The following is a 69,811-nucleotide window of genomic DNA, read 5'->3' on the forward strand; positions in this document are numbered from 1 at the left end:
TTCAGAGGTCAAAAAAGTTCTACTTCAGCTCTGAACACGTAAATAATAAATTTTTTTGATACAAAAACGTTGGTGCGAGCAATGCATTCCTTCAATAGACATTCGGGATATTCAGGTCGTCTCGATTTCTATTTCTTCTTATATTCTGTCAATGATTGTTTGACTTTTTCATTGAATTTTAATTACTGCTAGATTTTATCACAGGTGTTGCCGCTCGATAACCAGTATTGGTTTCTCGTGACTCCTTTCACCCCGAATTACCGTTGTTGCTTATTTTTACATTCTGTATTCATTTAGTGTATTTCATGTATGGTGAAAAAAGAAACTACTGATTACAAGTTCATGCCTCCGAACACAAATAACTGGCTAGCTAATCCCATATCCGATATGGACTGGTAACCGGACGAGAAGCGTAGTTCGCCATATGATTAAGCCGTCTTATCGACTTTCCTCTCCCCCGGGATAAATATGTAATTCCTATCGTATCATATTATAAAGTTAATGCATTGGATTCGTCCCAATCGCATAAACTTCACTTGTGTGTTCATTTTCTTGAAAAACGCAGCTGGTGCAAGGATGATCTTCGAACCTTGAACTTTCCGGTTGGAAAATTTCTGCTCTTGTAACCAGCGTCTCCGAGCGAGGCACATCACATTTTAACCAGTAGAAACTAGTGGAACTCTCTGTATGCTGCAATACGACTCCATCTTGTTCACCAGATACATAGATTACTGGCGTTGGGCTTTACTGGAGAATACACCAAACTCACTTACGAATTAATTCGCGTCCAGACAGTCACACCTGAACGAAACAAATTGCTGAAGATTCTGAGATTGCTGTGGAGTCGGGCTTTCTAATTTCTGCGTTTGTGAGTTGATCATATTATATAATGTATACGGTATCCCAGGCTTTACAATCAACACTGAAAAACTGAAATAGATTATGTAGTCTACTGATTGATAAAAAGGGCTGATATACAGGTATAACTGGCAGCCTCCAGTCTGCCAGTGATCGCTGAAGGTAAACATGGGAAGGTAAAAGAAGCCTTCGATACAGTTATACTGTAGCACAATAATACAAGAATAATATTATAGACACTAGGACTCACATAAGTTGAATCTTTTTAAAATTAAGTCAAGAATTAAAGTGGCTTGGATAATTGAAATATTAGATTCAAAAAAACTTGTTCTCTTAATAAAGCATTAAAGTGTCTTTGTACAGCCTGAAGTAGTTTACTGTATTGCATTATTATTTATAACAAAGCTCGTTGCATAATGCACCATGTTTTATTTTGTTATTCAAATTATCGAAACTCAAGTGTCGGATGGGAATAGAGAAAAAATATATTTGTAGGTAATTATGCCATTGGTGCATTTATTTTTGGTATGTTTCATCATAGAAAAATAGGAAACTAGCTAGGTATTTCTACCTTCCTTTTATTAGTAGAAAATTACATCTTGTTTATTTTTTTTAGACATTCTCGTTTCTGCTTTATTTTTGGAGTTTGAACAACATAAGTAAAACTGAAATGGAACGCCATCCCACTATTTATCTCAAAAACCTCCAAATTTCTGGAAATACTCGTGCAAGTTGTCTTTTCCACAGGTTGGTTGTCTATGGCTGCATATAACATGTGCTTTTACTTTCGAGGTTAGGTACTTGGGATAAATATTATTGTCTCTAAAGCAATTTTCAATCCTACTTCAGCACTGAACTATGTGAGAAATAAATTTTAATAACAATAACTTCGGCACATGCAAGCTTTCTGTAATTGTCTGTTGCCAATGTCAATTTGATGTTTTTGAGTTCTGTCAGAACTTTTGACTTTATTATAATTATTCCCATCAGAAATCTGAAATTCTCGATAAATCTAAACTGTGGGCATAACTTACATATTATAACAAGCACTCACAAATACCTTCAGGAAAAGACTTGAAGACTTTGAGTCGATGTATGTTCAAAATTTGAATGCTCATTATGGATGTATCAATGCTCTTGAATTCTCTAATGAAGATGGAAATTTTCTTGCATCAGGTGAAGTGAGATAGTGTTTTCAATAACGATGTAGTAATTTAGTAGGTACTCCTGTAGTATGCATCCAGGTTAGGGTTAGGATATAATTTTATTCCAATTTTTCTCATTTGAAGTTATATTACGAGTTCAGGGACTGTTTGTGTTACCCAAGTGAATATCCCCCTGCCCATAGGTCAGTCTGTTTACACAACTTGATGCAAAATAGGCGAACAAAATTTGTTACATTCGTATTGGTACACACACTTCTGGAGCGCCATTTCGTATGCTGCTTGAATATAACAAAATAAATAAAAATATTGGTTTCTTATTAGAGTTATTGGAATAGTCGGTCATACAGCATCCATTATCACAAAAGTACAGATGCACGAATAAAGAGTTGATTTCAAGTAACACCAACTGAGAGTTAAATTGACTGTTATTAGTATTATATTGTGAGTTAACTCCTTATTAAGATATTTTTTGCTTTTTGTAATGTTGTCTTGATACATGTATGCAGGTGGAGATGATAAAAGAGTTGTACTTTGGAACCTGACACTTGCAATGTTAAAACCGAACTATCAACCTGTGGTAATGCATGCGACTCATCTTTCCAACATTTTCTGTTTAACATTCAATATGACAGATGACAAATTGATATCTTCGGGTGAGAAAGAGTATATATGTTCAAAAGTTGAAAGTGTATTTTGGCTACATCAGGGCTTCTCAAACTGGGCCGTCTGCCCTCTTGGGGGCCGCAAGCAGCAGACTTCACTTGGTACCATTTGTGATGGTTGCATTAATTAACTGTAATGTGTTCAATTCTTTGATTGATTTTCATGCATATTATTTTACTTTTGTTAGTTTTTTATTAATAAAATGGTTAATGAAATAACCGTGCCAACGGAGTGATGAAAAGGGAATCACATATCATTATGGTATGAGAACCACTAAGTTAGTTCGATTATAAAGCATGTTTATAAATTGTTATATTTAATTGAAGTCATTTATTTTCTGTTAATAGAATGCCGATTGTAGGATTTTTTAATGTACGGTACTTTTTTTATTTTGAATTCCACGTTTTGATTGATAAGTCCTATGGACTTTTAGGTAATGATGGTCAGGTAATTCTTCACGACTTGCACACAAATAATCTGGTGGATGTTTTCATGTGTGACAACTCTGTGTATGGATTATCTTCTAGTCCAAGTAATGAACATTTGGTTGCTGCAGCTTGTGAAGATGGCACAGTTCACATTATTGACACCAGGTATCTAATTCCGAAGAATTATTTTAGCACATTAACAAACTACTTTCTGTTATTTTATGACTGGTATTTGTGCATATATTCTTAAGTATCTGTTAGTAATTGATTATTTAGTATCAGATTGATAAGAATGGCAGATTCATATGTGGTATATATTATGAAGTTACCGGCCTCGTTTCGAGCAAATGCTGATGAATGATACATTGAATGATTTTTGGACTATAGTACTATGAAACAGATCCTAAAGTTTTGTAAATGTAGATAACACATTTTCATTTTATAACTGTCTTTTTCAAGGCTTACTAAAGCAGATGGACTTTGTTTGGCACGGAGATCATCAGCTTTTCATAGTGTTATGTTTAGTCCAGTAGATCATCATTTGATTGCAACATCACATTCCAGAGATGGAATGGCATTATGGGATATAAGAAGCCCAAAAAAGTATGATTTAGCTTGTGTTTTCTACTAATATTGAATGCAAAATATATTCATTATCTCGGTGTTGCAGATTCAAAATTTAAAAATATAAATGTTTACTTTTATGAATTATTACTGCATTAATCCTCTAAAACAGTAGAATTCTCAATTAATATACACAAGAATAAATCTTTCAAAGTCGACTGCGTTAAATTCAGTCGACAAAAATCAAAATTTTCGAAAATTCTAGTATTTCATCATCTTATGTTTTTAATTGTTTCATGATTATAGGGAAGTGCTGCATTATGGACAAAGAGGTTCAAAACAAAGAGCCATGAGTGCAAGATTCAACAAGACTGGGAACCAATTACTTTGTCTCCGACGTCGACAATGTCTTGCCTTGTATAATATCAGTGATAGTGTAAGTAAAATGACATCTTTTATGAAGCTCTTGTTTTGAACTTCATTCATTTTTCAGACAATTGATGGAGTTGACTAAAAATATGTTTATACTGTATCTGACTATCTGTATGTGTATATCGTAAAATTCATTTCTTGAAAAAATCTTTAGCTGATTGAAATCTAAGACAACAATGCTTATCTGAAAGCTGTTGCTGGAATCAATTGTAATTTGTAAAGTGATGGGAATAATGATACAATTGTATTTTGCTTATTGTATGATATATTTTTAAAATACCATACATATCAAGAACGTGGTATTTTTCAATTTGCTCTTTTTTTATATGGTTCAGAAAAGTATTGCTGAATTTGATTGTGATGGATATTCAAATTACTGTACAATGAAAAGTTGCTGTTTTGCTGGTGACAAAGATCAGGTATGTGTCTGCGTTACTTCTATAAAAAAAAACATAGTAATGTTCTAAGGTATATGGACCAAATTTTGCATATCGAGTTCGCTGAAAAGATTATCGAACAAGCAATACGGAGGTGGTCAAGCAATACCATATGTTTAATTGGGGCTCCCGAAGTATGCGAACCAAGATGTCGGACATCAGAATGTAATATGTGTACTAGGTTAGGGTTAGGCCATAATTTTAGGTATAAATACTACGAGAGGCTCTTGGCTCGTCTTCGAACTGATAATAGGACTAAAATAAGGAAAATTGGAAAAAAATTATCGCCTAACCCTAACCTGTTACCCATGTTACGCTCCGATGTCCGTCATCTTGGTTCGCATACTTCGGGAGCACCGTTAAATTGATGGAGGAAAAAATAAATAAGAGGAATAGCCTTCTAGAGACTTTCTCCATCATTTGAGTAGTGAAAATTTTTACATCATTGCGAAGGAAAATGATATTTTCATAACAACAACAGAAATTTAGCGAAATGAAACATATGTACACTTTTTGTCAAAAAGTTATGGTCTCATATGCTGTTTATTGCACTTTTTTCCTGCAGTACAATTATACTACTTTGAGGTAATGCTATTACATAGATATATCTGGTGGTTGGTATTTGTTTAAGTGAAATTTTATATTAATTTTCAATCGACAGTATATTGTATCTGGATCTGATGACTTCGGTGTTTACATGTGGAAATTACCTGGAGAATATGAAGGAAAACGTCAACATGTTGGCAATGCTTTCAAGGTCCTAAGAGGACACCGGTCTATTGTTAATCAAGTAGGAACTTATGTTAAATCTTTTTTGTAAATTTAATAATGAACGATCATTTGCAGCAACAGTATTAAAACTGTAATATAGCATTATTTAATGTACGGTATATGCTATTTCTTTTAGTGCATTTCGCTTTCTATCAGTGTAATTTATGTTGCGTTTATTTGATTGACGAACTTAGGACAAATTGTAGACGTAGCCTCAAAATTATGACGAATCTTGAAAACGAGGACAAATTCATTTAATAACACGCAAGTAGTGAGCAAATAATAACCTTATTATGGATGGTATTATGGAATCTGAGAAACAGGTTAAGGACCTGAGTTGATTCCTATTAGTATGTGCCATCATGTTGAAATGCAAAAGTTCATGATTCAAGTCAGCAAGTTAAATAGTATCACATATGTACTTGGCCAATGATGCATGCAACCCTCAGCTGCTATTTTAGAAAACTCATTTTGAATTTATACTCTTGTTATTAGCATTAGTCCAGAAACAAATGTTCGGCACCTTAGTTATGGTGAGCTTCTCTGTCTGCCGGCTCTCACTAATTCGGAGCGTCCATTTAGGAAACTGGCATTGTAACGCATTTGATTTCGAATTGAAGTCCTGAATATTCATGGATTCGACATGAATCTTAGTCTGGATCAGAATCTTGGCCTATCCCTGGTGGGAAGCCCTGGTTCTACTGAATGAATATTGTTATTATATTATTGACTCAAAAGCTGTTTGTAGGTAAGGTTCAACAGACATTCAAATCTTCTTGTGTCCTGTGGTGTTGAGAAAATGGTCAAGTTATGGAGTACAGAGCGGTTACCTATGGGTGGTGGGGATGTTTTTCCAAGCTGTGAAAAACCTCGAAAACGATACTCTCACAATGAATACATCCAGCTTATATTTGAAAGGTTGGTAGCTCAATAGAATATTGTCTGTCCATTTGTTATATTAAACATTTCTTTGCTAGTAAGTAGTAAAGTACATATAACTGTAAGTAGAGCTCGACCGATATCGCTTTTTTGCACCGATACCGATAACGATATATCGGCCAACTAGTGACCGATAACCGATATTGACATACCGATATCTACAACTCGAACCCGCAGTAAATACAAATAGAAAGAAACATTCAGTTTCAGTCAATCAAAAGTTTATGTTGAAAAATAAAGCAGTCCTACACAGTGCTTGCGTCATTAATAAAAGTTTCGCAGCAAATAATAAGAACACACATCAATGCACAAGAGAAAAAAAGGCAGTCAGTAAAAAGCTTATAGAAGTCCATTTTGATCCATACAGTAGTAGGTGGGAGTAGGCTTGCACGTAATTTACGGAATTGTTTGGAGTTACGGAAGGGAAGTTACAATTTACGTAAAGTCGTAATTATTGGTCGAGCGCTTTCGCGTTTGAAACGTGCTCCTTCCAAGCAGTCAATTCCGTCGATTGTAAAAAATCAAAGTTTAACAAGTAGAAGAAGTTAGAGTTCCGGTATTCGCAGCCGTTTTGAGCCGGCATGACGCATTGCCACCCCGTTTGAGCGTTTGGTTTCACGGTCAAAACGATATTATTATTAGCGTTATCACCGTAACGCAATTAGCACCGACAGACTTTTTTGTCTTCACGATTTGGTATCTTTTTTATTCGGCGCTGATAATGATAAATAAGAATGTGCGATAGTTGATTGTAATTCCGAAAGGCGTTTTTTTTTTTCTTTCTCTCCGTGAAACAGACATGAAACGAATTTTACCGCCGCTATAAGCGCTCCAAGGAGAGGAGGCTAGGCTACTTTCTTTTCCCGACTCAATCACTTTTATTAATACAAATCACAGCGCATTAAAAAACAAAATAGAATTTATTAGCATTAATTTACAACAATTTACGGGTAAGAATTTATCGCCGGCTAAATAATTATTATTTGATTTAAATTTATCGCAAATAGTGTTATAACATTTAGGCCGCGAAATGATTTGATATAAAATGGAGCTTGGTAATCGGAATATCGTCAATAATTCAGCATCAATAATTATTATAAAATGCTAACTAGGTAGCAAAGTCGGATAATGTAAAAAAACGGAGCAATAACAAGTCTTCGTCGCGAGGCAAGCGCAGGTATAATCAAACGAGAAAATACGCTTGTCGTTGATTAATAACTTAGAACCCCGAATTTTTTATTCAATACGAAAGTCGATTTTAAAAAAGGCAACTATCGTTTCATTAATATCCGTATACCATTATCGGTAATGATAAAATTGATCGCATAAAATTGGGACGGTTAATTTGCGAACGTGATAAAGGAAAATCAAAGCCAACACAATTAAACAAGATAAAAATCAGAATAAATTCAATTTGAATTCACTCCTTGGTATTTGTCTTTAACATCTGTCGCCGGCGTGTAGTACTGTCGGTAATATGAAAACCAAACTTTGATGTCCCATTCGGAAAAGAAGTGGATTCGAATGGTTTTTATGATAGGTTTAAACGTGTGAAAAAATATCGCAATTACGGGGTCATTACGTAATCAATTTTTCCGTAATTACGGAATTGATTTTTGTCGATTACGTGCAAGCCTAGTGGGGACGCAGGATATTCGAAGGCGAGGATTTTGCGCCGCACGAAGAGAGAAATATAGAAGAGAACTCTCTGTTCATTGAAAGGCAAAATGAGAGAAGCGTAAAAAAGGAAAACGCTCGGCCGCAGATATTTCCCGGGGAAAAATACTCATTTTTTAGAACGTGGAAAAGCGACTAACGCTGATATATATCGGCCAGATATATCGGCCGATTGGGCCGATATGATATATCGGCAAACACGCAATATCGGCCCGATATATCGGTTGGCCGATATATCGGTCGAGCTCTAACTGTAAGGTTATGAATACTTTTAAGTAAAAGAATTGTTAAAGTAGTGTTCAAATTGTTTTTTTTGTCAATCTGTCAGAAGTATACCATATGGGAATTTTTCATACAAGCTGCTATGAAAGACTCTCACATAACTAGGATACACTTTTTTGTTATAGGGATTTGACTTAGCCATATGTCAGTGGATTAGTCCCATTGTATATGTCTCACAGAGGGGGTTATTCCAACATAAATTATATGATAATCTCATTTTCATAGTTCCGGAATGGTACATGATTATCATGCTGAAGATATGGAGGAAGATCCCAAAATGCTGGCATTTTTTGATAGTCTTGTTCAACATGAAGCTGACGATAGGACTTCCGATTCATCAAACTGTGATTCATCAGTGGCAATTCAGTTGTGAGTAATAGGTTTTTTTTTTGATTCAGTGAATCTGTTAGTTCCGCTTATTTTTTGAAGTATCTCTGCAGGTACACTAATTGGCCCGTTAGTTCTCAGTTAATCTTCACATTTCCATTTGCAACAACCTGCCCCAGTCTGGTTCCAACTGCGACCCACTCAGATAACTACGGTACTCCAGTTCCAATTCCTGGTTGACGAAAATTTTGATCTATCTCTCTATTTTTGACCACAAGGCTAGCCTTATATAATTTCATATTGAAAATGCTCTATCAAGCTTCATTTGTTTCTGCTGTAAATTTTGACATTGATTACCGCCATGAGGAGTTTGAAGTTCAGACTCACAATAGCTCAAAATTTTTTCTTCAGCTTTGACTCTTGAGATTCCGGCTTGAAATCCAGATTCCTGTTCCGAAGGCCTGCTATGCTTCCATATCCTAATAAGGAAAATTAATCTCTCTCTCACTCACCAACCTAATTTTAAACCTTTTTCTAGGAATGATTACTTCAGCACTCATGAAGAAAATACGACCAATTCAGAGAGGTAACCTACCTAATCAGAGGCAACTCATTTTTTCATAAAAATAGCTACATACATCTAGTTGATGAATCATATTTAAATTCTTAATCTGGCTACAACTTGTCTTTAGCTTGACGTTATAAATAAAATATTTCAGATAAAAATCACAAATGGTTTGGGGCAATATTGCAAGCCAGGCTGCTCACAGTTTTATAAACAAAAATGCCTGATATAAAGTTAGCCCAGCATTTATTTTTCTTACTGCAATGTAAAACTTTTAAACTACAGTTTGACGAGCGATGATGGAGGACCTGCAAGTCTTGATACTTTGGGAATAGGTGATGCAACAACTAATAAATCAGGTTAGTATTTTTTAGTTTTACTCATTTTCAAATTAGCTATTTAGCCAAAAAATTCACAATTTTGCTCTGAATAATGTCCAAGCCAAGCAAACACTGAAACATAGAGCGCTACTATGTTTTGGAAGTTTTCAAATATTTTTGACGTGAAAATAGCTCTTATAATTCTTTATGCACTTGGCACATGACAGTGCATTGTACTGGTGACCCCAAAAGCAGAATCATTTGAAACATAATCTGGAGAAAACATAACTTTGGTGTAGATCTTTCTAGATTATTGAAACTTTTGGGTGCATTCACAATTCACATGCAAACAGAAGTTAAATGTATTTTTTTTTCATTTTTGTAGGAGTAACTCATGGGTTATGCTTCTTTTTTTATTCATTCTTTTAGTTTAACCCTACGATCATTACCCTCTTATATTTATGTCCAATGCCTCTTCTTCACTGCTTCGATGGTTATATTGATATCAAATTAACAATTATAGCTGCGCAAAAAGCATCGCAAAAGAAGCTTCGGAGATTACGAGAAAAGGTGAAGGAGGATAGTGATTGGCGGGTACAAGACTTTGAAGAGAAGTCCAGTTCTGAACTTCCTCGAACATCTTGTAGTAACTCTGACGAAAAACTTGAAGATGACCAACCTACCACTTCGACATCAGTGTCGAGCGCGAAAGTAATTTCTCCAGTAAAGACAAAACGTAGGAGAAAAGAGCGAGAGTCTGTCAAAGCGTGTTCAAGCGATACCAGTGATTCTGAAAATGAAGCAGCACGGACTAGACAAAGAAATGCACACAGACGTGTAAGACGGCCATTTAGAATATCACAGTCGAGTGATAATGGTAGTCCTAGTACGAGTGGATTATGTTCGAGCACATTTTCATTTAATAACATTGATCCACATTCCAATGGCCAATCATGAATCAAAGAGTTATTTTTTCCAATCATGTATGTGTAGTGGTTTGCGACCTTTATCAAAAATTGTTTCTGTACCAAGTTCTAGTTATCACACCCTGGTTATTATTTTTGATTTGAGAAAAAATATTTGATTACGGTTGCAAAACACTGCCATTTTGTGTATGATAAATACGATACACCTTGTTGCCTTAACCCTGTTGACGACCACTGAGTTTGCAAATCCTTATTATAGATAAATATTATGTTTGTTTAATTTGTTTTGTTATCATTATGTTCCTGCAAACTGCCTCGCACTTACCACTGCTAAACTATAATAAATGTTCTCGTTTTTTTGCAGCTATAGTTCTTCGTTGGTTTTAGTTGTCATAGTGTAATGGTAGGCTCATCGCGCTAAGCATTGGGAATACGCCCATCGTACTTCTGATCACCCTGCTTGGGTTTGCATGTTTGAATCCAGTGGGTGATAACGCCCATCGTAAATCTGATTACCCTGCTTGGGTTCGCATGTTTGAATCCAGTGGGTGCTGCCCGTGCTGTTACGGCTTCCACCACCACTAATCTGAACTGGCCACTAATTCCCAACAAGGACTGGAAACTAGAAGAGAGGTCGTGGTACGCCATATGATTAATCAGTCTTATGGACCTTTCCCCGAGCATCGACTTCCTTGTTTACTTCGTGACATCAGCAAGATGCAAAAAGTGACGTAACAATGCTCCATTTTAGCATCCGCTCAGACGGGCGTGGTCGTAAACATCAAAGTCCTTATGGTAAACATTACCTCGTTTTCGCGTTTTTGAACTCTATTCGTTGGTTTCAGTTGTGTTTCGGGAATTTAAATATAAAAACTAAGATAATTCAATCAATGATCACTCTGTCTTCTTAGGAGTTTTAATTTAATTGCAGTAATAAAAAATTAGTGTAGAAATAGCTATGATAGACTGAGCTAAAATTCTTTACCGGTACTTTTAAAAAACAGATTGCCGTAGACGATGGATCACAATGATGGTTTGAAACACATACCCCATTTTACAGGTGCCAACTCGCGAAACCACTCCTAAAATAAGCCCGAAAATTTTGCAATGGTAAAGTATAGGAAGAATTTTTCGGGGTCAAAGGTCGGGGAAAAGTCTCTAGTTTCCTCTTCCCTGGATAAATATGTAAATCTTAACCATTAACAAATAGCCTAATCTGTGTGCTATTTAGCCATGGTATACCGGTTCGGTCAAGATACCAGGGCCAGCTCATTTGAGATTGAATTTTCCAACGAGAGCGAAGTTCGTCCATGTAATGTCGAAATTTGGAATCCGACTAGCGCGTACTGATATTTTTGTAAGTCTTATTGTGGCCATCTGGGCGCTCCGGAAGTATGTGCACCAAGATGGTGCACAACCTGAACATATACGGCTGTGCGCCGTCTTGGTGTACATACTTCGGGAGCACCACCATCTGGGTATTTACTCCGAAACCATGACTTTGAAAGAGGGGAGAATATAGAAACTACAATTGGTTATATGTATTTGGTGTATTGTGTTGTCCCTATTTATATATATTGTCTTGTCTTATAAACTCCCTTGTATAAACAGTTCTGTGTACTCCTCCCTTACCACTTTCGCCACACCAACCCATTGCCCCACCTTACACAACTGTCTGTATAAGGGACCATATCATATGCATATGTGTGGATACGAATTTTGATGAAGTTAATGTAATGGGATCCAAGTTACAACAGTCATTGACAGGTCCACTGAAATTTCTATTTGTGTAAAACTACACATATTCCACCTTTTTTTTTACGAGTTGTCAAAGCATGGAAGTTTGGATACCTGCTGTGAACTATTAGCGTTTTTCACATAAATATTAGGCTGTATAATAGAATGACTTCATGATGTAGGAACTGTTTCAAAGGGTCTTGTTTAAAGACCAGGGACAACCCCCACTGAACCTTTTGAGCTTGACTGAACCCAAATTAAAAAGAACTGATATAAAGCATCAAGAATCCTGAAACTCCGTCAACAAAACAAAGACCTTTAATACTAATCTCTACTGCAACCAATTTCTGACAAGCTATTCTTAAATATAAACAGTGGATGTACACAGAATTGAACAGCATATATTCTTGTTAACAAGTTTATTATTAACATTGTCAGCTTGAAGTTGACATTAATTCATTCAATATCTGCAATTTGTCTTCAACTTTTTGAGCCAAGTTTGCAAACTCTAGTTTTGATTCTTCATTCAACAAATCTTCCTCTTGTACCTGCAAGTGACAAAGGCTTTTTTTTATATTTAAAGCCCATATTTTGGGGGTCAACATTATCCACTACCTTTCGAAATTGTGACATAGCTCGTAGAAAATAAGATAGACTTATCATGAAGTCAATTTCCGCATATTGGCCAATTTTCTATGTTTTTAAAGCATATTTTAAAATAGAGGATGTTCATAAAGTCTTAAATTTTATTAAATTACAAAGGGAGTTTATCGACACCATATTCAGTTTCTTTAAATTAAAGGAGTTACATAATCAAAACAAATAAAAATCTGGTTAGGATATATCAACAACTGACTTCATAACAAAATTGAAATTGTAACATGATTTTATGAACACTCAGTACACAATTTGAAGTCTAATACTAATCACAAAGTATATCATACTGATAATGAAAGATTCATTTAGTTCCTAAAAATAAAATTCACTGACCCTAAGTTTTGCTTTGACTCCATTGATTGAAAGTCTCGTGGAAGTAATCATTGACTTAAATTCTCCTTCATTCATGTTCTCCTGCTTATGACACACTGAACAAGCTATAACATAACGAATAGAAATTCAATTATTCTTATGTGCAACCACCTGACTGTGCTTGAATTGAACAAAGATATAAAATTACAGTAATTGGCAATTCTAATACATTTTAAAAGTCAATGAAATTGGAGAGAGGGAATTTATTTCTTTCCTATCTATCAAGAACACATAACAAAAATACGTAACTAGGAAATATGAAATGGTTACTGATTTGATGAATTCAAATCATAGACAAAATCATGTGCTGTACTGTACTGATGAAAATGGAACAATTGCCATCCACAGAATGACATTCCAAATCTGATATAGATCTGTTTCAAGAAGTTTAACAAGAGGAGAGTACTCTCCAACGTATATAACATGAACATTTTTCATAGACCATTATACATAGGCTTATTGCTGTTATATTCAATATATATATATATATATTCATTATTTGCAATAATGACTCATTATTACTTTATCAAACCTACATTTAGCGGGTATGAATAGTCCATTTCATTTTTGTATTTTCTGTTAATAGCAAAATTGCGGAAAATAATTCACAACATAATTCCAAGTATGCTACAACATTACGATAAAAAATTAAAATATTTCAGTCTTCCATGATTCTAATACAAGATAAATTACCATCAATAACTTCAATGCAGAGTGTAACTGCCTGTTCTGCCGATTTTGAATCTTTTTCCCAAGATGGTCGTTGCAGAGCAGAGCGCAGTGATTTTTGCAAGAATGTTAGAGCTTTAGCATTTTCATCTTTGTTTTCACCACCTGTTCCATTACCTAGGACTTTAGCATAAAGTGACCAAACCTCCCAGTTGCTTGTTGTCTTACTTGTGAGGCGACCGAACAGAGTCAATGCTTTCTGTTTCAGTTTTGAAGCTGTAAACAAGTTATTTATGGTAATTGTAATATTACTGCATTTTTTAAAAAGTGAGATATTTATTAATCATAAAATTTGAAAAATGTAATGAATGCTAATATGACTTGCTGTCTAACTGAAAAACTAGGGCCTTCCAGAAGTATGTGTACCAATATGGAGGTAAACTAATTTTGTTCGCCTACTTTACATCAAGTTGTGTAAAGAGACGGAAGCCTATGGACAAGGGGTATATTCACTTGGCTAACAAAAACAGTCCCCGAACTCATAATAGAACTAAAATAAGGGTAATCGATATAAAATTATGACCTAACCCTAACCTGGTACACATACTCTGGAAGTACCGAAAATAGTATGACATATCTTCGCTGGCATAAGAGTTGGAATTTAAAACTCCCGATAATCAAACTACTACTATACCTAATTTATAAGATATTGTCTGCAGATGACAAATTTTCGATTTAATCACATGAAATTGGATGCTTCCTCTAAAATTGACAAACCACAATATTTTGTGAAAGTCTAAATTGATAATCAATTGACAATGATATTCATGTTAAAGTACCTACCTGGAACATTGTTTGAACCTAGAATATCTTCATTCATGGCACGAACTAATATTTTTAAGACCGGTATGTCAACATATTTGTCCTTGAGATCGAGTAATCTGAATGTTAAAAAAATATTTATCATTTCGTAAAGAGGCAACTAAAAAACTGTAGCTGGAAAAAACAATCAAATTTTTCACATATCACATGAAAATGCATATGGCTCCATTTATGGAAGACCACTACAGAATTTTTATATTAGTTAGCTTATCTTTTAAAATGAAAGAGTGATAAAGGAGTATAAGCTGTTTCCAGCATACTGAAAGCTATATGTAAATGTCATTCTATTTCCTATTTTACCTGTTATATGAACGAATGAGATCAGAAAAATGTCCAGTATCAGCACTGACAAAAAGAAAATTTTCCCATAATTCCCAGCGATCGTAGTTACATTTTAAAGCTTCAACTAGAGCCTTATATGCTTGATCCCTGAAAAAATATAAATGGCATAAAACTGGATCGAGAAAATTTGCTCAAAGCAAGACCATGCGCACCCACTCAAAAGAAAAGTAAACTATCTCTGAACAAACTGAAACAATATAGAAGCGGTACCCAAAGGGGGCGCTACCACGCACCGATTTGCCAAGCGCTCCAAAAAATTACCAGAATTGTGTTAAAAATACCTAATATACATGATTGAATATTTCACATGTTGTTTTCATTAGAGTGTTTACCCTGATAATTTGGCACCTCATGAACAAAAATTTTAGGAATCGCTGCCATATAGAATTATGATAGCGCTTTATGCATTAATTGACAGAATAATTGAAATGATCAATGCAATCAGGAAAACAATTTAGGGTAGTGGATTTCAAATTCTTGGACAATACTTTCAAATAAAAGTTCTTATAATGTCAATTTACTGATGACTTCTCTGACTTTGAGATGTCCATAAAGGACTAACATGGAAACCAATCACTTAATGTGATAAAAAATACTTACTTTTTATTTGCTCTCACAAAAGAAACTGCTAAGTTTGTCCATGCTTCAAAGTTCTGAATAGATAAACAATAAATTATTCAAAGGTAACAAAGTATATGTAATTGTAAAGAGACAAACATCTGAAATTTCCTAATCATATTGTATTAAGATATAAAATACAAAAGTTGAAGTTAAAATCTACAATAAACTGATTATATACAATAGTGATATTTTAATTTAAAATAATTAGTATCTTACATCCCAATTAAGACTGACGCATCTCTGGAAAGCCATCGCTGCTTTATCAAAATCTTCACATGCAAGTGCCGCACATCCCATACTGAACCATGTACCAGTCTAAATTATATAAATAAAGTTTAATTGACAATTTTACAATATGAGTTGCAATGGGCTGATGTCATAAACTAATTTGTGCTTTTTAAGTCAGGAAATGTAAAAAATATATCTAGAATTGGTGTTACATGCAAAAACAAAGTTAAAAATCATTTAAGCACCCTCCATGTCTTTTACCTGAAGGTTATTATTTATTTAATATTTATATATATTTGAACAGTAGCATGCCATATCACAAATACGATAACTATGTTGGCATGCAGATTTAGTATGTTGAGTGCAGTCTGCATGCCAACCGGCAACCATCTCATCTTTTTAAAAAATATAGTAATGTCATTGCTGATATCCAAAAGTTACATTGACGTAAATTGTTTTGATCCAAACACAGTAATAACAAAGCTCATTCAAGACACAAAATAATCAATCTAAAAGGGATCCAAGATCAGATTTCAAAGTCAATCCTGGGACAGAATAATATTCTAAAAATTTTAATGATTCACCTGTAAATAGTTGACCGCCAGTGACTTTTCAAAGCATTCTATGGCTTCCTTGTATAGTTTCTTTGATATTTTGTAAGCACCAAGTGATCGCATTGATCTTGCACTGCGCTGGTTCGATATATCCCATCCTTTCAAGTAAAGGTCTGGATCCTGCACAAAAAATACAGCGGCCATATAAAAAAGACAAACAAGTAGAAATATCGAGCCACATTTCATTTTTCAATTGTTCATGAACAGCAGGAATGTACTTAGATTACCAATCTTCCCTAGAAAAATAAAATACTCAGACCTAGATGTAACTAAAACTGTCACTTATGCCTAAATAAAAACATCCTCTTTTTACCCATTGTCTTGCTTGTGACAAAAATTGAAGTTTGTACTCAATGGGATCTGTTAAAGAAAATCTGTTATATAATTGAAATGCCTCTGACTACCACATCAAGCGAAATGGAAATAAACAAATTTTCCTTACCAGTAATATATCTCCCAGCAAGCAATACAAGTTCGCGGTCTCCTTGATAGCAAGTTGTTTTCTTATTAATTCCTCAGCTTCGTGCCCTCTCTCTGTTGATATCAGACAAACAATTGCTTCTTCCCACATATGCAATCTCATATAAATTTCTAGTGAACTGGCACGGACACCCAGACTTTCATACAACATTGCAAGTTGTTTCTAAAAAATACAAAACAAAATTTTCCGAAATCCGGACATGTGAGCACGCCTTTGAATGCTACTACATCTGAAGTTTTTGTTCATATTTCATTACAAGAATCCAAAATATTAGAATTCAGTGCACTTTGGTTCGAACAAAGCCTTGTATGGCAGCCACTGATATGTAATGAGCTACCATTTTTTAAAGAAACCCGGAAGCTTCCTAGTTCCTCACTGCTTACCCAACCCTTTTATGGGTGATGTGGTAAATTTCAACCTAGATGTGTAACCTGCGAGTGCAATGCCAACACAGTTAATCCTAATGTAGCAACTGCTAGGTCAACGAAAACTCAACCAGGCGTCCGTGGCCAACCGATGTGGGCCACAATGCTGAGCCCAAACTGATTTTACCCTTCCCTTCACAAGCCTACTCCCCATTCTTCCTAGTTTCAATGCTTGATAAGGTTATTTCACAGGGTGTTTTCACTTAGTGCATTATGAATCGTTTCATCATAATGGGATTTGGAATAATCAAAATAACTCTATAAATACCACTGGAATGATAAACACTGGGGCAATGAGTGTTAAAAGTTCCGGAGGAGGGCCACAAGCCATTAAAGGGTGGGAAACGCAGCCTTTTGCCCATGTCGGGTATGGTATTAGTTAGCAAGTTATTTGTTTCAGATGCAGTAATTTGATGGTGGAGAAATTCATAACCGACCAGCAGTTTCGTGAATCACCCTACGACGAAGCAAGTCAGATGATCTTACTTACCAGAGCTTGATAGATAATACGATATTGAAACTTTACATAAGATTGTAAAATGATACAGAGTAAATATTCATACCTCCATTATCCACTTTGGTTTTGGCCAAACGCTGTAGAATAGTGACAACCTCTTCAATGACGCAAGATGATGATTGTCATCAGAAAATTTTGATTTTAAAGAAATATTTTTCACAAGCGATTCTAGTTGCATCATACTCCTTTCTACTGTTCTTGATTTAAGTTTTTCATGAATGCATCGAACTCTCAATGATTCTGTGTGAATTGACCATGATTTCGGATCGGATAGAAGGTACTGTTATAGAAATTGAAATAAAGAAAGTTGATTCAGAAATGCAACACTTTGCTATAACTTAATAAATGTAAATTTAGAGTTGGGAACAATAAAACATAAATGATAAAAAACTATTGTTCACAATACACTGATTAACAGTCATTTAAAATAGTTCTCTTGCACATTGTTTATAATCAAAACTCGAAAATTGAATACAAATTTATTCATATCTGTCATAAATTATATCCACTATAATTCTCATTGAAGTTAAAAATGATCGATTAAAAAAACTTCATGATATTATGGCAATGGGGTAGTAGACCTAATTCATATTATAGGGGAGGTTATCCCAGAAGATGATATTTCTCTTATTTTTCTCCAATTACATAATTCATATAAATTCTCTACTTATTTTTTTGAATACAATCAAATTAACTTACCTCAATAACACATTTTATTTGTTCATCTTTGAGTTTGTGAGAGGCAGACGTTTTCTGCATTTTTGTGCTGAAATGTAAAATATTCGAATAAAGACTATTCATATTTAGTTTAGTATTCCTGAGGTCTAATGTGTCAAAATTCAATAACACCACGTCTCTTGCAAATATACATTGGCAGCATCATGCTTCTGGGAGTCCCGTATATTTTAGTTCAACATAGCCTGCTTTATTAATCTTATCTTGGATAAGGTGGTAGAGTTCAAACATGTGACCATAACATCCGATGTAACTGTACATGAGCTCCAATGCTTTATTAACAGATCAGCAGGCTTTCATGGATTGCCATGGCTATCGTATAGTACCATGAAGTGTTAATGTACTATCTATGAATAGGATAGTATTCCCATATTTATCACAGGAGAAAATAGAGTCAGTAAGGCGTCTTACTCGTTTAGTCTACCACAGCCTCTCGTCTCGTTACTAATTTATGTTATGTGTTTCAGATGCATGGACTTGATGGTGAAGGAAGCCGCAACCCGCCAGCATGATGCACCAACTGCGAAGCCTTAAAGAATTTTTTGATATTATAATATTCAGAACATAAAAAGAAATTTCCCGACTACCAGAGATTCATTTCACAATCTATCAGAAGTGAAAAAAACTAGAACGACAAGCACCATTACTCACCACATCATCAATATCACTGCTTGCTCCTCTGGAATAAGATTTTGATTTTCATTATTTTCTTCCTCAGAATACTTGACCGCCTCAAGGAGAGTGTCATCATTTAGAGGTAAAGCCTAAATATATATATATATATATTAAATTAAATATTTCCATTAAATGAGTTAGGCACAAAACAGAGATTCTAAAAGGTAAAAACTACGACATGAAAGATGGCGGACACCGGAACGTAGTATGTGTACCAGGTTAGGGTTAGGCCATAATTTTAATCAAATTTTCCGCATTTTAATTCTATTACGAGTTTGGGGACTAGCTAAGTGACTCCCGTAGTATTTGTACCTGAAATTATAGCCTGACCAGAACAATAGATGTGCCATCTTGGTTAACCGGTACAGAAACTCCGTGGCTTTGAGCATTTCGTTCTCGTTCATATTGACATTTATAAGAATAACAAATAATCACATGAAATTTATAATATAACTTTCTCTCATAGATTACTTCAAGAAAAATTTTTCTAAAACAAAATATTAAACCTTTGGAATATCTTCATCAGTCAAAGTAGGTGCTTTTGTAATCAGTTTATCATTTCTTGTTCTGTTGATTTGCACTCGAAGCTGTGCAATCAATTTCTCTTGGAACCTGGTTCGCACACCGAGAGCACCTGAAATAAATCCATATCTTTTACGAATTAAGTTGACAAGAAACAATTAGAAAGAATACTCTTATGTTTGAAAAATAATGAATGAAATAAAAATACAACTTTTTTTTATCCCTGGGAGAAAAAGCTGATAAACGGCTTAATAATATGGCGGATCACAGCCTCACGTCCAGTTACAAGCCCATATCGGGTATGTCATTAGTTACCGGCAATCAATTAGCAGCCACAGGATTAGAACTTGCAAACCCTAGCAATCAGAAGTATGACAGCAAGCTTATTCCTAACATATGATGTGCCAATTGCCTGGCCAATACAAAACCATACCATCAAGTGAGCATTCAATTCCACACAAGGCTGTAGCTGTTTGAAAACTTTGTTCAGCCTCTTTGTATTGATAATAAAATAATTGAAGTAATCCAGTCTCCAGGTGAAACTGAATTTTGTATGATCTGAAGAAATTATAAAACAATGTTTGATTTAGATATGTATCACAAACGCCATATATAAATGTGATCATATCAAAAAAGCAATCCAGCAAAAGTGAAGATATGCATATCTTACTCTCAAAAAATAAGATTTAAGGTATTGCTATAACCTATAAGAATTGATAACCTAAAAGTTATATCGTAATACAATAATATTTAAGTGGAATGTCTAGTTGTACAGCATAGCAGACACCAATCATTCCGGCTATGAAATAGTTATAAACTAAAGTTTTTAAACTAAAGGTACACCACCTATTCTGTTCGCTTTCTAAAAAGTCCTGTTGGCTGAAATTCTGGATCAAAGCTTTAGAGAGTTCATGAAGAGTAGGAGAACGTTCCGGTATCAACTGCTGATGTATTGATATATATCGTAAACACCACCATTTTGCAGTCTGTAAAATATTTCAATTACAGTAATGTATTTAAGTAATAATGTAATGAGGTGTCCAGCAGCCATCTAGCACATAATCATCTCCCACAGGATTCGAACACACGCAGTGTAATCAGAGGTGCTCGCTCATGCCATTCAGTGAACACTAAGGCTAGATCCTGTGCCCACCACCTTCAAATTCAAGGTGTGCTGTATGAAAGAATTTCGTAACTTCTCAACAAAACTGATATCAAAAAAACTGTGAGAGTATATACTCCGGCAAAGAGCAGCTCAATATCGATAATGAAAAAAAGTTTTTTAAGACTATACCTGTAGGTGATGAAACAAATCAAATTGTTGAAATAATATCATAGCAATATAAAGTATAATCGGGTCTGCAATGAGAGCATATACATTTTCTCCATCAACATCAAGTTCCTGCAATATTCTTTCTTTTATCTGAACAAAATATTTTAATTTTTTTGTTAAATTCAAATTAGATAATGCTGTAAGCACTCACCTCAACAAAGGTACAGAGAAACTCGTATCTAAAAGCATGTCTCAAGTCATAAGTTGCAATATATATATCTGTACAACTTACAAACTATAAAAAGCATACTAAGCAATTCAAGAGTCCTGCCGCACACTCTTGAATTGCATGGTATGGTATTTTTATTCCTGCTTCAACATCCTTGCATTATACACATGTACATCCACTAGCACAATAGCATTGAGGAAAGATTGGGCGTATTCTCTACTGATAGTAAGCATGTACATGTAAAAAGAAAATACTGATGCAAAATAAGGAACGGAAAACACACAGATGATATCAAACATGATATCAACTTCTTACAGGTTACGGTGTAAAATCAATTGATGTGAGATTGAATTCGAATGGTGCAAGCTACCATAATGTGAAACTTCAGAATCAACACTAATTGTGGCAAACACTGAAATATATGGGAAATGAAAAGTGCTAGCGCATGATGCTGGGACTGGGAAAATAGTATATACTTACATCCACAGAATCAAAATTAGTGAATAACAACGACGTCAAATCTGATGATTCAGGTCCAGTCCAGTTATTGATAACAAACAATTGAAGGCATGAAACTCCATAGCACAGAATTTCGATTTCTCTAATAATAAAAATCAGCTATGATAGAACATTCACCCCAAAAAAATGAATTTAATAAACATATGTAATCTATTGAAACAGAATCCTATGCCACAAAAACAAAAAAACCACAACCCAAAAGCTTCAACAATATTACATGAATTATCTGTTTATAAAACCAAATAATAATGGGTCAAAACTAGTGGTGAAAAGTTTACTCCCTCCTGTAACCAAAACCTTTAAAGTGATCTTTAAAGTGTGAAAAGTTTCATAATAGTGGCAAACATAATCGGTATTTGAATATATTTACATAATATGCATATAATTCAGACTCTCAGATTTGAATGGAAAATTGGGGAACCCTTGGCCTGTATTGGGGGAAATCTGGGGTGCCACGGTTGAAGACCAGTGCTCTAGAACAACTAGTCAAAAACGTGTTTCCCATTCAATTTTTTATTCGATTCAACAATGTGGAACAAGAAACACTAACTTCCTTAGAGATTCATCATCATCTGTTAGGTATTGTCTCGCCAAAAACTTCAATTGATATATGTCTTCCATAGAAGTTAAATTGAGAAAGGAAACTGTGTTTTTGATGTGAATTATACATTCTTTATATTTTCCAGTAGTCACTAATTTCAACAGTTCCTGTGTAGATTCAGAATAGTCACCTTAAAAATAAATACAAATTGTGAATTTATGGGTCACTTCCCAATTCAAACCGACCTGAGTTCCAAATTAATGAGTTTAATACAGATGAAGGCTATTATCCATAAGAAGTCAATGCAATAATACATTACAAATGTCAAATGTGTAATATAATCATTATTCACATTTTGAAACAAGCAGGGATAGTATTCCATTATTCTATTGTTGCTCATAATTCATTAATTTGTTTTGGCTTCTGCAATTATAGAACTTGAGTCAGGTATACTAAAAACACATTTTATTTTTTTCATACGAAGCATTTATATCTCTGATACTGTATTAAAGTATTAATATTACAAATAGCTGAATACCGTAGGCTATATCACACTCAAAATTCAAATTATTGAAACATATATATTTTGCAAGGTAATTGAGGTAATGTTCAGAGGTTAGAAGGTGCATGAAAACTCATTTCGGTATTTCCTTTGCACTAACTTAATATAGTAGTAGATTACTGTTAGATCTTATTTCAATTTCAGGATTTTAAAATCAATGAAGAACAAATTTGTGGCATTAGCACAATTTTCTGTATTGAAAAAAACCAGACACATCACAAACTCAATAAATGTCTAGTGAAACAAGGTTAAGAGATTAATTCTACGTGCCTGGCATCAGGTTATTGAATTGATCCAAAAATTGACAGACAGATCACGAAATCAAACTATTTAAAGAAAAAAATGGAAACGGACAATATTAATTTTATATTTACCTGAAGGCTCAATGCCATTGAATGGTGAAATTAGTTCTAGCTCAAAATCCATAATATCAATCACCACCTGTTCATAAAACGAACAGCACGAAACGTAACGAAATGTTATAGGTATAGCATAGGCTAACTATCAGTGCAGCAGTAGTACAGCAGTATGCTGGTATTATAAATATCCCACAAGAGAGCACGTGTGTCGTTGTTTGTGGATAGTTGATTATGGTAAATTCAAGAACTTTTGTTTGATATTTAATTTAAAAATGATTATTTCGACTTTATAAAAAATAAATTTATAAAATACGAAGCTTGATTTTCTCAAACATATTTCGTGACAGACATATTTAGCGTAATGTAGATTAAAAATTTGGTCATGCAAAACATCCGCAAGATGGCAATATAATGCATTTGTTTACGCCGGGATTTGGCTTCACGTAACGAATGGAAACGCAGCTCGCAGTGTGCGAATTTTTGCAGACTCCATTTGTATACTTGATTTCGACTTTATTTTGCTGTAAACGACTTATTTTTTCCAACTAAAAGCTAAAAATGAGGAAATGAATATCAACGTGGCAAAAAGTTGGTTTTCGGATTGAAATAATTTGAAGTGTGAACGTCTTTGGAGAATTAATACCACCAGAACAAACAACTTCACCACCAACAATTTGATATGTCGAAAAACTCCAAGACGGCCCGCGCGAAAAGTGGTGGATCAATTCGTCCACTTGGTGCATTGCGTTTAGCACAAGGTGCAACATCCCAACATAATGCTCCGACAAGGTGCAGTTACAATAATAATTATGGTACAGAATTTTGTGAATTTAATGGAGTCAGTTTCAAGACTGAAAATGCAGTCATGTAGCGACGCCCTCAAAAGCAGTTATACAATCCAGTCAACTCATTAGCAATGTTGACCAATACACATGTATATATCAGTGGCTATATTTTCATACAATTTAGCAAAGTCAGTAATGGTTACTCTCATATTAATCTGACAACTGAATCTGTATAAATAATTCAGAAATGATCCTGCTTTACACATTAACCAGCTCCACACGTTAAGACCTGCATCACCCAGTAACAACAATCAATTAATCAAGGAAAAAGAAAGAGAATTTAAGGTTGGTAAAATATATCCATTTTCCATTCCAAACATAAAAAATTCAGTTTCTACTAGTAGCAAAGTACAGCAGTTCCCAAAGCAGATTTGCTAAATTCACCCCGAAAATTATAGGAATTGTGTTAAACATAATTATTATATAGTTATTTTACATATTTTATTTACTATAAATGTTCTATTGTCTCTTATTTTGAATACTGTGTGTCTGAATCAATGAATTCATGTTGTCTTTCTATGTTATTTACTTCCTGTTACTTAGTGTCTCTATTGTTACAAAACTATTTTGCGAGCTGCAGTTTATTTATCAGCTGAACAGCGTTTAGCAATGAGAGTCATTTTTTTAGTATTTCAAAGAGAAAATCAGGTAGAGATGAGGTAGGAGAGTTGACCTTTCGCCTTTAATCCTTAGGCCTACATGGTTGAAAACTTCAAAAAGCATGAGGTACTTACTCATTAACGATAACAAAATTAAGTTTTATTATTTTTTGTGTAAGTGCGGCGTGAGTTTCTTCCTTTATAAATTGGCGCTGCACAAATAAAAAGTCTGGGAACCACAGATTAGTGGTCGTTTGTCAGGAGCCTTGTTCATACCGGGGTGTGAAACAAAAGTAAATAGTAAAGTTCTTAGTTTCTTACTTTTACAGATGTTGTACGACAGCTATGTTAATATGCAGCAAGATTTGAGAGACCAGAAAAGAAGATTTAGAAAAGTTGAGGTAGAGTAATATTAGAATGCAGCTGCAGGAATATAGATGAATAAAATCAAAGTGGTTTGTTCAATTCCATTACGGCCAAGAATATCTATCTGATAGGAGTGCATACAACCGGCTATGTTCTAATTTCCATACAGGCAAAAGAACAAAAACTGAAAGATCGCATTTCTGCATTGGAGAAATTAATCGCCGAATTGAGATTTGAATTGAAAACAAAATCGGAGATCTGTGAAGCTCTCAAAAAGACACTTGAGACAAAGGTAAAAACATACAAAAGATTGCTATGGTAATGAAATAAGTTCTTGATCAAATTTTATTATCAATTGGAAATCTATGAAAAACATTGTTTCAAAGACTCTTGCGTACATGGTAACACTGTTTTTTCGTAGCTGCATTCGCCAAATAAATATGAAAAACAAGATGACTAGTGATGTAAATCTGATTTGCTCACACAGATCAAATACTATGAAGAAAAATTAGCAGAAAAGGATGCAGAACAAATTGAAACGAAACAAAAACTTGTAACGGCAGAAGCTGATATATTAGCAAAACAAGATCGAATAGACTCTCTTATTGAACAGTATGAAAAACAAATCAAGGATTTGAAAGAGGAGGTGATTTAATTATTCGTATATTCACTGTAAGACACAAAATGAAAGTACTAAATAGAACACATTTGAATATAACTTCACACTACACAGAATTATTTACCAACAGTGGTCACAGCAATATGATGTGTTATTTGGTTTTGAGAGTGTTTCAAATAAAAATAAATTGTTTACATTTTTCACGGTGCATATTTTAACTACCTTGGATATGTTTTCAGCATGAGAGGAAATTGAAAGAGCTGGAGGAGAAAAGTGAAGCTGAAATCAAAGAAAGAGATGGAAAGTTGCTCATTCTCAAACAAAGGATGGCAGAGACGATCGGAAAAAATTCAAGGTATAATCCCTTTTGAATGTCATAGCAACGGTGTGGATTTGGCATATCGCTTCAAAATGACTAGTCTCTCATAAGATCCACAGATAATTAGTGATTTTGTTTTGTGGTTGTACAATATAGGGTTATAACAGCTATACGGCAAATATAAAGAAGTATATCATATAACACAATATCATAACAGGAGAATTAAATCTGATTGGTCCCAGTGATTTTTGCTCAACCTGCAACAACAAGTTAAAAAATGATTCACAGTTAATGCCTAAAACCATTATGTTTCGCTTTCAAAGTGAAAGACAACAACAACTTGAAGAATTGAAAAAGGATTTAATAAAAACATCACAAGAAGCTAGGGAACTTCATAAACAGTTGAAACACTTACAGTTACACCCACCAAAGGTATAATTTTGCTTTGTAAATTTCAGTTTGCTAATCATATTTTTACCATAATGCAACTTATTACCAATCAAGTAGGTAATCAACAATATATTTCAAAAAAAATGTATTTGATTTTGATCTCACAATTTATTTTATAACCAATTCATCCATTATGAAATACCTTCCCATTGATGTTTTAGTGCTCCAATTGTGCAATACTTACTGAAAAATTAGAAGATAAATCATTGCAACTAAGGCTCAAGGAGAAAACTATAACAGATCTACAAAATATTGGAAAATCGATGCAACTACAACTTGGGCAACAGGTGAATTTCTTCATCATATTTTAAATCTTGTTAAGTGCATGTCGTACAGAAATAAGTTAGTTATATATGTATGTATATGCAGGCGCGTTCGATACGATTTCATTGTGTCTCGTCTATATAGATTCCGGGCTATCAAAAGACGTGACAGCAGTTGAGGTTTATCTGGTCTTGTAACAATTTTTAGCACAGGGCTTTAGTGTTGCGAGAGGAAAGGTCACACGAAAAGCACAGGGCAATGTGTATAAGAGCAGGAGTGAAGCCAGGAATAAGGAAAGCAACTTCAAGTCCAGGGTCAAAAGTAGCATCAGTAAATGCAACATATAACAGATGGAGAGTAAACAGTGCAGAGCTGACAACAAGAAAGGTTAGAATAGGATTTCATATTATCCTGTAAGAGGGGAAATGATATCTTAGTCTGGGTTCAGATACATAGACATGTATGGTGAAGTCACAAGTGGCAGTCATAAAATATGAACCACTCTGCAAATATGAATTCTATAGACTGTATGCAGAACAATCAATATTCCCGTAGTACAGGAACCAGGGATTAGGGTCAGGCCATAATTTTGTTCCGATTTTCCTCAAGCGTTCCGGTTGAATATTACGAATTTGGGGACTGTCTGTGTTAGCCAAGTAAATATACCCCCTGCCCATAGGTTTCATCAGTCCTTTTATACAACTTGATGTAAAGTGGGCAAACAAAATTAGTTGGCTCCATATCGGTACATACACTTCTGGAGCGCCCAACAAACCATGAAAATTGAGTAAACTGTAATAACCAATTTGGAAATTCAGCGGTGTGAAAGTACTTATTGGATAAGAAACCCAATAAGGTGAGCAATAACTTATGTGAAAGGCTCAAACATTTACTTTGTCTATTTTTTAATTTTTTACAGGACATGATATTAACAAAGTGGGAAGAGAGAGAAAAAAGAGAATCCCAGTTTTAAAGCATTGCTAAACTTGCATTATTCATACATTATTATATTGACCGTGATCTGTCATTACCTATTTATGTTCAATTATTTTTCATATGTTATTTGTATATACCTTTTGACATATAACTTATTTACACTGTGTGAAAGTGGAACATAAGTGCCAAATGAATACCTCCATAATAACATTTAGGTTCAATTTTAATAAATATTAAAACAATACAAAAAGTTTGAACAACATATTAGAATGGCTAATTTGCACAAAAATACCACACACACAGAACACTGGCCAACTGGAAATGCACAATCTAATTTCATGACAACCGTTCCTACATCACCGCTTAGACTTGCAATGTTGTGCAATAAGTTATGGGCGACTCTGTGGTTATCCAAATATTTTCTATAACTTACATCGCTGATGCGCTGTATTATCAAAGAAACAAATTTATTGTAAATAAATAATAGGCTGGTTAACAAAATGATATTCAAGATCCTACTTTTAATTACGCTTTATTAAACAGTGTAACTTGATTTCATAGAAGCTTTACCTTTGTTGGCGAAAACCTGCCAAAAAGCCTTGCTTTCGATATCCAGAACTATAGATTCCTAAACTGTCTTTATACGCACAAACCAAAATACATATATGAGAAATGCCGTTATGCAGTTTTATCAAACAACATGTGCAATCTCATATAACTCCTTGTTGAATAATTGCATGTGTCTTGCACCAAGAATATTATCTGTTTGTAAAGTTACACAGCTTATCACATTATAGGCTGTTTTTATCAATTAGGTTGTTGTTGCATTTTCTTCATTGTTTCATCTTCTACTTGTGAAGCTTCTGTTAATTTTTTGCCAATTGTTTCATGAATCTCAAAATATTTGGCGATGCAACGATCCAAGCAAACAGATTCCCCTTTTTGTAGTTCTGCTTCGTAGTAGCTGGTACTGATACATTTCTTCTGACATGCCGATGACATTCTGGTTAAAAAAAGTCATTATATTTTTAGTGAATTTAGTCCAAATGTCATCTATAAAAACACAAATAAATTCAAATATTGCATCGATTGCATAAAAGGCGTGACTAGGATTAGCTGCATACCGTGTTGAAGTATAGGTGTTAAATAATAAATATCTTACCTATTGTACATATCAGTCATCATTTCAACTTCAAGCTCAGCAGCCAATTGTTGTTCAGGAGCTACATTCATTGTTTGTAAATATTGAAGAGCACAAATACACTATTTAAAAAATGAATTAGACTAGAATGCAGAAAAAAAAGTTTGTTCTGTTGTTTGGAACACCTGTGACAATGTAAAATTTGAGCAGAAAACAGTAATAATTTGATTCAGCATTTTAACGGTATATAGGCATAGGAAGTTTTTTTTCAACGTCTCTTGGCCTAATAATATATGCATATCGCATATATTAACATATACTGATATAGTAAAGTGAAAATCAGATTGCATTTACATTGAAAGACAAAGTTCTGGTAATAAATGATAGTATGTGACATACGGTATTCGAATAAAGCTCTTAGCCTCAATACCTATGCTCCTTTTTCAGAGATGGAAATGAAGCCCCAAACCCAGACATGAACGCCTCTAAAATATACTAGGCAACACCAACTGTACCTCGATATACTGCATAAGTTAACAGATAAAATAAAAACTCTATTACAGCTTTCATGCACTAAGCCCATCTGTGATTGAATTCTGGCGTCTGGTATAGTTCAGTACCACATGTACTTCTAGTTGACCTGGCTCAACAATTTTTGCATATGTCAATCCTAACCCCCACCTGACTACGTCACCGAAATATTACGTCATTTCGACGTCACAGTGGCGTAATAAGGCCCACCGAAGTATGCGGATGCTCGTCCAAAACGCACAGACCATCACCCGAAATCGAGCAAGCAATTTCTCTCATTTTCCCGTCACAACGGTCACTATAGGAGAGAGATCGCCGGCTTTAGCAAGTTCGTTATCGGCGGCGCAGATGTCATTTCGGGCGATCGTAATTATACTTTGGCAATCCCTATGACGTGAGGGTGACGTCGTAGTGACGTAATTTTTGGATGACATAGTCAGGTGGGGGTTAGGAATAGCATATGCAAAATTCGTTATGCTACGCCCACCGGAAGTACTTGTGGTACAAAACTATACCGTACTAAACCCGAATTCTGAGGGTTAATAACTCACCAAGGCCAGACGGCACCTGGGCAATACTGCCATATGAATACCTATGGCGTCATGAGTATCTCTTGTATTTGGACGATCACAGTAGACCTATGAAAATTGGTCCTTGAGTAGGATAGTTGCAGCAAATCTAAATATGGAGAAAATCACCGAAAACAGAAGTGTAACTGCGAAATGGACTATAGAAGCAACACACGTGCGAATCTGCGAGACTGAAATGGAATAATAAATTTCGCAAAATTACTATACAATTCCATAGATGCCAGATGGCAACGGGTATATCAATTTTGGGATAAACAATGATTTAAACCAAAAAACAATGATTAAATTCAAAAACAATTTGAACAAATTTTTTAGAGAAACTTGAATATTTATACTATTTTGAATATAAATTGAACTATTTTCAAGTCAGTGCTTCCTACAATTGCCACGATTCAATCTACAATCTGGCTGAATCTACTGAATTTGTACCAAAACTTGTTGCGCAATCGTTGTCGTGTGCGCCAGCGTAAACCAATAAATTATTATAAATAGCACATGGCATCTCTGGGCTGGTGCACCCACGTCTCAGGAAAGCCTGATTTTTGTTTTACAGATTTAAACTTTTTGATGACTAGACTCGAAAATATTCGAAACAATTCCGCGACATATACAAATTGCATTGCTAACCTGTACATTTGAAGTTTCTCGTCTAACGACGTGTTATTTTTGTTAAAATTTGTCGCCTAATTCGGGTCCTCTAAAGCGATAAAAGACAATATTGTAGGCGAAAACAGATAACTAAATTGCAGAGTAACCTAGATGGAGGACATAATTTAGAATTAAGTTAGGAAATTGGTGGATAGCGTACGATCTCAACTACCAACAAACCAAGCACACAAAATTTATACTCGATTCAAAATTGGGCATCTGAACATCCTGGTTCCAAACCGATTTTTGTTCAAAACATTCGCCTCCAGTCACTGGTCAGAAGACAGATTCAAGTAACTGCATTAACTTAACAAGATACGATATTAATTTCAAAACTCATTCTCTGTTAATCTAAATTTGATCATATTCAGAATTTAATTTCTACCATTTGTCACATGTCAGAGTTGAAACTAAATTATTGTCCCTGGCTTTCCCGGAAAAAAATCTCACTGGACTGTGAAAACCATTCGCATCAGAGACATCCACGACTTCACCGCCAACCACTGTTACTCATCAAGCCTAAAGTTCATCTGAAATCGTCATCAAACATGTATGTTATTATCCTTTTCAAACTGCATAGATGTAAGACACGCTAGTTTACAGACAGTGTACACACACAAGGCCTCTGCAATCCATATAGCTGCAGTCCAGTGTGGTTATAAGGCAGTAGAAAACACATGGATATAAAATACTGCATTTTATCAGGATTGCCTTCCCTCAAATTTAAATATGAAAATATGAGCAGCTCAGTGTATTTATCGATATAAAATGTGTGCATGATTGCCTTTTCCAAATTCAACATACAAAAATACGAACTATGATAGTTTTATTCTTTTACATTCCGATTCATCAGTATCACCATTTTTTGATTGTTCATATAAAAGAGAAAAAGGAATTTCAAAAGATAAACAAAGCATGTATTTTCCTGGTGCAACTTTTCTGACTTCCCGAATACTATGTTCAGGAAGATTTTCACTGAGGCTTTGTTCTGCTCTCTCTTTAATATCACCTAAAATAAATACATATTTAAGAATAGTAGTAGTGCAAAAGATTGTGTCAGAAAGTCTTAAATTTGACAAAAAGCCTTAATTATATAGGAATCATACCTTTTAAATCTTGAGCAGATGAAAAAGCATAACAATAAACAGTCACTGGAGGTAATGAACTTGATGTCTTGTTGTCTTCAGCTCGACTAAATGATAAAATATTATTGAATTAAATTAAACATTCCGATTGCTAAACCGTTCCTTATCAATGTTGCATACTTAATATTCTTGACCAATCCTGTGAATGCATCTAAAAATTCTATTGCCAGTGCCGGTAGATTCATTATAACACATATTGTCTCTGTTTTTGATGACAATCTATAAAAGTTAAAATGCAATTGATAAGATAGATGGGTTAATTCATTTTCAGTCACCATCCCTGGGGTATTGAATACTAGTGGTAAGATACCTAATACTTACTGCAAATGTTTTCCCAAGCATTCTTTGATAAACTTTCTGCCATCCATATTGAATGCATTCAATTTCGCTTTATTTAGTTTTGAATTGTGTAAAAGCCATTTGTATGATTCTTCATTTAAGTCATTTGCATATACTTCACAACCTGTTGCCATAATCAAATTCATTTTCATAAACTCATAAAAAAAAAAACTTGATTTCAGTAAAATGGAGGGGAAAACTGCTACAAAACCATTTAAATAGAGAATCTAACAAACTTGAAATGTTATTTGAGGAACATGTTCACTCTCAGCATATAGGGTCGTAGCTTGAAACTTTTTCTTTATTCTGAAATGTATTACAGTGGTGGATGAATTTTAATAATTTTGCATATCCCATTTTTGAAGTACGAAAATTTAATAATGGAAAACAAGATCATTATAATTTATATTCATGCCATTTCCAAAACGACAGCATGATACAACTTACAAAAGTCAACAAAATAGCAAATACATAAAAATATTTTGTAAAAGTGATAACGAAAAATTGTCGAATTTAAACCCTTTGGGTAGTACTATCAGCGAGTTCTTTGATTGGTAGTTTACCTTAATACCTTTTTTGGCAAGTGGTATGGAGAAAGGTCCAACTCCTGCAAATACATCAAAGACAACAGATTCCTTTGGAATCAACTCCACTATTCTCTGATGCTCAGTTTGCAACTTTGAATTCCAGAAAACCTGAATGAAAAAGGGCTCCAGAGTTTAGATACTCGTATGTGAATAGAAAACTACAGTACTAATAAATTCTGCATCATTACTAACAACAAACCTTTGAAAAATCGAATTCGAAAATATTGCCATATTCAATTATTTTGGTAACAAAATTTGCTTCACCGGCAATAACCTCCATTAGGAAATTTCTGTATGTATTGTCAATAGTTGAAGATTTATTCACGACAGTTGTGATTGCTTTGTGTTTGTCAAGAAGTACCTGAAAATAAGGTTTTGATAACAATCACATTTGCGAGTTAGAATGAGAATTATTCCTAATTATTAAACCCTTCTGAAATAATTTATCAAAGTACAGTCACAACTCACAATAATTCACTCAATTGATCTAGGGCAGATGCAACATCTGTAGTTGCACATATATTCATGTTAAACTTGAATATTGTCGGAGGCATAATGTTACAAAGTGATTTAAAAACCATTTTGAAAAATTCCAGAAAGAACCATAATCAACATTTATGAGCTTTGAATGGAGAGAAAAATATGAGTTTAAATATGGTAAAAGCAGTCAATTAATAATCTTCATCAAACCATTTCAGAAAATTAAGCTGGTTAACATTTGCATGAGATTGTCAAAATAGTAACCGTTGCTCGATATATCAAACTAATAACAAACTTCAATCCAAGATATAACTAACCTGACCAATTAATTTCTTGTATGGCATTTGATGTTCTAATAAATTGACATGAATGATATGACCGACTCGTTCAAAACCCGATGTTGAATCTAGTCCTTCAGGTAATACTGCACCAATAATTTCTTGGTGCTTGTATACATCATACCTGTAATATATTGAAAATATATTTACCAACAGGTAAACAAGGCATATGTTTCAATGATATGCATACAGTCAATTTTAAGTTCATTGCACAATAAAAGTCATTCCATATGGCTTTGTTTTGTGAGGTTCTTTCTATTTTGGTACAATTTAAGTCTTTGCATCTGAGACAAGTTAACTATTTTCATACACAGCATGCACTGGCAACTGGGGTTCACTATGCAGCCGTGGTTGACTATATCATTAAGCCATCTTATTAGCTTCTCTCTAAATCAGGATAAAAAAGAAAATCCTACCTTACTTAATACAGTATCTATATTTATTTGAATTCAGAAAATGTCAGGAATCATTAATATTGAAATTGTGTGATATTCGAAATACAAAGAAGGTTCTTGATTTAATAAATGAGATCCGTTTACACAGAGATTTAAGACTTTTGAATATGATTTTAAATAAGATCAAATAACTTAATATTATTTATAGCAATTGATAACAAAATTAAATACCACACGCCAAAATAAATCAATGGTCTAGATGGTCTAGCACAGTATAACGCTTGAGTAAACTTATTGTTTATTAGATAAGAAGTTATAACAAAATATCATTGCTCAAAGATATAATAACCTTATTTCCAACTTGTTAGTGTAAAATCTTGATTCAATTTGTAAATCGTTTAAAAGTTGTTGTTTGAATTCTGGAAGAGATTTGAAATTGAAGTCTTGTTTCATTACAACAAATTTAGCATTTTTTTGAGCTTCACAATTTTCTGCAGACAATAAATTTGCTCCTCTCCTCTTAAGAATGTCTTCTTTAAATTTCTTCTGGAACTTATTGAGTGAAGAAAAAGGTACTAGTATCGTGTTGACATCTACTTCCTTTTTAAATGCGGACCTGTTATGGCGGAAAATTCATTAAAAATGTAAGGAGAGCTTCCAGAATAAATAAATGAATTGCAAAAGGATAAAAATATACTTGGGGTTATTTAGTCCACAATCTCCATCATTCAAAGTAATAGCAAATGAACATGCCAGTTTAAGTAGTTCTGTTTTTTTACGAAACATTTGAAAACGCATTACAAGACATTCAATATCTCATACCTGTCTAATTCAACCATTCCTCTCACACCAGATGGTGGTGTGAATATATTCTGGTCACTTTGATTGAATGTTTCACCATTATTCATGATTAAAGAAAAGATTCGGAGACGCTTTTTCAAATAATATTTGAGAGAATCCAATCTTAATACTCTAAATGACATCTGGAACTAGAGATAGAAAACAAAGTATCGAAAAGTAATCAAGTGATGTGCTGCAATGAATTAATTCAACCCTAATTAAAAATAATGATGGATTTCTAGATAATGAGAAATTATCTGTATTGAAAATCAAGATTTTTGAATTTTTTTTTTTAAATTTAAATCATGATTTTGTTGAAAATAAAGTCAATTCAAAATTGTTGAAAATAATTGCATGACAAAAACCAGAAAATATATTACGCTGGTACATACATTTGTTTGCAATCTCACAAGCATAAGAAACATACTAATTGGCAGTGTCTAAGATATATAAATTTTGTGGGCCTTAAACAATATTCAAAACTGTGTACAACTTTTCGTGTCATAGAAATGAATAGCTTTATTTCCAGCTATTGCACATATAGGTAAAGTGCTGTGCCATGATGCACACATGCTTGTTTCATGAACTTTGTGAAGAATGGGTTGACGATGACCTAGATGGTAAATTTTTACAGTGTTTTGAGGTTGACCAAGTGTAAGAAAAACATCTTCGTGGTGTTTAGACCAGAGTAATTTTCTGCAACCTCCAGAATTAGCTTGCTGTGAATCAAGTGGATATGAGGATTTTGTAATATCCCAAAGAAACCATTCCATTTCTGCACTAGCTCCAACTTTACTGTGATTCAACCAGCACCAGTCTGCAGAAGTTAAGCTGTGTTTTTTGCAGTCAATAGCGAGTATTGCCTGTTTCAAATGTACATTGTAAAATCTTATTCGACCTCCTAGTTCCGCCGCCATCAATTTGCCTGATTGGTCAGGGTGCCAACATACGCTCACACCGGGATACTGAAGTGGGAAAGACACAATAACATCACCACTATCGACATCCCAAACTTTGCAAGAGTAATCGTCACTCACAGAAGCTAGCTCCTGACCTTCTATTGGCTCAAATGAGATATGATTTACACAATCAGTATGGCCTTCAAGTGAATTTTCCACAGCTTCTTCCTTCAGATCTGCTGTATATACATTGATCACTCCAGTTTTAGTTCCAGTAGCAATCACAATTAGGTTTGGCAAATGTTTTATATTTGAAACAGGGGACCAGGCAAGACAATTCAGATCGCATACTCTCAGCTTATGAAGTATAACATTATTATGAACAAGATTTTTGTATATTTGCTTTGCATAGCCACCATTAGCTTCTTTCTCTACAGAAAATTCACAGCTTTCAATTGTGAGACCATCTTTACTAGCAATTGCTATAAGGTTAGATGCACGTTCGAAAGGACAAAACTCCAAAGCATTAATGAATGGTGGTGCTTCTACAGCTTGACTATGTACAGTGTGAGTGCTCATCATATTTCCACCACTTTAATCCAAACAATTATTAATTTTTTTTTTTATGGTTCCAACAAAGTGAAATTTTCAATAATTAAATAATAAATAAGATAATAAAATTGAATCCATGTTCATCGAGTTGATTCCACAGTTTGATTTTAATTAGTTATTTTTTGATTGAAAAAAAAAGAGTTATGAAAAGTCATAAGTTATTGCATATCATGTCGAGTTCGTTTGTGTAAGAACATTGTTTTCTAAATTTTTCCATGTTTCTCCTTGCTAAAAGAGAGTTTCTTATCTTCACTATAACATTATTGACATTTCAGCATTTGGTACAATATTTTGAAAAATTACAGCATTGCGCTCCAACCATATTTCAGTATTTTATACCGTGCAGTACACAATAACAATACAATAGCATTACGTTCGAAAATTGATAAATGAGAATTAAAGTGATGATTTAAGTCTAATAAATTATTTATTATTAAAATTTGTTTGCGAAAAATTCCCAGTCAATTCCTAGCACTGTCAGACTGTAGCACTAATGCTCAGGTATAATTCCAGTCTTACTACTTACTGAATAAAGCGAGAAACAGCCCAGATGAGAGGAAAACAGCGCAGAAGAAAGGGAACATTTTTCTTTCATTATTTATTAGCGTCCTTGAAATTTTAAACAATTTGATGGGAACCCTAACACTAATTAGTATTGGTTTTACATGCGATACGTCTGCTATTAATGGGAATCAGCGGGAAACAAACGCCATTCACCTTCAGTAAGTAGGCTAGCGCTGCGCTACACAGAAACAACAGTAACGAGAACATGTTCGTGTATTACGCTGGAAGGCTGAACGCAAAAGAGCGACTTATGGCTGACTTGTCGGGACGGCGGGACAAGACGCTAAAAAGCGGTACTGTTCCGCCCAAAGTGACTATAAACCAAGTGAGGACATGCATTGGTAACGTTATAAGCGCTCGTGTGACGTCACACCAGCCATTTTGTGTCCAGAGTTCTATCGCTGTATGATCCTAACCAGGGAGATGAAACTAGTCTGGAAAGCCACGCCCACAATAATAAAACAAACAAAGTTATGCGCGTTAGGAGTTTCTGCAGCTTCACGCTCCATTGCGGTCACTTGATTTGCTCGGGGATTATTGAAGAGGGTGGTATGTGCACAAAATATCTCGCTGTCGCCTATATTCTTAGCTCAGCAGCCTATAGTATTTCATTAAGTTGGTTCAATACTTTAATTAAATGCCGGTTGTCCATCTTAAGCTCGGTCTCTTTAGTTTATTTCAAGATAGATTAGATTCGGCTTCAACTAGTATTTCCCCCTCAAGACAACGCAGGTACGGTATGGTAACTTGGCGTTCTATGAACCACCCCAGTACTGCAATATTCTACCCGATTATTGTAACCTAGGGCCTAGGCTACTTTATTTCTTATGTTCTGTGAGTCCGGTACTGGGTTACGATCTTTATAGTTACACACCCTCCATTCTAGAAGATATAATTCTACTATTATTACTTACGACTAACATACCAGCACTATAGTCTGAGAGTATTCACAGATTTACCAAACACCAATTTCTTTTTCCAAAGTCAAACCGTTTTATTTTTTCTTTACGTTTTTGTATTACTTTTTTAGAATTGCATAATTTGTATTATAGTGCTATAGGCTATTTATTCACAATCACTCATCAACAAGAGTAATTGATGTTGCATTCCACAATGCGATAGTGTCAGTGGATCTTGCACCCTGTTTTTGCCATCATCCAAGCGGGTTTGTTCCGGTGAAAAATTTATATGGGCAGCAGTGTTCCCTCTAAGGTGAGCGCGTGTGCACTGCAAGTTTATGCACATGATTTGATTGCGTAATTTTCAAAGTCCTTGACGTTATCCGCTCAGACCATCTCGCTAGCATTTTCTGGGAAAGTGTTGGAGAAGTGGGATTGGGGCTTATTACAGATGGACTTAGTGCAAACCGTAAAATGTTCCATGAGTTAAATAATTTGAGGTTAACTTTCCCATATACATGTATCAATGGTTCTGATCATTTCATTTACTCAAAACAGTAAGCAATAATGTGTTTGCGAGTCACGCTGGTGGAATTCGCCTATTGAAAAAAGATGACCATTTTCGTGCAGTACCATCTTTTTCATCCAAAGAGTTCCACTCCTGCAAATTGACGGAATCCCACTTGTGCTTACAAAGCTACCCAAAAGTGTGTGTCAAATATGCAGCCCAGGTGCTATCTAAGACTGCTGCAAGATTGATGCAGCAGAGAGGTGGGCCAGAACTCTTGGTCAGCATGGTTTGATATTATGAATACTTGGCCAAATTTTGGATATAAAAAAGGGTGCTCCCGTAATATGTGTACCAAGTTGGGGTTATCAGGTTGTGCGCTATCTTGGTACACATACTACGGGAGCGCCTAAAAAATGCTCCGACCATTCCATAGCATTGATGAGTGACTGATTTAGCTTGAAAATAATTTTCATTCCAGGAATACGCAACTGGAAATCATCTGTCGCAGAGACAAAAGAGTTCTAGATATTCCGTATTTTTATTATGCAACTTACATTGCCTATTGCCATGAAAATATACTATATTGCAATGAAAATTTTGTTATGAAAAATAGATTGTTTGTTTAATTACTGCTAAAGTAATAAAACTGGAATGACATCTAAACGCACTACCTTGCAAAATAAAGTGAAAAGAGATCATGCTCTTCATCTACATTTATTTTTTAGTAGTTTTCGTAGGGATAAATTCTGTTTGATGGCACCTTATTTTTCTAAGATGTCCAGCATGCTAGTATCGTTTTGGGCGATACCAAATGATTCTATATTAAAATTTTCAAAAACTGTGGCTGTAACATCTTCATGAGCATAGTTTAATCTAAATTCAATTTCGAGCAGCTTGGACACTGGGCAATGGCACGGTTAAGCGTCCATATTCTGCATTACTGCAATCATAGAGTCAGTTATCAAACAGTCCGGTTCGGGAGAAAATAATGACTGAATTCTTTTGCAGTCTTCGGGGTCTTAGCATCGTTTTTGCTTTCCTAGTAGAATGAACCCAGCAATGTATTGGATTATATGGACCTCATCGTCATTCAATATGATAGAACTTGAATTCAGTAAATCTGGAAAACATAGGGAACAGGTGTGTAATAGTAGGATATCGCAATATTGATTACCATGAATGTCAATCAAACACGGTCAATACTTGAAATTAAATTCGATCAAGCGCCTGTTAAGCTAGTGCGCACAATGTATGAATCAGGTAGTGCTTTATTGCCTACATTCAAAACCAATATTGCTTAGAAAACAGTTGCGTTTTATATCCTTATGTATGAATAAAAACCCAATTAAGCAATTTTTGCCAGTTAGTCATATTGTCCGTAAATTATGGTATCTAAACATACTCAAATCCAGACAAATATTAAGCACCACACCTTTCGTTTTATCCATTTCTTTGGCTGTGAATCTATCAAATAATTACCCGACAGACTGGAGGGTATAGTAAACCTGGAATACTCTGTTCCAATGTGAGGAATAACGCTAACTGCATCACAGCTGAAAGATAACATTTGATCACTCAGGACTTTCCTTCAGCAACAATTGCAAGTATTTGACCACATTTGGTAAAATAGGGACAGTGGCTGCAATGATCTTCCCCACACTAATATCTCTGCCTAAAAATAAAAAAAATTCAAAATTATTTTGACAGATTCATCCCATGGTGTTTAAAAAAATCTGCACTTCATGTTTATCTTGAGTTGTGGAAGTTGTATTAGTAATCATGGAATTTATGTAGGGGTCTATAATTATGTAAATCTTACCTTGTTTGTGAATATGTTGAGCCAAAGATGCCACGCTGGAAAATAATAACTTTTGACACGTCGAGCACCTTGAAATAAAACATAGGTTATTTTTTATAAATCTCAGAATAGGTTGTTTATTAGCAAAAATATTGTCATGAAAATATCACATTTAGGTATGTAGAATAAAATCCAGAAAATATATTGATGGTAAGATAATTGAATGCATGATCTGTTGGGGTCTTGCATTAATCTCTCCTAACACTTTTTGCCCTCTGTCTGTCTGTAACTCTCTTTTCAATAGCTGTCTTACTTTTGCTCACTCAAGGCAGCAAGGTAAACTTTTCTTCCATTGACTCATCAAGATCTATGAATACATGTCAGTTTATGATCCTCTAACATGAATGAATCTAGTACGGTACAGGCAGACAGGTAATGTCTGAATATATCATCAAATTCATAATCTGATTCAGGGATTTAAACTCGGCAGCTCTGTCTGTCATATCTCAGCACATGATAACTGCTCCCTGAATAGTCACCCGCTAATGGAAACATACTGATAGTATATATTTAACGTATAGAAATGGTAGGCTTACCTTTATTAGCCATAATAGCCACTGATTATATAATACCTTGAGTCCGATGCGACCAACAGATATGGTGAAACTGCAGCAAAACGCTGGGAACTCGAGTGGGCGTTAACGAATCAAGTTGCCGCAATGGAGCGTATCGCGTCAGACACTCCTCATTGGTCAAGGCTTTAGTTGCGCATCATGGTATGTTAGTCGTTGATCCTAACTAAGTGATTTAAACCTGCGATCGTTAAACAGCTGATTAAAAAAAAACGATGCTCAATAATTCGGAACAAACTTTCGCAATGGCAAAACGAATGAACATTCTTCTGAAAAATTAATTACCCGCAGATGTTTAAAGTCATCCAACTAAATCAACAACTCAATAGAACCAAAATATTAAATAAAATGATACACATTTTAGTATTAAATTATTATAAAATTCCCGATGTAAGTATCGCTACTTGCACAGAATCTATTTTAACAAAGTGACAGAACCACAATACAAATTATACTGCAGAATCTTGCACTATTTTTGCGGTACATGTCATGATATTAAAATATGCGTATCGCAAATTTTCAACAAGGTGTACATTGCCAAAATAATATTAAAAAAATATACTACATGCATGGAATGAAGGATAACGGCGTATATCAAGTTTACAAGAACATCTAATAATCTGGAGTGTATAAAATATCAAATTATCTATTTTATTTGAGCTCTTGCCGCAGGTCCACGAGCATACCGTTTTTCAATAATTTTATTTGTCTCCTCTTTTGCGTGAATATTTAACCTTAAACTGAGAAAACGTTTCAAAATTTTAAAAGCGATGTTGTGGCAAGATGGTAAATTATATTTCAAGCAACCTCATCTGTCGGAAAAGTAACAGGCGAAAATATATTATAAAAAGCATTAGTATTTGCGCGAAATATAGTTTATACTTCGCGCAAAAATACGATTGCTTTTTTGGATGGGTGGCATAAATATTGGGTAAAACTATCAATTTTCAAATATTTATCGTGTGTGTAAGACCTTAAAGGGGTTGGTAACGATTGTGGGTATTCATCGGGATTGACACTTTCCATAGAAACAAACAAACAATTTGAACCCCGTGTCTTTTTAGGGTTACCCCGGAAACGAAACATCAAGGCTAATTTTTCACTGTTAGATATCGATAAAATTACAATTAAGTTTTATCAACGAAAATGGAGAAGACATGATGGCGTCGCTAAATCACCTAGTAAATATTTCACATTTTCCGACGCAAAAGAATCGAAACATCCTGCCAATAGTAAGTTGCTAAGAGCTGCAACGCCAGTCGAGGCGGCTGGTTTTTAAATTTTGTACTTTATAATGTACATGCTTCGATGAAATTCATTACGCCGCGCAATGTGCTAGCCATGAGATCGTTTACATTCTTTAAATTTTGGAGCAACTGTTGCAACAGTTCGTTAAATTAAGAAAAATTTTCCCGTGAAAATTCATTCCATCATCTTTTGGAATGACTAATGTAAAACGCAGACTTTAAACTTTCGGCATGGTGTGAACAGGTATCATAATACCAGTTCAAATAGTACCTGATTTAAACGTATGCATTAGGTTAATGACGTTTCACACTTGCGAAGGAAAGCGATATGTGTTCTTCATATAGAACGTTGCTACGTAATTGCGTAACGAAGTGATTAGGGAACGTTGTTGTTTAACTCAAGTTGGCGCAGTGGACATGTCAAGAATTGGAGAACATTGAATGAAATAACTTATACCGGTACAATTTTACTGGTGCATGATAAATTCTATCTAATGTCGAAAGCTATCTTTAACCTCTGCAAATGTGTCGGTGTCATATTGGGTTAAAACAAGAACAAATCGAAGTTTTTGTTATTATTTCAAAAGCTTTTCAAAAAAATTCCACGCTTCTCAATTTTGCAGATTATGATAATCGCAACATTTTATCTCCATCTCATAGTTATAATTTGTCTCCTGGTTGTCTTTCAAACAATATAAAACTTATCTGCATATAATTAAGGTTCGTGAGATATGAGGTTTCAAAGTTGCATAACGGGATGATAAGATAACTATCGCAACTTTCACGAAACCGCACGATACCAGTATGATTCCACGAGGCAAATGGCAAAAGAAAAATGAAATTAACCGAATAAAATGCAAAACAGTAAAAAATCGCGTCCGCTATGCATCATTGGACTCGGTGTCTCCACTTGGTTTATAGTCACTTTGGTTCCGCCTAAAGCGGGACGTATGGTAAGTGTAGCGTGTAGCCATTACAAAAATCCCAAGGTCAGTGTTAAAATTTCATCGAGTACAATATAATTAGATTAGATAGATATATTTAGCAATGCCGTACTGTCCACAAAAGATCATATCTACTACAGGTGCCAGTAGTTTGATTAAGATATTTGTGCCCGTCCCGATTAAATCATAATCGTGATCATGACTGATTGTGTGCCGTGTGGCAGATTACAGCAATTTACCGAATTCGACAAATTGAGCCGCGCTTGCCACACTGACTCCGCCGTGTCTACCACTCAGATTCTTTTTAAGATATAACCGTTTGAAAAATCCCAAGTTCTTATTCTGGACAAAATACGAACGATTGAAATTTGTTTTATTGTAATAAAAATTGTTTAATCATATTTACGGTTTATTATATATACTTTACTCTAATTATCTTATATATCGTCACATACCGAGAAAAAATCACCAAATTTTGTGTTTTACAATGCCTATAAAAAAGCGATTTTAATCTACCACGAGTCTGCTAAAACAAAACGTATGGTGTTATCCTTGGTTTTATGTTTTAGTTTTAATTTCTAAAATGCCGCTTTTCAATCAAGAAATTTGGGTTGCGGATTTCCCTTTTTAATAAATATTTTTAGATAGATAGATTTATTGATTTGTCAACCAAAACAAATATAAATATGAGGGCATACATACAAATAAATAAACACTGTTGTTTTCTGGCAGGGACTGGAGGGAGCGATACGACCATACCTTCATCCAAGTCAACTCCCCCAACTTCACTGTTACGCATAGAATTCACAGTTATTGGATGACTAGGTATGTAGTCAATATATAAAATCTGATGTGGACTTGCCCGAGAATCATTAGAGGGGTGACCACATAACCATCAAACTTTCCCGCTTTTGTTTTTGGCGTTCCTGGACGTTGCTCTTTGGGGTTAGACTTTTTGAGAGATTTATTAAATAGTCGATCCCAGTTAAAGACAGTTTGTTCACTCCTGCTACAATATAACTCGTACAATTTTTTCCCTAAATAATGACTAATCAGTGGTTCTCAAACTAGGGTCTGAGAGTCGCATGCGGCTCTCAACAACCTTTCCTGCGGCTCTTGTTAATGCTTTAACAATTAATTACTTTCAAAAAACATTTTTCATTGAAAACTAATCATTGACTTGAAATTAAAATGCGGGAGTCTATTAGTTAGTTAGTTAGTCGAATGGATTCCCCCGTGTTTATTTGCGTAGCGTTGACTAATCTACAAGATGCAATGGTGACGCAACAGTAAGCGTTTTCGCGGCCACCCGGACACTTTTCACTTTGAAGGATTTTAAACATGGCTGTAATCATTGGCTTGCCTTCGTGGATTTTCAGTTTTTTTCGCATTTCCGAATATTAGGTATAAATCAAATACCTCAATGATAATTTGATTTTTTCCCAGTAATCGAAAATAGTCCCGAAATATCTGGCGATCATCTCAAGCAGCTACGATTACGACCCACTTTGACAAACTTATCAGAAATCAAAGCCAAATTAAATGGCTGTTAGCCTAGGGTAGGCAAAATCGAATATTTTTTCGAATCGAATAATTTGAATATTTTTAACGAATACCGAATAGTCGAATAATGAATATTTTTTATACATAACAGAGGTCAATACTCCATTTGGAAATTAATAGAAACATTAAAAAGTCGGCAATAAAGCGTTTATTTTATTATAATCGCTGATTGTCTTTGTCACCGCGATCGTTTCGGCTGCGATTAACCAAATAAATTTTTTTCTGAGTTTTATCCTCTGCCTTGGATTTGATCTTCCTTATCACCGCTTGTAAATTAACCGTGCCTGTTTAAAGTGAACAGTAACATCGATCGATTGCGTGAATCCTGAATGTTGATTTAAAATAGCAATTAAATAAATTGACAATAGAGGCATTTCTAGGCCTTTGTGTCTAATAGAGGGTCAGACGCTAATTATAACTAATTCCTTCAAGTTTTAACTTTTTTTCAACAAAACAACACCCCGATGGTTATTATATATATAGCTAAAATACTTACTGAGTGATGCTCAATTTTCTTTACGGAATTTGCAACTTCAGCACTTCACTTAATGATTTCGATTATGTCATGCCTTAGGCATAATTATTACCGCCCAAATGCTTCAAAATTTAACATCTGTAATCATTTTCGATGATAAAAGACGCAACAATTCGTCAGTGTGCGTTGTTACAACGAAATTCACGATTGATTTTACGTTCTACTCTTGGCTCAACCGCCATGCATGGTCGAGCAAAATTTTTACCTATTCAAAACATTTCTTAGCCAATGATGGAAGGGATCACTGAAGAGCTAATAAAAAGTGCTTTAAAGGGAGTAGGACATGACATTTCTTATCTGGTTACAACCTAATGAGTGTTTTTCATACAAGTAACTCATACCAGTTTTTGGAAAAACTTTTGGTCATTTTTAAATCCATCCTATTTATATAAGAGTTTTCTAACGACCTCAAATCGCCTTTTTCACAATGAAACGCCGAAAAGTCATTTTAACATTTAATTTTAATCAACTTTATGTTCGGTAACGCAAGTAATGGCTAATGACATGTCACCAAGCATGCGGAGTTTAAAATCTGGGAAATTTATTTTGAATACCTAATATGGTTTGACGTTTCTATATTTACGGAACGGTAGGTACGTTTTTTTGCAAAATATGGAATTGAAACGATAAGTGCAAAGATATAACACCATAACCCAAAGACAACGACTTTTCAAATTTGTCTTTTTTTTTCAGATAGCGAGCGCCGTTGGGAAATCTCGCGTAATTCTTGATTGAGTTGGAGACGCGCGAGTTCAGTGTCCAAGCAGAGCGGCGCAGGTCACGTGGTACCGGATATTCGAATAGTACAATGCCATTCGAATATTCATTATCCGAATATTTTGCCCAGTCTTGGTTGTTACTTGTGTGATTGTTACGATGACTTGGTATTTTAAATACGCTCTTAAGGTTTGTTGCTTATTTTACCTTGCGTTGTTTGTGTGCGGCTCTTCGCAACTTCGAGGTTTGAAATGCGGCTCTGTGAATAAAAAAGTTTAAGAACCACTGGTGGTCGCAGAATCAACGGTGTTCTTCATCGCCAGCACTTCATACTCGTTGCTCCCCAATTGCTCTTAATATTCATTATCTCCCGGACAATCATATTTGTAATTTGCTCGTATATCAGATAGGGTTACGCTAGAAGTGTAGTGGCAAGCATAAAGATACTATTCTCTAAATTCAAGTTGCTGCAATAGTAACACAAATGTGTTAAGTTTAGAATTCGTTATCCACGGACACCATTGCGTTTTGACATGACTGCTCTAAGTCTCGTGCTAATCGGTATGTAGCCTACTTAAGCGTAATTCACCGAATCACCGCTATAATTATTTAAAGTCTCAATAGAAATTGACACTTCAGTGGTTGCCCGAAACCTCGGCCAAGAATGTTTCTCAGTGAGTGAAATTTGCTTTTTATGATAGAAAATTATCTCGTTTCAGTTTTTCGAATCGACAAACGAGGTAGTTTTAATATGAAATCCCCTACTTTTGTTCAATTTATTACCCAATCCACATTGCCATAAATCGCTCCAAAATTTGGGAATGCGGGAACAAAGAAAACCCTGTTTTGTATGGCATAATATGTCATATCATGAATACCTTTGTATTTGCCCGTTTATTTCTGAATGACTTTCATGTCAGAGCCCGCAATGATTTACGACTGAAATACCTCAGATTAAATATCTGTTCAACTCAGTTTGCCATTATCTGTGGTGCATGGCAATTGATATGACAGGATTCACTTATACTATATACTGTATGAATTATTGGAAGATGAAGCCCGAAGGCCTGCTTAATTATATAGCGGCCGTTATATCCCATTTGGGACCGCTTGTAGTATGCGCACCAAGATGGCGCACAACCTGAAGTCAGGTTGTGTATCAGGTTAGAGTTCAGGTTGTGCGACATCTTGGTGCGCATACTTCAGGAGTAACCCCATTTGTTTCCCACACCAGAACGATTATGGTAACAGCTTACGAGTTAATTGTTATAGATAAAAAGGTGGAAGATGGACAAAATCGTCCGGGAAGGGCATTTACGTATTCGTAATATAAGAGTACAGTAACCATGTCGCATGTAATGTTCTCTAAATTGATTTCACTTCAAACCCGCGAAGGGTAGTCACCAGTCAGAGGGGCGATAACATCAGATTGCTTAACATAATGCTATAAATAGAACAGTAATCGACACGAATAACATCTTACGTTTATACATAGTATAAATCCTATCACGCTGCTAATGCATAAAGATAAATTCAGTGAGATGTAATTCCCTCTCTACGATTGAACAACTTACTATGTAATATTATATTTTGTATAAATTGGAAGTAACGTTTCATTTTTTTCCATACAGTAAGGATCTTCGTCTTCAAATAGATAATATTTCAAAGATTTGATTGTCCTCCTTGGCGTGTAATTTGTGAAAATAGGATACTTTGGATTCTCAAATTTGTATTTTGGATTATAAACATCATCCACGTTGACACCGTGCAGGGTGCGACACAGTTGACAAAAGAACGGTTTCCTTCGATCGTATGGCATTGCTTCATTTTCGCTTCCCATTCTCCATCTTAAAAAAAAGAATTAGATATAATGCAGATGATTTTTTTAGCAAGCGTACACATCAAAACTTATGTTATCTTAAAGATACGATGAACGTAAATAGCTGAGAATAGATTACGTTCACATTTATTATTTTTTTTCTCATAAATTTATAATATTTTTTGAAATAACGAGGGAGTGCCTAAAAGGTACAGAATAATACACCAATATGGTGTCAGTTGTGTGTTAGTTTATCACGGATAACATTTTAGTTTATATGTGTACTGTTTCATTCTTATAGGATAATGACGTTTGTTTTTGATGAGGGTATTTATTCATAACATAAACAATTTCAAGCATCACGTAACAAGGCTTTATTATTAATAAAATATTTCACAGCAATATACCAATGCCACACGGAAATCTTTTAAAGAAATGCTTTTTTCAACAGAAGTATCAATCCATTTTTTCCACTTCAAAAAATATAGATTTATTAGGAAACTTGTGATAAATAATATAAAAAAAAGCCATTCTCATTTTCGCAAAGTTTATAAGAATGCTAGTTGAAAATTACCTGAAATATGCCAAATACTCTTCGTCGTTTTTCTCAAGGTGTTGCAAATATTCAATAAGATGTTCCACGGATTTGAAATCTTCCAAAAATATAAAGGATCCTGGGGGCGAAATAGCTTCATAATGTTCCTTTTTAGATCCCATAACCACAGGCACAGCTCCTGCGTAAAGTGCATTTCGAAAAAACTTCTCGGTAATGTAGTCCGTACAGTGGTAAGAATTTTCAAAGGCAAAATAAAATTTATAATTGCGGACTTTCTCCACAAGTTGTTTGTCTCCCAACGGGAATTTTCCTCCTTCGGGGAAGCATTTCCCAAATCCATCCATCGGATATCCAGTACTTTTGATCTTCAGCAGCATCTTGTATCGCAATCTTGCCCCAGCAGTCCAATCACAATCTGATAATATTGCAATACTTGATTTATTCTTCATTTTCAAAATATCCTGGGCACTTATCCGGCTTCTAATTGCTGCTCTTATCCAATGATATCGATAAGAGTTGTAAAAATCCGAGTCTCTTCTAAAAAATAAAGATGTCGTTATGTGAAAATACGAAAAGGCAGAATTCTTTAGAGTTAGAGTCCACGGTTCCGGGATTATACCTTTCATACTTACTGGTAATTTAACTCGTTCAAACTTTGTATTCCTGTTTCCCACTGTTAATCAATTAAGAAACACCCTCATTGTTTGAATATACATGCAATCGCTTGTGTGTGTCTGAATTGTGTATGACTGACTAAACTTTACAGAAGTATGTTGTGTTAGTGTCGAGCAAGACTCATTTGAACTTGGCACATGTCATTATTTTACTACTACTGTGACTTGATTCTAAATTGAAGTGAAAATGGACATCTCAAATACTTAATCATTCGGATACAGACATTGCATGCAAAAATGATACATCAGCTGACCAAATTTCACAGTGCTGAGCGAGACTCTGCATTAGTTCAACCCTGAAATCCAGTATTGAAAATAATTCATAAGCATGCGACTTTTGGTACAATATTTAGAAATAATTGTAAAGAAATAATAATATTAACGGAGACTGTATCGTGTAATTTGACGTAAAACGAAATAATGCCCAAAATATGAAAACGGTTTCATTAATTTGGATGAAGTATTCGAATGAATATAATTTTATTTTTATTTTAGCGAGTTTTCAGTAATCCAGATCAGCGAGAAAATCATTCATTCAATATACAGGGTGTATCGAAAGTAAGTATACACTTTTAATTTTGAATTGTTCTCTGGGTACTTATCATACATCGTTTATTTCGTCAGAAAATATAGTATGGTTAAGTAGTGAAATATAGGTAGGTATTGTATGCATTTTTTATCAACCCACTGAATGACAAGAAGATTTAACCAAAAATGAGGTGCAAAATTGCTGTTTGGCGAGAAGCTTATGAATCAGTAGGGCAGATTCGCGCCTCTTTAACAGAGAATTTGTAATTTATTCGGCTCTGAATGTTTTCCGTATGGCGTCCGCCCCTTGGTCTTCATGATTTTTGTGCATCAACTACAGATCCAGTTTTCATAAATTGACGATGCATTGCATAAATTGTTCGTCTTATAGGAGCCAAATTAATTCTACATTCTCTGTTAAAGAGGCGCTGAGTTTGCCTCACTGATTTATATGCCTCTTGCCAAACAGCAATTTTGCACCTCATTCTTTGTTTTAATCTCCTTGTCTTTCTATGGGTTGATGAAAAGTGCAAACAATACCTAAATTTTACTACTTATCCATACTATGTTTCCTGAAGAAATGAACGTTCTAAGAGGAGTACCGTGAAAGCAAATCAAAACTAAAAGTGTATACTTACTTCTGAGACACCCTGTAAAAATAAAATTTAATTTGGAACAAATTTAAAATGTAGAATTACGTAAATCGAAAGTTTTCATATGATAACAGTGGATCGACAGCACCGTCCAGTTATATTCCTACAATCTTTCCACAACTACTACACAATGGAAATGAGCTATTCCATAATACCGCAGTAAAAAATAAAATAATATCGTCAAGCTAATAACCGAATTGCGTAAGTCATTTTTGGTGGTTTTGAGTTTTTCATAAAATAGATATTTATGTAATGCTGCGCACCTGTCTGTTAACTCAGATATTATTTTGAGAAGTCCGAAACTCATAAAAATAGAGATTTTGTATGATATGCGAATTTGTTCAATTGTTTCGTCATAATGAATTATCATTGTTAACGTAGGACTATTGTGACGTCACAAATGCAAAATAACCTCGGAGACAGATTTTCGAGTTTTTGCATCTCAGATTCCAGCTAAGTGCTTATAAATTTCAATTTATACTACAGTATAAGAAGGCGTGCACTTGTGATATTTACTGTCTGAGTCCAATTCACCTTGGTTGGCTTTTATATAAGGGTACATTGCTGTTTTATTCTTTATAATTAACTTAGTCTTATTTCGGTGGATGTGCACAGCGTGGTATATTGTTGAAATATATATTTTTAAACATAAAAAATAATGTAATTGAAACAGATTAGTTATTTTGGGGATTAGACATCGTATATATCAAGAATTACATTTGTTTGGTTTTCAGGACTGGTACATATAGTCAAGTTGCAAAATTTTGAATAATATATCGAAAGTTTAATTATTAATTAGGTATTATCAGCTGTTATTGGCAATCCGTTCATGCGTTTATATATGCAGTTTGAACTTTTTGCTTTTTCATTTTCTTGTACCGACAACTTTGAGTGGAAGGGAGTAACTTATATATTACAAATTGTATTAGAATGAAACACAACTAAGTATCCAAAACACTCAGGCATTTGGCGATATGCCTATATCAGGATTGTGGAACTCAAACGCACGCGCTAAAATTTCCCAAAAAGTACTTTCAAAAAAAAATTGTTACTGCATTTGTTTTGCCTTGAGCTATCAAATGAAAACAACTTGAAGGCACTGCAGTGATGAGAAAGAAACGAAAGGTGGGTCACAAATGTAGCATCTTTCAAGAAAATGGGAATCGCAGTTTTTCTGCATTGATCAATATTCATAAGTACGCGCGGTCAATTTGTTTCAATTCCAGCAATGTGATTACCTAATAGACTTATCACAACAGTCGATCTATTAATTTCAAGATCAACCTCAATAATGATGAATCAAAAATTGCATGAAGCCTTTTAAGAGCGTAGCTAGCCCTAATTTAAATTTGCTCTGTATTCGGTGTAAGGATTATTGATAGCAAGCCAGGAAAAGTCCAATGTTCAGTAAATCATTCAATAATAGAGCATAATGGTATTGGGAAAAATTATGTCTCACTGCAAATGCCGCAAAATTGCATTTCAAATAAAGAAAATTTTATGGCCCCTCAGGACCCCCCTGGCTGCGCCCATGACGATTTCCGCACAATTCCCGACATGTAATGCGACCTCAGAGGCCTGCGAGGATTTTGACACGCGTGCCACATATCTTATTATCAGGGCTGGATTAACCATTAGGGATAATAAGCATGCGCTTATGGCATCACGGGGAGGAGGCACCACAGAAATTTTTCTAGTCAAATCCCCAATGGTGCCTCGATGTGTTATGTAAGATTAGTTTTGAGGATTAAAGCGAAGTCTTTGCTTCATGAGAAAATTTATGAATATAAATAAAAATGACTGTTAGTTTTGTTTCATTTCAATGGATCATATCTTGTGTGGTTCATTTTGTTTATATTTTGAATGTCCCCTATGTCCTATAGGGCACCAAAGTCTTAAATGCTTAGGGTCTCTAGAAGTCATAATTCGGCTCTGCGTGTCATATATATATCTAATCGGTTAATCTAATCGCTCCCAATGCTAACGTAGGAAGACTGTGAGTCTCATACATGGCAAAAGGTAAGGCCGAAATACAGTATCGAATGCAAGATGAATACTTAAAAAGCTTTCAAGATACATCACAGAATTCATTGCCTAATTTGGACTGGTACCTCATGCGTCTTAAATAAGCCATTTGCTTCATTGGTGTTATCAATGTTATATTCGGTATTTATTTATGATCTTGAACGTTATACTATCTGTTAATCATAAACAGATCTGTAAACGTGACATCGGCCGTTATTGTGCATTTTTATCATTGATAAGACAACAAAAGTCAACAGTTTTATTTCAAATTGTACGTTTACGAGTTTGGAAGGTCTGTTTATAAGGAGATTTTATTTGAAGAAGAATGTCCGTGTGTACAATTTATTTAATAAGGTTAGTTAATAAATGAGTCACAAGTCATTAATAGCAATTTTGACGTTTTCGTTCACCGCGTAGTTCGATTTTCCAGACCGTATATGTTTTATTTGTGAAGAACAAAAACCTTTCAATAAATGACGGGGCAATAACTATGAATTAATACAAATTTTACTTACCTATATGTCATAGTAGCGTTGAATTGATAATTTTCCTCAAAATCTAATTCTTTACGATGGACGTACCTCATGAGTGGCGTCGGTTCTTTATTCCAAAATACATACATGTGATTCGGATTTCTTTAAAATCAATTAGTTTAATTAACTATGTGATTATTCATTCCATCTTCCAAATTAGAACAGGTATGACACGGTAATCAGTAGTTTATTTTTCACCATACTAAAATTAGGCTCAAGACATACAAATTGCAATAAATTATAAACAGTTTTCATATGCTAGAATCAGCGGTTTCCGAACTATGGGTCGCGACCAACTGGTGGGTCGCAGAAGGAATCTTAGTGGGTCGTGGAAAGATGTAGAAAGCTTTGAATAATTATACTGTTTATTAGGATCGGTGACAACTCGAATACGTAAATCTTCAAAAAAAAAATTAAATTGAATTTAAATTCTAATCTGTGAAAGTTTCCTTTTTACGATCTACTCAAAGGAAGAAAAATTTGCTACACAAAGAAATGAATAAATGACCATGTGGCTTTTCACGCATAGCAGTTTTGTACACTGTACAGCACTTCTTACCGTGTTTCCCCGAAATTTAGACAGGATTTAGATTTATTTTCTTTTGAAGAATAACCCTATGATAAAATTACATGGTAGAAAATCACAAGGTTTTTTAATAAACATTATATAAAAACCGACATCCATTGTTTTAATTGTATTTCCTATACGAAAATCAAGTGACAAATATCATATTTGTGATTGTGACTTCACACAATCTTGAATAGTGGTGCGATCCTCCCCTCAGTTCATTGAACCTTTCCTCTCCCACACGTTTTAAATTTATTTTAAGCGTAGGGTTTAATTAAAATCATTTTTAAACTTCAAATTAGGTACTATTTCCAGGCCAGGTCTTATTTTCGAGGAAACACGGTAGTTTTTGCGATGATGTTATGTCATAAAAAGTTTTAAAGTACGAAAAATCGCATAGTGCAGTAGGTAATAGTTCCCAAGATTGTTTTTATTCAGTGCGTACTAAAGCTTGGTTATAGGCGACCCAGTTGTGTTTTACGTGAGTTGATTTGTTTTTTGAATAAAACATAAAAAATGGATATTTGTTTACTGGTAATAGTTATTCAAATTTTGGCACCCCTGCATCTTATGTACATCTGTAGTTTAATATACAAGGAATATTGATTTCAATGTTGTATACCTTTCTGAAATCGGTGGCATGGTGCTGACTGATATATCTTTATAGTAGAATACTAACGCAGCTGTTGCGTTGTTTGATATCTGAATGCAGAAAATTACTGAATTTGAATATAATTAAAATTGTAATAAAGATATAACGTAATCTTTAAATTCAAAAATTTTGTCTTACTCAATGAGAAACTTGAATACACAATCAAATATTACACGCCATGCCACCGGACAAAAAATGCGACCTAAAAAACTAATTGAGCCACTTGTCTCACCATTGTCCGGTTCCGCGTGAATTCGCAATTTCCACATTCATCTCTGTTAACTTGTGGTTGACCACCCCCTATTCCAGTCTTGTACCAAACTATTATAACCTGTCAAAAGTTGTAAGGTCGGTATTTTGTAGTAGTGTACCAATCATAGCTGTTTAAGTTGAAGACAACATCACAACGTTTGTGTTGGTATCATTTCATCAATTTTTACTGGTAAAACGCCAGCACAAGTGATTATTTAATGGATTGGAATATTCTTTAGCATGTAAAATTATGTTATTGAATAATGCACACATTTTTATTTGTGTTCATTGTAATGCGTACATCTATGGATTATCATTATGGTACGATTTCGTATCCGACGAAACTACTTCAATTTCGAGGAATAAATGGAAATTTGAAGATTTGGGCGTACTACATGGTATCGAATTATCTGAATGCTTATTGTTGAAGCAATTTGAATGAAGCGTGATGTTTATTTAACGCGTTTTGCATGGATGAAGTTCCGTTGAATAAATTTCCATCTTTATTTCTATCGTGAAGATGCTATGGGTAATATCAATTTCTGATTTATGATCATACATGAGTGCGAGACAAACTTGAATAAAACATTTCGAATTTTGCTCTCAATGCTTGACAATTCTGAAGAAAATGATCAAACGGGCATTAATAACTAATCTTTCTCACAACACAAGAACAGTTTTTCGTAACCTTCGTGGTGTACATGTGCTGACATCGAATTCTTGGAACGAGCTTTAAGTGTTGATTTAATTGGATAATAATGACATCACATGACCATGGTATCGCACCAATAGATAAGCCGTTCAACAAAGCAGTATTGGGGAGCTACAGAACTATACAATTCCTATCATCGGCCTGTGAATACATCTATGAATAACACACACTTAAACGATATGTATCAAGGACAAAACTAAAACCTGTTTAGTGTTTGGTGCTCTCTATTGGCCGAAGATGGCTATAATCAAAAAGCATCGTTGTTCAAGCCGACGCATTCATATTTTTTATTGGATAGGCCTAATAATTCTTTGAATAGCTTGGTTATGCGCGGTTGATTCACAACAGGTAAGCGACGAATAGTTGCAAAGGAATATGGACGTTAGGTACTCACTCAAATATTTGCCTAACTCGTAAATTTTCTTCTTGCCATAAACTAGAGTTTTTAAATATATTTATCACCGTTTCATTTTTTACGAGTTCCATTTTGAAATTTTGAATGAATCTTTCGAGCCTATTCTTAAAGGATTTAGTTAAAATAAATTCATAAAGTAAGTGAAATTGTAATTCATGTACAAGTCTATTTGGCGTTTATGTTCTCGTTCAGTTTTACCATTTTTGTGCAAAGTATTTTGAATGGTTATATATTATAGATATTGAAATACAATATTCTAACAAATACGGCGAATTTGGATAAATCTCACTGCGACTCAAATGATATTGAGCGTTCCACTTAAACTGACCTTTTTATTACTGGACTCCTCCAATTTTTTTAATGCCGTTTTTTCAAGTGCATCGTAGTCTAATTTGTTTGCCGGCGTGGTTGTGTGATGATTCTCTGTAAATTTAACCGTACTAAATTGTAAGTCCGTAGTTGAGTTGATACTTTCACTGAATTCTGTGCTGCTTTTTCCTCTGATTCGGATCTAAAATATTACATAAACGACTATTATTTTTTGTTTACCTCATGTTATTTTAAGAATAGAACAGCAATTTGTTGTTATTATTGGTGTGCATGACTACATGCCAAACACATTTGAAACAAGAGCAGAGGTGGAAAAATACAAAAAGGGGAATCAGAATCAAGCTGAAATACCGAAATATGACTCCACAAAAGTAGTCAACTTGAGTTCATTAATTACAATTTTGTTGCTTCATTTATCCTTTTTGGGGTTGTGCTTTAACGAAATGTGATTAAAGAACACTTGATCTAGCCTGGTAAATGACAAAATATTCCAACTAAAATAGACCAGCTGGAAATCCAGGAGGAAGTCGAGCATGAGTCGTGTAATAACAGAAGACAAATTACTGGTATTGGAAGCGGCTCGATCATGTGCGTTAGAGCTTGGCGCAACCAACAATCGGTCCGTTTGCAGGCTTGGTCGGTGGAATTGTTTGGAACAAAATATATCATGTAATGAGTGGCTTTAAAGCCAATAATGATAAAACTTCGCCAGCCATCGATATTGAAGACGAAAGTGGGTCAAGTGTATAAGCTGTACATTTACCAACAAATTTTATACACATAACTCATAATAGTACAACTTATTTAATATTATAACAATAATACTTGCGTATATTAAGCCTTATAAACTTCTTGTATATAATAGATAGATTTTTAAACAATTTTACTTATATTGAGACAGTACAAAATGCAAGATTTGCGCGATGAGGATGCTGATCTATATGAGGCATTCAATGCAACATCATTTTCTGAATAACCGTAATATTATATGCAATTTGTTCACGGTTAACGGTCAACCATTTTAGTTACTATTTTTTTTTACAAATTTTTATTTTTCACGTTGGGAATATAAAATCAACCAAATAATCCAGAAAATAAATAAATTGCTTTCATTCCTAAAAATATGTTAAATAATTGAATATATGTCTATAGCAAGTTGAAAACAATCAGAACTTGTGCCTGGATTGGTGCTTATATCGGACAAGTTCGCATTGATTTCAGATCAGTACAAGGCAAAGCGTCCGAAAGTGCCTTTTCCTATAATAACTATATGCGTGTCTTTCATATATGATACGATCAGTCAAATTTTTTGTTCACAAAACGCAGTTGATTTATTTTTTGAATAGAGTATAAAAAGAAATGGAAATTTGTTTACTAATATTAATTATTAAAAAAAACGACAGTATGTCGCAAATTTTAAAGAATAGGGAGTGTCGTCTTGTGTCCATAATAGCAATCAAGAAATTACGTATTCATTTATTCTTACATTTGCAATCTTTTCCGAAGCTTTGTCATAGTATTTCCATACTAACTGGTATTTTCCAAATGGGTTCAACAAGAACACAAAAATCGAAAATAATGTTCCGACAGCAAGCAACAGAACAACCCTTTGTAATTGTTTATTCGATGTACCATTAACAAGAGTCATGATGACTATATCAGCAATACCCCAAAAACGTCAACCGACATCTTCATTGGCTGTTCAAACTTTGAATTGCTATGATCATAACCTATTGCTAACTAAAATTATTACGTGCAAATTAGATGTACGAAACTATGGGCATAACATTTTCATATTTCTTTGGAAAATAATATTTCAAGTGATCAAGTATGTAAAGAGGATTGAACGTACAAATTTCCCATACTCCTATCAGTATAATACAGATATATGAGAAGGCTTATAGTATTATTGATACCTATATTTAACGCCATCTCCCAATGATATTATATGCCTTGTTGCCCGGTAACAGGAATATTCATAAACCACACGGGAGATTCTGAAGAAGCGAAATAAGTATAGCAGCGAAATAGTATTCAAAGAGGCATATATTATTAGAATTGTGGCTTGTAATTTGTCTCAAATGTTTGAAACCGTTTCATTTTGGCTGAGAGATGGATAGTTTGCTTGTCGAAATCTCACTTCGATATATGTCGCAAATTGCTAGTACGAAATATTACTTTATACTAAATCCTGCAATGCATATACAATAGTATGTTATTTAACAGCAACAAGTTGCCAGTGATTGAGACTATATAAAAAAGATCCCTGAATAGTATGTTTTATTGTAATCAATCACAGCAATTTAATTTGAATTGAAGTATTCTCCTGAGTCGAGGTACTGCAACATCAGCACGGTAAATTGAAAACACGAATTTCTAATCAATTAAATTAGTCTAGACTAGAGTAGACTATACCCGTTTACAACTTACAATCGCTCAAGGGTCCTGCTTTTACTTCAGTGTTTTTACGTTTGATAATGAATAATTTATGTGAAATAGACGAATACGGCACTAAGAAGTCCGAGATCACCAGGGATTATAATAGTCTCGAATGTGTGAAATTGTGCTTCAAACATTGAGGAAAAATCTGGATCGTCCCGATAGGCGGCTGACTATGTTGTAACACGTAATGTATACCTAACACAGCAAACCACGGTGTTTCTCGCTATCATTTTGTATTATCTGGCATTTCACATTGCAATATCAGCTACTGCCTGTGGGCTTAGTTGACTTTAATTAGGGTTGATTTGACACATTTATGTGAACTGGATTACGATACTACGTGAAAATCTACACTTTTCGATTTGCTCAGAGTATAAATATAAAGAGGATCAGTACATAATTTGAATGAAAATTGCTAAAATCGTCGAAAACAGCTGCAATTGTTTGCTATACATATCTTGTCTCGTCGTCAGTATTCCTAAATATATCAGAAACAAAATATAGCAAATTCTGCTAAATACAACAATATCGCCGGATTAATTTGTGCTCTCTATCTTTTCAGCAATTTCAATACAACTTTTTCTCTCTTGTCTGACTAATAAAACTACTACAGCCTAAATGGCAGTACATTTTTGTAAGCGTGTTGATAATATTTACTCACATTTACATAGTAAACCTGCGCCAACGGCTAACAGAAATATGATACATTCCGTCTTCGTTCCAGTTTGTGAAAACTGGCCTGACCAGCATACCTCGACACCAATGTTCCCTCTAATTTTTTGTAGTATGTGTGCGCAGAAATTTTGGTGTGTGTGCTTTTTTTTTGGAAATGACTAATATTTGTGCAAAAACCAATGAAGAAATTTTGGCGTTCTGACCGGGTAATAAGTGGGCCAACAACAAACTTTCTCAACCTGCCAACCGAACACATTGTTACATTACATCGAAATACGTCTGTACGCAGTAAATCTATGCGTGTGCGCAGCCTCTGAAAGCTGTGTGCGCGCGCACACGCGCACACCTTAGAGGGAACACTGCTCGACACTCACATACCATTGTCTGCTGACACAATGCCATCGCCGCTAAAACAGAGTTACTATATATTCTGAATACAGCGGATTCAACAGGTGACCTCGGAATACAAAAAACAATTCGACGTCTACCAGTGACAGCAAGCCCTTGTAGCATTCAATACCGCATACTCACAAGTATGTATAAGCACACTCCTAGACATCTTAACCTAATTCAAGCCTTTACCAACATGGTTGGATATAACTAGCTCAATGAGTTCTGGCGAGCTTCCGAGTGAACTGAAATTAAAGGCAACGTAAGTAATACATCGCTTCAAGAAACAGGAAATATATATTCACTGACATAATTCTGCGAGCCCGAGACAATAATAGCGTATAGGTAGTAGCAAGCAATTACGTAACTCAGCGATTCCCAAAGGGTGAATTGACAGCATCGACAATTGCTTGCTTCAACTGATTTTGTACAGGGGTTGCAATTATTGATAATGTGGTGAGCTGTAGTCGGAACGGCGTTCGGGTTGTTGGACATCTCATTGCATTTGCGTTTCTGTTCCTGTTGATTACGTTACGTTCCAATTAATTTACGTTTTGTTACATCATACTTCGTAATTATTTTTACATCCCATCACGTAAATAATTAGTACAGCAGTAACGTGTAATCACTGAACTGGAAATACATGGAACAATCTTATCTATCGTTTTGCGTTGTCGCAGCGCGGGACAATTTGATCGCCGCCATTTAGGCGTTTATGCTTCCAAAGTTTCTTCGTGTTGCAGTTTTCTTCGTTTGGCCTGTTTTTCGTCTATTTTACTACCCAGTGCGCCACATATGGATCTATATGCGACTTTCTGTGGGTATTCAAAAACAATTATACTCGAGTTGGGAATTTGAAAAAATTTGGTTGCTCAGGCGATTATACAATAGCTTAGGGTTACCAGACAGTCCGGAATTTAGGGTTAAATTTTGCGTCCGGGAAAAATTTAAAAAATGCTTGAATGCCCGGAATCCGGAATTTTACTGCATCTGCAATCGTACTGTGCACACTGCTAATAAAGAACATTGTTAGTTCGTACCGTGCGCATATTTTTTACTACGAGGTCATGAACTGTCCGGAATTTTGTTTTTTCAAGTGGAAACAATTGTTTTTGCCTTATACCACGGCGAAGATTTCCTCGGTAGAGGGCGAAGCGCAGTTTATTTGGTACTCTCGTAGACTGTGTACCAGATTGGAGTTATGCCTAGGCTTACCATACGTCCCGCTTTAGGCGGGACAGTCCCGCTTTTTAGCGGCTTGTCCCGCGTCCCGACAAACGACAAGTCCCGCTTTGGCGTTCAGGCATCCAGCATCAGTGGCGTAGCATCCACCCCCGCAACCCCCGCGGTCGCGGGAGGGCCTACAGCTCAAAGGGGCCCAAGCGGTTGAATTTTAGAAATTTAAGCCGCAAAACCAAAAGCTGTATTGCAAAACCAGTAATGCACATCTTATAATGTTGATGTTAGTTCTGCTCAAATCGTTTTGTCATGTAACAATGCTAGGCAGTCGTCAACTTTCGGCGTCCTGTGGTTTGATCGTAAATATGGTTTGATCGCACCGCAAAATTAGGAAGGTTGTCAGAATGATGTCGAAAGCAAAACCTCTCAGTGGCGCACAGAAACGCAGAAGAGGAAGCACGTATGGAAAAAATTGAAGTAACCAAGATAAACGGCAAATTTTAGGTGACCATTGCTATCTAATAGCGACATGTTATGCTTTTTGACGAAATAAAAAAGCGTTGTTTTAGATTATGTCCAAAAGTTTTTAGAATCATTTCCACGAAATATTTTTGCGGGGGGACACTTAGTGGACATAACGATCGTTTCAAAATTTTGTCGTTATTGTTATTTTCATTATTTGTCTCCATCATTTTAAAAAAAAATCGCTTTTCTCTTCGAATACTCGACCAATTGCTTTGAAATTTTCATTGAGTAAAGATTGATTTTTTGCCAGAAGGCTATTACTTTTATTTATTTCTAAATTTCGCATGAAATCTGATATTTCGTCTAAAATTTCGCTGTATTATTTTATGCACGGGAACACTGGCTGTCCGGTTTAATTCTGTAAATTATTTCGACGCGAAACTAGGGAATTTTTTGTGGGTACCGGTGGCGTCAAAGGTAAATACTGCTTCGCTCTGGTTAACGTGTCCATATATTTGAGCACAGCTCTCTTGTTACTCATCAATTTTAATCGGTATATATATATATATATATTACTTATCGATTTTAATCGGTAAGTATGTTGATAGGTATACTTACTGAGGGTGAATGCGTTATTACTTATCGATTTTAATCGGTAATCACTTATCGATTTTAATCGGTAAGTATGTTGATAGGTATTTGTCTGTATGTCTGCCTGTTAGATGCACGCGATATCTGACGAAAGCAAGATTGAATCTGCTCCAGATTTTGCATGTGCATTCATCATAAGTCGGACCAGAAGCCTATTGATTTTGGATGAATTATGTCGTATAATTAGCGAGTTAATAATTAATTAGTGATGGGGCACAAGGTGTCTCTATGGAGTAAGAGCGCTGTTTTGGGGATCCCCTAACTTTTGATCGATAAGTCTTCGGTCTCTGACCGATATTCTCGTTTTGTTTTTTCGTTGTTCCCCGCTAACATTGTTAGCGAACGTATATCACATGTAAAAAATCAATTCTAATCGGTCCTGATCGGACGTTCACGTGAATGTAACATTGAACAACGTCTTTTTGAAGGTGGTATCTACAGAAAAGCATGCTTGGGCCAATAAACAGAACAGAAGTAAATTTTCAATGCTTGAAAACGGCAGACTATTTTAATATTCTTTATTCATTTTACTGAACATAAAAAACTAAATTCGGATCATTTGTATCGTTAGCGTCTTTCCTTTCTATTTTTCGATCTGAACCGTATATTTAGACGAATAATATGCACATGAATGGTCTATGACAATATGGTCAATGAAGGCAGTTGGGATGGCTTTAAATCAGGAGTGGGCAACCTTATGCCGCTCGCGGGCCAAAATTAAAGGTTGCAAGTCATTGGTGGGTCGCACATATGGTATTTCTAGAAAGTTGAAAAATACCATTTGTATTGAATTGCTATCGATATTATTGCAATTTCACACAGACATAATTCAGAATATTTTTTCATATTTCATTGCAGTACTTCGGCACTATATTGGGACAGACAAAAATTTCTGTTAACGTCCGCGTCGTGTTGTAAATATATTATATTTTTGCGAATTAGGTGCGTTCCGGTTGTTAAGATTTTTCCAGCTCACCACTGTTTGCAATTATGACTTACAGAACGGGTGGAACTTGGTAGGCTTTAAATCATGTTGGAGAATGATAGGGGTCCTAATTGTAATTATTAAGCGAGTAAACTTCATCTATATTTTACTATTAACGCTGAATGGGTATCCTCCAAAATATATTTTTGTTTTCCCATGTATCAAGCGTCTAAAATCGTCTAATGGAGCTACCCCTAATTGGATTCCAGTTCTATCGCAAGTATTCCGCCACCAGATGTTAGAGTTAATTTGCCCATTTTCGTATCAACCATTCTCTTTATTGGAATCTTATCATATACAATAGGTTAGCAACACACTCCTTGTGCACATGCCTAACATCCAAGCCTTCTCTCCTTTTGGAATCTTAACATCTTCATACTGCTTGTAGCTGGTGGTCCGGGGCTACTTGGGGTCTAAAGTGGTGACGTAATTTTTGGATGACGCAGTCAGTTGGGGGTCAGAAATGTTTACAAAAATATTTATGCCACGCTTTATTATTTGATTGGAATTTTCGATTCAAAATGGCCAACCTAGTGATTTTCCTTCGGACCGCACCGTTTAGCGCTGTTTCTATAACGTCTTCCATGTCCTGTCTGTCCCCATAGTTTTATACCCAGTCTACACCAACCCTATTTTTATCGATGTTTCTCAGGATTGCCCTGTTGTTAAGCCATGTTTAAGCCTGAACGCCCATATATATATATATATATTTATATATACATCCGATAGAATAGATTTTAAAAACGCAAAATACAAGTTACTGGATCTCCGCTCTAGGTTTCCCTTATTCTCGGTCGTTCAGTCTTCTGGTGTATCTGTTTTTCCATATGTCGTGCTGCGGCGTCTAAACGGCTGGACCGCTCCGGATGACAAATCTACTGCGTGAGGTATTCTGTCACTGTTCATTTCCACTTCATAATTCGTCGCCATTTTCACGCCAACTAAATCGAAAATTGAAATACGAGACTCTTCCTACGCGAAATAAAATAGGATACTCTTTTGAAAAAACCGTCTTTCATCTCGAATATTCATAAACTGTGGAAGCCTTAGGAATTTAATGAACATAGTTGTGGCATGTTTCGCGGTACGCTATTACCCGTTAGCAACCTCGAACTGACGCTGGCCCCAACTAAACGCGGAAATCCAATCATGGGCGCCTATCAGCTTGTATAAATGTCTACGATTTGAAAATGATGAGTCAGAACTTTGAGATGCTGGTATGGATCACGTATATGTCATATACGCAATGACAGGTATACCTGCACGAAAGCAAAAATGTAAACATTTCAAGCCATCATGCATGGTGGGATGGTCAGATTGTGAACGAGAATTGAACTCAAAAGCAATTGTGAATTTTGTTGTAACGATTCACTTTGGCTTGTTTACCTGCACCTATTATCATCGAACATAATTACACTCGTTGCATTTTGTAACTTTTGTGGAGTTATAATTGCGGCGTGACGTCATCAAAATAGTCAATACAATTGTGAATTTTACGAATTTAGCTATAATAATTGTTTGATATTGTTTTATTGGAAAATAAAATCGTTTTGGGCAAAAATATGTACCTAATTGATCGCAACGTTATCGTCACTCCCATGATCATCTCGTACTGATAAAAATGTTAATAATGAATAATTTTTATAGAAAACGGGATGGAAACCGTAATAATGTTTGCTGTAATCCCAACTTTAAGTTCCTTTCCAATATTGCTATGCTTCAGATACGGTAACAAGTACTCGGCTTTCAAAGTATTAGGCATGAATATAGAAATCGATTGAATTTTGAACAAGAAAAACGAGTGAATTGAACTACCGCCCAGGGCACTTCATAACTACAGTAATACTTGAGTCTGTATAGAATATCAGACCTTTTTGAAATTCTATGAACACCTCGCATTACTTTTGTTGCCTACCTAAATTTTGGAGTATTCCTTATTCAGAATAATATTGAGCATATGTTTTACTAAGCTGACATATTCCCATTCTTGCTTCGTTACATACAACATGTTACTCTCACGATTTTTAAGTAATCCTGTCTTACCTGTACCGGTTCAAATTCTTTTGAAAAGCAACATATTTATCAGATTTATCTATGTTTGCCTAGAGCTACCATTGGCGGGCGTAGAAGTTGCATTTTTAGACAATATACCTAAATCAACTATGCGCCATATTAAGTAGAACGACGAGACAAAATTGTCGACTTTACATAACATAGTGTTTTAACGTTATTGGCGCTGAATATGCAGTGTTCTGAAAGGCATTTGGCGTTATCATAATTTGCTAATTTCTTAGTCGGACTTAGATTTAATGGATTTCTTAGATTTAAGTAGATGGTTGATTTTATTCACTGCCGGAAAAGTTTATCGTGTACCGAACACGGATGTGACGATTTATTTACACCCAGTGAAAGAGATAAAACCTCCTCATACGCGCTGTTGCAAACAACTCATTTACTCAAAGATTTTTACGGAACTTTTTCATTCATATTCAAAATCTACATCAAGAACTAACTAGATTAAAATGTTCACTTATTTTATGTTACGCAATATGTTTCAAGTCTACATCTAGTGGACGATTTGAAAATTCAATTTACAAAAAATTCTGGTTGGGCCAATATACCTTTTCCTAGTATGTTTCAAATCGTATGTTTTTTTTACTTTTTTGCTCCATCGACTATTTCCTAAAATATGCAAGCAATTTTAAGCTCCTGGTTTGATTTGCAGATGTAGCATCTGATTCTTGTTTATCGTAATTTGTAATTCAGCTTCGGTACCCACAGTTAAAATAATTTCAACCAAGCAAAAATATTTCTCTGTATGTTCGATTTTGAAATCTAAATCTTAAAATTGTTAAATATTTTGGAGATGGTTTTCTGGTATGGGTAGAACCACTGCATTGTCCATGAAGATGTTGAACATTGTCGCAATTATCGTTGAAAATAATGACCATATTTAATGGCAAAAATTTTCCCTCAAAATCTACACAATTTACGCAAATTTCTCTTTAGTTCACTTTGGCATTCAAAACACTTAGAATTGTTGTGACCAATGCTGACGCGGTTTAGCATAAAAAAAAAAGAATAACTCCTGATGTAGCCTAAAACGAAGTGAATTAGTGTCATTTCAATGTGTAAGCAATTCAGATTATTGCACAAACGTAACAGGGACTAGCTTTGGTACAACTATAATTTGTTAATTCATATCGGCTTGTCTGTTCTCATAAAACCTAATGGCGCTTATGAATAATGTTACTCCGCAGCTGTATACGACACGTGCGTTGTTGAAGTTGTGGCACGCACCAGATACGCTGCAAAAATTTGCTTCAATAAAGAACAGGCCATATCATCTCTGCGCGCTTGGTGCTCGGAATATTGAAGTATCGTATATTAGGAATGCCTCATTTAAATTGTTCATCGTTAATCGACTGTTCAGTGTGCAAGTTTTTGTCTAGCAAGTCATTAAATTTGAGTTAACATCTTCTGACGCCCTAACGCGACACATTTCGGGTGTTACCAAAATGGGGATATTTCGAGCAGAAATTCAATGAGATCTTGTAAAATATGTTTTATCCGAGCATTCAGTAATATTTAATATAAAGCATTGGCACAGCAAATATTGTGCAATGTAAGTTCGGTGGCATTCAGATACAGCGAATGTGGATGGATCTACTATATATTTTATTTTTCCTCTATATTTTGAGTTTGTGAAGAACCAACAAACGTTAGACAGGCGCTTAGGGTGGTAGAATAAATGTTGGTAAACAGAGGAGATTATAGTAAAAGGTAATCAAATCATCTTCGCGAAACAATGGAAATTCAATTAATGATCAATAAACATCACAGTAGAATTAAAATTAATAATACGTTTCCGATATTACATGGTAGATGTGAAACTTAAATCAGCTAAATCGGCAAAAGTAAAAGACTAAATACAATTAGCTCGTCGCTAATATGACTGCAGTGGATCTGGAAAAACCCAGTATTTGAAACTATGCAAAATGGTGAGCTGTTGTATACGATAGTTTTTATATATGTAAGATGTGTAATATTGGAAATAATCTCATTTTTGCATTACAAAAGGTTGGGGTTCAAAGCCTCCTGACTTTGTGCCACGTTGTTAACATTAATGAAATTATTTATTCAAAAGCATAAATAAACCCGTAGTTCATTGACCTTCATGGCCATATCCACTCTCTATTACACTGCAAGTAGAGAGAATATGCAATGGAATATGATGACAAATACATATAACATGTTTAACTCTAAACAATCTGACCTCAATGCATTGTTTATGGTGCTCCAATGTTTGCGTGAAATATTTAATAATCTTTTCTTTGACTCTGAGTGAAATCATTAATTCTGCGATTTTAAATATGACAAACAAAAATATGCTTTCAATTAAGAGAGTGAGTATTATTTCCCTGAGATTATTTCGGCGTTAAGCAAATAAACAAATAGTAACCACATCGATGAGTTCATTTTTGTGAATATCCATTTCTCTTTTACTGATAATCGATTACTATTAACTGTATAAGTACGATAAGTGGTTACTATTGTTCTTATAACAATAATTCGAAATGCTCGCTCGAAGAACAATTAACGTTTCCATATGCTTTATAAAAAATATATCCGGGCATTTTCGTCCTCAAGTAGCAGTATTACTACTACACGCATATCAACTACAGATGATACAGTATCTATGCTGGATGGTACAAGGTAAAACTTTTATAAGTAAACTTTTTTTACTATTATAACTGAGAGGGTTGAGGGGTGGCCATTGGCCAATACGTCGATCGCCTCGTCTCAAGTAGTCGATCGCGTATGATGTTGAGTGAATTTGATACCATACCTCAAACAAGTGCCTTGAACCAGTTTCATGCAGCGCATTCTGTGTAATATAAAACAGGAATAATACAGTATATACTGTGCATGCGCAAAATACGATATACAGTATACACATATATTATTTGGGTATGGGCAAGGTCGGTGGAGCCTAATATTACATTACGTAACAAATGCAAGCTGTAGCCAAGATTTAGAAATGAACTTGCGTAATATCGCGTGCCTTGACTGACGAGCGATCCTACCCAGTATGCCAAAGTTATTGTCTCACTCCAAGAGTAGGGTGATACCTTTTATTCACAACGGTAGCAGTGGCATCAGACTGCCCAGTTTTTTTATTAATTCCAAGCGAACAAAGAATCGGACTCGGCAGAAATTGTAAATTAGGAAGTTTGAGCAGTCATGTAACATCTTATGGTTTGTGATAATTTATTTTTCGCTGTTTAGATATTACATATATACTTGCCTATGTTTTTTGCGTAATTTCCAACACTTACGACTAAAATTTAGGCAAGTCCTAAATCTGAATTGTATGATTTGAATAGATCTTAAATAAATAATGATACATTTACTCCGGGTACAATTACATAATAAAATTGAAGAGAACATAATTTTTTTTTCTGCCGATTTCATTTATTTAAAAAATGCGCCCAAATAACCGAGCTTATTGGCAGCGGCGGATTTTTTGTATACGTATGTGCAGTTACCTGCTTATTCAGTACTCATTTGTTTTTGTGTATGGCTTCATTATCGATCAGTCGATCGCGAGCTATTTCGGCGATTTTAGTCGATCGCGATCGAAAACAAGTTGGCCACCACTGATGTATAGGATGAAAGATATATTGCAGACTAAGATATATTGGGACTATATTGCATTGCAGCAGTAAGAATTTCAGAAGTTCAGTACGTTGAAATGTGTGTATAGTTTCTACAATGGATGAATTCCTTCATACTCAAATATATGAATGAGGCATGTACGTAAACAGTCATCAGTTGATAAAAATAGAATCGGCATAAATAAAATGACATAAAATTCTTGTTCATAATCACCAGACATACACAGCCATTTTTCTGGAGCAAGCATAAGAATAGCCAACATTTTTTTATATAATTTACGTAATAGCTTGAACAATTTGCATGAGTTATCACGTTTTGAAATAAAATGCAAATACGGATTGTAGTTGTTACAGACAAAGTTTCTTTGTTTTATTTCATATATATTTGACCTGGGGTTATCTCGAGATAGATCGGTCATTGCACTTTGTCGAATGACCGTTCAGGAAATTACTCCCTTCAAGGCGATTTCACCATCTGTTCGGGGCAGGAATGAGCATGTCGGCGTAAACAAAGTCTGTTATCGGTCTTTACTTTTTCTCTCGTTCATGTTTGTTTATCATTTCGAATCATTGCCAGTCGGCTGTTTATAATTTACTTCGTGTTAGGAGTTTGCCGTTATAGTAGTGTTAATTTATATGTCGCGTTGAAGTGGGTTGTTTTATTGTCTTGTCTTTACGTGATAGGGTTTGATTCGTTTTGCATGATTTAATGTTGCTATTGTGGGCATATTCTAGAATTAAGTATGTAGTTAACCTGCCTGTTGGGTTGGTCGTAAACTTTAGCAACCCTCAACAATTGATCATTCGACCTCAACACCTCAACAATTGATCATTCGTATTCTACAATGATCATTTGACCTCAATATTGTTGTAATCAATTGATTATTGGACCTCAACATTGCTATATCAATTTATTCGGACTTCTACATTCTACAATACTGGAATCGTTTGTTTTTATCACCACACAATTTCGTATTTCACGTGATTTCAATAGATTTCAATCATATTCAAGTTGTGGAGTTGTTAACATCGAGAAACCAGGCAGGTTATACATAAAGGAAAGTTAATAGCGCGAAGTGTCACCGCCCAACATGTTATAGGCTTCTTGTAGAGCCTCATCATAAGTACTAAGTCGCTTATAATCTACAGTAGTCTTATTACTTATCGATCTTTAGATGGGTAAGTATGTTGATAGATCTGTTTGTCTGTTAGATGCACGCGATATCTCACGAAGGCGTGGTTGAATCTGCTCCAAATTTTGCAAATTGCATGTGCATTCATCATATCTCGGACCATGAGCCTATTAATTTTGGATGAATTTTGTCCTATAATTAGCGAGTTATTAATTAATTAGTGATGGGACACGCGGTGTCACTATAGAGTCATGAATCGAAACCACAGTTTCGACCGATAAGTCTTCGGTCTCCGACCGATATTCTCGTTTATTAAATTACCCAGAAAACATGGGAACTTCAAAAGTCAGTACATCATGTTCTGTTCTTCAGCATCCCAGTTATTTATATACGAAATCGCATATGTTTTACGTACTTCTGTTTAAATATATCGTTTCTTCATATGAAAACATACAGTTAAAACGACACACGTAATGCATTTCTTAAACGCGTTTGTACTTTTCTCAAGTTATTTTTGAAATCGTTTCGAAGAAGTAGTTAGCCCTTTAAGAATAGTTTTTGGGTGATTGGTAACAGTGCTACAAGATCCGTTATTCACGATTCGAATCGTAATAGAATAAACGTGCTCTCGGTAAATATATATTGAGTAAGAGTAACCATGCAGGTAGGAAATGGATAACTGAAAATCAGAAATTGAGTGCTTCACATCTGTTTGCTAGAAAGTCCTAGTTTATTCCTACTATAGAGCCAAGGACAAAAGCAAGAATACGTCAGCTCTATTGTACATTTACCTCTAGCTAGTTCTTTTTTACCTGGCTTTTGCGTGAA

General features: G+C 34.8%; 7 protein-coding genes across 10 annotated transcripts; 2 read left to right on the forward strand and 5 right to left on the reverse strand.

Moving 5' to 3' along the window:
- Positions 1 to 472: 472 nt before the first annotated feature.
- LOC120326946 (DDB1- and CUL4-associated factor 5-like) lies at positions 473 to 10,718 on the forward strand. Its single transcript, XM_039393300.2, has 14 exons — positions 473 to 868; positions 1,475 to 1,605; positions 1,925 to 2,034; positions 2,531 to 2,677; positions 3,121 to 3,280; positions 3,575 to 3,718; positions 3,986 to 4,115; positions 4,447 to 4,530; positions 5,210 to 5,338; positions 6,068 to 6,237; positions 8,443 to 8,586; positions 9,083 to 9,130; positions 9,395 to 9,468; positions 9,953 to 10,718. Exons 2-14 carry the CDS (start codon positions 1,529 to 1,531, stop codon positions 10,384 to 10,386), a joined length of 1,851 nt encoding a protein of 616 aa, XP_039249234.2. The 5' UTR covers positions 473 to 868; positions 1,475 to 1,528; the 3' UTR covers positions 10,387 to 10,718.
- Positions 10,719 to 12,496: 1,778 nt separating this feature from the next.
- Positions 12,497 to 23,583, reverse strand: LOC120326219 (tetratricopeptide repeat protein 27-like). Its single transcript, XM_039392466.2, has 19 exons — positions 23,331 to 23,583; positions 22,404 to 22,584; positions 21,815 to 21,935; positions 21,127 to 21,255; positions 20,679 to 20,818; positions 20,266 to 20,390; positions 19,817 to 19,944; positions 19,287 to 19,399; positions 18,600 to 18,666; positions 17,947 to 18,180; positions 16,920 to 17,120; positions 16,448 to 16,597; positions 15,852 to 15,950; positions 15,615 to 15,667; positions 14,973 to 15,101; positions 14,634 to 14,731; positions 13,815 to 14,066; positions 13,083 to 13,186; positions 12,497 to 12,640 (listed from the first exon to the last, which is right to left on the reverse strand). Exons 1-19 carry the CDS (start codon positions 23,380 to 23,382, stop codon positions 12,527 to 12,529), a joined length of 2,490 nt encoding a protein of 829 aa, XP_039248400.2. The 5' UTR covers positions 23,383 to 23,583; the 3' UTR covers positions 12,497 to 12,526.
- A 136-nt stretch (positions 23,584 to 23,719) lies between these two features.
- Positions 23,720 to 27,814, forward strand: LOC120326221 (uncharacterized). 3 transcript variants are annotated; one of them, XM_039392467.2, is made up of 10 exons: positions 23,720 to 24,104; positions 24,346 to 24,445; positions 25,089 to 25,160; positions 25,295 to 25,417; positions 25,613 to 25,771; positions 25,984 to 26,099; positions 26,387 to 26,495; positions 26,675 to 26,800; positions 26,985 to 27,164; positions 27,697 to 27,814. In XM_039392467.2, the coding sequence occupies exons 1-10, from the start codon at positions 23,995 to 23,997 to the stop codon at positions 27,748 to 27,750; spliced, it is 1,149 nt and encodes a 382-aa protein (XP_039248401.2). In that variant the 5' UTR covers positions 23,720 to 23,994; the 3' UTR covers positions 27,751 to 27,814. The 3 variants fall into 3 exon arrangements, with proteins under 3 accessions (XP_039248401.2, XP_039248403.2, XP_039248402.2); XM_039392469.2 differs by lacking the exon at positions 26,985 to 27,164; XM_039392468.2 differs by lacking the exon at positions 25,089 to 25,160.
- A 104-nt stretch (positions 27,815 to 27,918) lies between these two features.
- On the reverse strand, positions 27,919 to 29,051 carry LOC120326222 (mitochondrial import inner membrane translocase subunit Tim10-B-like). The gene is made up of 2 exons (XM_039392470.2): positions 28,876 to 29,051; positions 27,919 to 28,716 (listed from the first exon to the last, which is right to left on the reverse strand). Exons 1-2 carry the CDS (start codon positions 28,944 to 28,946, stop codon positions 28,521 to 28,523), a joined length of 267 nt encoding a protein of 88 aa, XP_039248404.1. The 5' UTR covers positions 28,947 to 29,051; the 3' UTR covers positions 27,919 to 28,520.
- A 2,116-nt stretch (positions 29,052 to 31,167) lies between these two features.
- LOC120326752 (tRNA (guanine(37)-N(1))-methyltransferase-like) lies at positions 31,168 to 34,890 on the reverse strand. Of its 2 annotated transcripts, none has more exons than XM_039393094.2 (9): positions 34,730 to 34,890; positions 34,257 to 34,523; positions 33,492 to 33,636; positions 32,894 to 33,055; positions 32,679 to 32,802; positions 32,090 to 32,231; positions 31,889 to 31,987; positions 31,730 to 31,815; positions 31,168 to 31,632 (listed from the first exon to the last, which is right to left on the reverse strand). In XM_039393094.2, exons 1-9 carry the CDS (start codon positions 34,888 to 34,890, stop codon positions 31,439 to 31,441), a joined length of 1,380 nt encoding a protein of 459 aa, XP_039249028.1. In that variant the 3' UTR covers positions 31,168 to 31,438. The 2 variants fall into 2 exon arrangements, with proteins under 2 accessions (XP_039249028.1, XP_077968050.1); XM_078111924.1 differs by having other exon boundaries at positions 34,605 to 34,743.
- Positions 34,891 to 34,896: 6 nt separating this feature from the next.
- On the reverse strand, positions 34,897 to 37,101 carry LOC120326753 (nucleoporin Nup37-like). The gene has a single exon (XM_039393095.2). The coding sequence runs from the start codon at positions 36,226 to 36,228 to the stop codon at positions 35,224 to 35,226; it is 1,005 nt and encodes a 334-aa protein (XP_039249029.2). The 5' UTR covers positions 36,229 to 37,101; the 3' UTR covers positions 34,897 to 35,223.
- A 9,442-nt stretch (positions 37,102 to 46,543) lies between these two features.
- On the reverse strand, positions 46,544 to 57,161 carry LOC120326855 (3-galactosyl-N-acetylglucosaminide 4-alpha-L-fucosyltransferase FUT3-like). The gene is made up of 7 exons (XM_039393210.2): positions 56,872 to 57,161; positions 55,384 to 55,566; positions 53,909 to 54,007; positions 53,647 to 53,726; positions 52,439 to 52,558; positions 48,062 to 48,580; positions 46,544 to 47,515 (listed from the first exon to the last, which is right to left on the reverse strand). Exons 1-7 carry the CDS (start codon positions 57,031 to 57,033, stop codon positions 47,242 to 47,244), a joined length of 1,437 nt encoding a protein of 478 aa, XP_039249144.2. The 5' UTR covers positions 57,034 to 57,161; the 3' UTR covers positions 46,544 to 47,241.
- Positions 57,162 to 69,811: the final 12,650 nt, after the last annotated feature.

Source organism: Styela clava, chromosome 4 (assembly GCF_964204865.1).
Source record: "Styela clava chromosome 4, kaStyClav1.hap1.2, whole genome shotgun sequence".
NCBI lineage: Eukaryota > Metazoa > Chordata > Ascidiacea > Stolidobranchia > Styelidae > Styela > Styela clava.

Bases quoted from the DNA above. Each gene is read 5' to 3' on its own strand.
- LOC120326221 (XM_039392467.2), top strand. From the start codon at position 23,995: ATGTCGAAAAACTCCAAGACGGCCCGCGCGAAAAGTGGTGGATCAATT. The intron at 25,418-25,612 runs GTAAAAACATAC...TTGCTCACACAG, and splicing joins AAAAGACACTTGAGACAAAG to ATCAAATACTATGAAGAAAA. The intron at 26,801-26,984 runs GTGAATTTCTTC...AACAATTTTTAG, and splicing joins AACTACAACTTGGGCAACAG to CACAGGGCTTTAGTGTTGCG.
- LOC120326752 (XM_039393094.2), bottom strand. From the start codon at position 34,890: ATGTCATTTAGAGTATTAAGATTGGATTCTCTCAAATATTATTTGAAA. The intron at 33,056-33,491 runs GTTAGTTATATC...CCTTATTTTCAG, and splicing joins ACAAGAAATTAATTGGTCAG to GTACTTCTTGACAAACACAA. The intron at 32,232-32,678 runs GTATTAAGGTAA...TTATGGCAACAG, and splicing joins CATACCACTTGCCAAAAAAG to GTTGTGAAGTATATGCAAAT.
- LOC120326946 (XM_039393300.2), top strand. From the start codon at position 1,529: ATGGAACGCCATCCCACTATTTATCTCAAAAACCTCCAAATTTCTGGA. The intron at 1,606-1,924 runs GTTGGTTGTCTA...AAATACCTTCAG, and splicing joins GCAAGTTGTCTTTTCCACAG to GAAAAGACTTGAAGACTTTG. The intron at 3,281-3,574 runs GTATCTAATTCC...GTCTTTTTCAAG, and splicing joins GTTCACATTATTGACACCAG to GCTTACTAAAGCAGATGGAC.
- LOC120326219 (XM_039392466.2), bottom strand. From the start codon at position 23,382: ATGGATTTTGAGCTAGAACTAATTTCACCATTCAATGGCATTGAGCCT. The intron at 14,067-14,633 runs GTAGGTACTTTA...ACTTGTTTACAG, and splicing joins AGGTTCAAACAATGTTCCAG to CTTCAAAACTGAAACAGAAA. The intron at 13,187-13,814 runs GTAATTTATCTT...GTTATGTTATAG, and splicing joins CTGCATTGAAGTTATTGATG to CTTGTTCAGTGTGTCATAAG.
- LOC120326855 (XM_039393210.2), bottom strand. From the start codon at position 57,033: ATGACTCTTGTTAATGGTACATCGAATAAACAATTACAAAGGGTTGTT. The intron at 55,567-56,871 runs GTAAGAATAAAT...GTAATATTTTAG, and splicing joins CTTCGGAAAAGATTGCAAAT to ATCCGAATCAGAGGAAAAAG. The intron at 47,516-48,061 runs GTAATTTTCAAC...CTTTTTTTTAAG, and splicing joins GAGTATTTGGCATATTTCAG to ATGGAGAATGGGAAGCGAAA.
- LOC120326753 (XM_039393095.2), bottom strand. From the start codon at position 36,228: ATGATGAGCACTCACACTGTACATAGTCAAGCTGTAGAAGCACCACCA.
- LOC120326222 (XM_039392470.2), bottom strand. From the start codon at position 28,946: ATGAATGTAGCTCCTGAACAACAATTGGCTGCTGAGCTTGAAGTTGAA. The intron at 28,717-28,875 runs GTAAGATATTTA...TTTTTTAACCAG, and splicing joins ATGACTGATATGTACAATAG to AATGTCATCGGCATGTCAGA.